The 72089-nt window shown below is 43.9% G+C and overlaps 1 protein-coding gene across 1 annotated transcript; it reads left to right on the forward strand.

Moving 5' to 3' along the window:
- The first annotated feature begins 9871 nt into the window (after positions 1-9871).
- On the forward strand, positions 9872-52385 carry LOC117438253 (ceramide transfer protein-like). Its single transcript, XM_034073772.1, has 4 exons — positions 9872-10252; positions 13752-13886; positions 43974-44090; positions 52344-52385. Exons 1-4 carry the CDS (start codon positions 10157-10159, stop codon positions 52365-52367), a joined length of 372 nt encoding a protein of 123 aa, XP_033929663.1. The 5' UTR covers positions 9872-10156; the 3' UTR covers positions 52368-52385.
- The last annotated feature ends 19704 nt before the right edge of the window (positions 52386-72089 follow it).

Consider the following 72089-nt stretch of genomic DNA (forward strand, 5'->3'; position numbering starts at 1 on the left):
AGTATTACTCACAACTTTCACTACTATCAAAATTAGAGAACAAAGCGTCTGGATTCAAAAAGGCTCCAAAAGCTCCCTGGAAAATCACATCAAGTGCAGCAGGGAAAGCATTGAAAGACATACATCATTTGGCATGTTGGGCAGCTAAACAACTAAATATAACTTCAGACATAATATCCTCACTTGCCACGGATACAGATAGTGTAAGACATGCATCTTTACAAAATCGAGCAGCAATTGATTTTTTATTATTGGCCCATGGACATGGCTGTGAGGATTTCGAAGGTATGTGTTGTATGAACTTATCTGATCATTCTGAATCGATCCATGCCAAGCTTAAAAAATTGCAGGAGAATATGAAAGAGCTTAGAATTGCTGGAAGTGGATTGGATGAATGGCTAAACAACCTAGGAGTTACTGGATGGTTCAGAGATATACTTAAACAAGGTTTTCTAATCTTAATTATAGTATTACTCGTTTTACTAATTGTACCTTGCATAATACAATTTATATCAAAATCACTCCATAAATCAATAGAAGGAAAATGGATAGCTCTGTCATAAATAATATAGTAAAAGAATTTACTCACTTTATAGAAAAAGGGGGGACTGATGCACTGGTAACCAATGTACAGGGGGGTAATATAGAGAAATTGTACAAGGGGGTTAAAGGAATTCCTTTACTTAAACAAAAGTATTGTCTGTCCTAAGTATCTGCCACTGCCACCTTGCCAAGGCATTGATTATTGCTGGAGGGGAAGAAGCAGATGCTAGTTCTGCTGACAAAAGCAGATGAAAGGTCCTGCTGATAAGCCCGGGAGAAGCAGACTGGGCGCCAACTAACCCTAAATCCATGTCTGAAGATTAAAAGGTGTAAAGGTTAAGAAGAGGAAGACTCATTTACTTCATCTTGAAGACCCCTGCCCACAGGAGGAAGACTCATTTACTTCATCCTGAGACCCCTGCCCATGATCAAAACGGGCACTGCGCAAGTGCAAAGGACCTTCCGGCTCATTATAATACGAAGCGGGGATAGGTAATAAATATGTATAGGCGGATTGAGCAATCTCATGTCTATGTATACCTTAAGAGAATAAGTGTAAAGGGACAACCACCCTGGTGCGTGCATGTTTTGGAGGAGCTATCCCCATGCACCTCAGCGCTGAATAAAAGCATACCTACTTTACAACTTTAACTAGTTGTGGAGTCTATCCGCGCATCAAAATCTGCTAGCTTGGGATACTCCTTGTCTGCCCGTCCTGCTATAAATTTTGCAGGAAGGTCACACTGTTTCAAATCTTTGCTAGTTATCAGAATAATTACAGATATGGCTGGTTTTAGCGAGTTGTGTAATTACTGGGACGTCCAACTGGGCCAAAGGTGAAAAGCACACTGTGAGGAAGACTGCTTACTTCATCTTGAAGACCCCTTCTCACATGAGGAAGACTGCTTACTTCATCCTCAGGACCCCTGCCCACAATTATTGAAGAGCAGTGCACAAATGCCAAGAGGAGGAGACTTATTGTAATAAATTACTGGACTTAATTATAATGTTTCCTGCCTATATGCAGGGATTATGAATATGCATGTGACTAATGGAATTGTGAAAGTACATAAACCTGTAACAAATACTAATCATTTTCGCCTCTGGCTACGGTCACGTGCCCAGCGCTGCTTGCTTTTGCTTTATTGACTTTGTCCCTTAATAAAACCTTGTTATCTTGTTTAGAGATGTGAAAAACTAAAGAATAAGGTATTGTTTATTAAGATATATGTTAGGTATATATATGTTAAGCCCAATATAAAGGTTAGACAACAAAAAATATGAAATTGCTTATGCACACAGTTAACGGACACAGCTTATGCAAGATAAGATAACCGCAATCGCTTACACCAATTAAACCAGAAACCGTTTATGCAAACATAAGATGACCACAAGGTGTTACAGAAACTGGCTTGCAAGATGTTCCAGGAACTGGCAGAAATAAGACAAACCACTCCATATAAGGACATGAATGAAGGGTCAACTATGGAACAAAGGAGGAAGACTTCTTACTTCGGCCTCACCGACCACCGGGAGGCAGAAGTCGACCCCCTAGCAACAGCTGAAGCATGCGCAGAGTACCTCAACTACGTCATGAACACGGAAGTAAAAGATGTATAAGGGAGGGCTTTTTGAACTGCTCAGCACGGCAGTAGGCGGAGCGCAGACTCCCCTGTCGTCCAGCGCTGTCTTTGCTCATATTCTACTTGCTATAATTAATAAAATTCTAATTGGATTATGATCCGTTGTGGTCTCAATTTATAACAATTTCTGGTGCCGTGACTCGGATAAGGAACGGTGGGCTTTGGTCCTCCGGGGAGGCGCCCCGCGACATTTCGCGGCCCCGCGACCAACAGCCTACCTCAACCTTATCGACGAACCTAAATTCTAGAATAATGAGCAATGGAAAAACCGGTAAAAATCCCATAAAATTCTGTGCACGGGAGTCCGGACGAAGACGCAGGACGCGTAAGTATATTGCGAAGTTGTTCGCAGGTTTGCCGTTCGGGCGGGATTGGGTTTCCTGGAATATAACGAATGAGAGGTTCGATATACTGAACCAAGCGAGTGTGGACCCTTAAGTACTGCGTTTTCCATCTCCCGCGAGTGACTGGGCCAGGAACAAGGGGGAGCGAGTGAGTGTATATTTGTGGATATTCCGGAAGATGGGGGGCGAAGGGAAGCAAGTCTTCGACTCACATGAATACCCCTTAGATAATTGGAGAGATTTCCCTGGAACCCTAGGGAAAGATAAGCAAAAAATGATAGAATATTGTACTAAGATATGGGGAGGGAAGACGGGTCCCAGTAGAGGTCCCAGTCCCGGGGGCCCAGGCAGAGGTCCCCGGAGTAAGACAATGGGTCAGAGTAAGAGTCGTAATTATAACCCAGGAAAGGATCCAAGGAGAGATCCTAAGAATAAAGCAGGGAGCAGCCCACCGGATGCACCACCGGACGGTCCCCTGGGGTTAATGATAAAGTACTGGGACATTCAGCCGTCCCAGGAAAGAAAAAAGAGTAAGGAAAAAATGGTCCATTATTTTATGGAAGTATGGGGAAAAAAAAAAAAAAATAAATAAATTCTACCCGATATTTGGGTCCGCAAGACACAGTGGGTGTCTTGTACAAAAAGGTTTTATGCGCAAGAGGCAGCGGGCGTCCTATAGTTTACAATCACAGGAGGTAGTGGGCATCTTGTAGTTAGGATCCTGCAAGACAGTGGGTGTCTCGTAGAAAAAGTTTTGTTTTTTAGGCAGCAGACATCTGATGGTCTGAATCCTGCAAGATACAGTGGGTGTCTTGCAGAAAAGGTTTTGAGGATTTCAAAGGTATGTGCTGCATGAAAGTAATCTGACCATTCTGAATCAATCCATACTAAGCTGGGAAAACTGCAGGAGAATATGCAAAAGCTTAAAATTGTTGGAAGTGGATTGGATAAGGAGTTGCTGGATGGTTCAGAGATATACTTAACCAAGGCCTTTTCCAGGTAACATGGATAAGTCTGTCATAAATAATAGAGTAAAAGAATTTACTCACTTTATAGAAAAAGGGGGAACTGATACACGGGTAACCAATGTACAGTGAGGTAATACAGAGAAATTGTATAAGGGAGTTAAAGGAATTCCTATGCTTAAACAAAAGTATTGTCTGTCCTAAATACCTGCCATTGCCATCTTGCCAAGGCATTGATTACTGCTGGAGGGGAAGAAGCAGATGCTAATTCTATTGACAAAAGCAGATGAAAGATCCTGCTGATAAGCCAGGGAGAGGCAGACTGGGCGATCAAGCCCTAAGACCATGATAAAAGCACAGATGTTTGGTCCTATTAATAAGCGGCAGGAGAAGCAGACTGGGCGCCGACTAACCCTAAGTCCATGTCTGAAGATTAAAAGGTGTAAAGGTTAAAAAGAGGGAGACTCATTTACTTCATCCTGAAACCCCTGCCCATGATCAGAAGGGGCACTGCGCAAGTGCAAAGGACCTTCTGGCTCATTATAATACGAAGCGGGGATAGATAATACATATGTATAGGCGGATCGGGTGAGCCCGGGTTTTCGCTGTATCCCAAGTTTTGGGAGCCAGGACGGACCTGCTAGGGGGGGCAGGTGAAGGGTAAGCGAACCCACCAGGTTTCTGCTGTATCTCAAATTCTGAGAACCGTGAAGAGAGTAAGCAGAACCATAGTCTGAGTGGGGGATCCCATGTGTAACTTTGTGTTTCTGTGTGACTGAGACGTAGCATAGCTACGAAGCGAGTGTGGAGTCCCAATCCGCGGTTCCGTGTCTCCGCGAGGAGAGGGGCCGGAGACGGACGAAGCGTCTATATTTTTTTTGGACCTGTGTGTCCTGTCTGTGAGCGGGGGCCTGGCTGCCCTCCCGCTGTCCTTTCTGTGTAACCCTGTGTGTGTCCTGTCTGTGAGCAGCTTAGAAAAGGGCGGAGGGGGAGTGTCCGGCTGCCCCTCTCGCTGCTTTTTTTTTTTGTCCTGTGCATCTTCTTGTGTGTGTACAGCCATTAAATTATAGATACCCAATCGGTAATTCTCTGAGAACAGAAATAAAATGATTATTTTGTGGAAAAAGCCACAAAAGTTCTGGAGGATCCTCTGGGAGGGTAAAAAGGAAAACTGGGAAAGTATTTGTAAAAAAAAAAAGGTATCAAAGAAAATTTGAAGAGGCATGATTGTAAAGGAAATTTTGCTGTAACCGAAACTATGATCTAACAACAGGGGAGCTGATCTTCAGAACCCAGAGATATTATTGTACTGACCCCCTTAAGAATATCATACAACTTCTGTGTAGGTGCTCTCATTTTCATAAGTGCATTTGCAGAGCACTGGGAAAGAGAAGCTATAGAGATCTATAAAAGATTGGCTGAAATGGGAGCCGGTCAAGACAAGGAAATTCTGAAGAAAAGCCCATTGGGTTACATTTTGGCACATTGGAAAGAACTGAGAGGGTCTTCTGGGGCCTCTGTAAACAAGAAAACGTTGGTAAAATATTGTAACCAATGCTGACCTTCATACACTTTAGAAGATCAGGAAAAATGACCTAAAATGGAACTTTGAATTATTATACATTGTTATAATTAATGTTGTTTTTGAGGTGATAAGGAAAATGGAATGAAGTAATGTATGCAGATATGACAAAGTGGAAAATTAATATACCTCTTCCTGATCCCTTAATTTTGGATTTGGAAAAGGACAGGAAAAACTAAAAGCTAAAGAGATGTTGTTCAGATTGTGATACTGGGGAAAGATGTTAAGAAGTTAAGATGTTAAAAGGAGGAAGCTCGAGCAGCTCCTGTGTTTGAGCATGGGATGGGTGCCGGGATAGGCAAACAAATGGAAACAGACATGTTGATAGATGGGACTGAAGGGTTGTTGGATAAATGTGGACTGGGAGTAAAGGAGGAAACATGGAAAGTGGATAAAAAGAAAGCGGTTGCTTTAAAACTGGTGGAGAAGGAATGTTGAACAGAGGTGGGGGAGTAGGCTCTTCTGTGGAACCGGATCTGTGTGTGTGCTATGGGGAATCTGGACCCTGGAAGTGAGACTGCCCTGGAGGGGAGTGCCATGGGGCGGCTGCAGTGAATGAATTAGAACTAGAATTACATAAAAGCTGAAAAGAAGAGAGTTTATCCCCTCGTTGGGAGGAACCATTTCTTGTTCTTTTAACTACAGAAACGGCGATAAGAGCTGCTGAAAAAGGTGGACACATGCGTCTCGAGTAAAAGGACCCATAAAGGAATGGAAAGTTGTGACTGAACCCAGAGACGCCAAGCTGACCCTCTAGAGGACTTGGATAAGTAACTGAGAGAATTCATATTGACTCCTGTAAATCTGATATGGGAAATGAAGATATAATTGAAATTATTTTAAGAAACCATAGGATAAGTGCCAGTGTTAGTCCATGTCCTCCTATATGCAAACACTGCAATTTGTATATTAGAGCCAAGTGTCCCAATTGTTTGAAGCATATTATTACTCATAGGAGAGACCATGAACAATTTTTGAGAAATCAATTACAGTTCTTTTTGCATTCGGTGTGAAATTACCACTTCGTTGGAACAGTTGTTGTGGGTCAAATACTGCTGTCATAGTAGCCGACGGGGAATGTACCTTTAACCTACCAGAGAGGGCAAGACCGGAGGGAGTCGGTGCTGGAGCTGAAAAGGTCTGCCGAGGGCTGCAACCCCTGGGGCTGTGACCGCTGAGCACTATGATCCTGACCGGACCTCTTTTGGTGTCGGTTCTGATAGGAACCATATGGGAAAATGCCGTGGCTTCTAAAATCATTCACAACAACTGTAGTGAATGCATTACCACAACTAGACAAGGGAGAGTAATCACTCAAATGCTGATCTACCACACCTTTTATGAATGCAAAGGAACAAAAACAGGCAGTTGCATATACAATCAAACTCAGTGAGAACAAATTCAGAAGGAAGATTAATTGGAATAAGTTATAATGAAGTTATAACCAATTTGAGTACCTCACTGTCAATAATTTTTGATGCATGTGATATTATAGATGATGATTTAGATACTAATAGTGGAAGTTCAGAGTGGAGGCAGTACTACAGTAGCCAACCAAAATATATTTGCCCAGGTGGATACCAATGTCATATAAATCCTGATTATGTACCTAATCAAACAGCTAGGTATCAGTCATCACACCTCTGTGGAAGAAAAGGATGGTCTTGTGTATGCTGGAATACTGCAGGCTAGGGATGTGATTATCAGTGTAAGACTTTACAAGCTTCAATAGCAAGAATGCAAACAAACAATAAGTGTACAACCCGTGCCTGCAATCCAATAAATTTAACTCCCATAGATTTAAAAAAAAAAAAAAAAAAAAAAGGAAACAGAAGCAAGTAACTAAAATTGGACTTAAAATATATGGAACTGGGGAAGACCCAGCTGTGATTATTAGTATTAAGATCAAAAAAAACTGGAGTCCAATATGAAATTCTCACAGTTGCTAAAAATCTCCTTGTAAATCTTGCTGAAAATATATCTAAAGCATTGAATGTAACTAACTGCTATGTTTGTAGGGGAACTAACCAGGGAAAGAGATGGGCCTGGGAGGCAATGGAGAGTAATACAAGCGACCCTACAATCTGGAAAAATCGAAAAGGAAACAAAAGGAGACAACAATGGATCTTGCAAACGGGTATAATCGGAAAAGTTGTTGGCAAAATTTAGAAAATGGTGTAAAACCAATAGGAAATTTACTTTGTGAAGGGGGTTATATGTGGAAGAAAGCAAAAAAAGACTGGGGAAGATGGGGAAATCCCATAGAAATAAATCACCAATTCAGTAACTGGACTAATGAAACTAACATACCAAACAGTTGGCCTACTCCAAATGGATATTATTGAATCTGTGGTAAAATAACTTTTGCATTTTTACCCCAAAATTGGACAGGTTCATGTATATTAGGAATGATCAGACCTATTTTCTTCTTATTAAGGAGAAAACAATATAAAAGAGAGTTACAAAATGGAAAGACAATGAGTGGCCACCTGAATGAATAATCTATTATGATTTGGCAACTTGGGCCGAAGATGCATCCTGGGGATACAGAACTCCTATATGGATGTTGAATAAAATTATAAGGTCACAAGCTGTGGTAGAAATAGTAGTAAATAAAACAGAAAATGTATTAGGATTAATTGCAAAGCAAAATACTAAAATGAAAACTGCAATATATCAGAATCGTGTGGTTTTTAGATGACCTGTTGGCTCAAGAAGGAGTGGTCTGTGGAAAATTTTATCTTAGTGATTGCTGTTTAGGATTAGATCTATTGTTCTTAAAAGAAGGAGGGTTATGTGTAGCTCTCAATGAAGAATGTTGTTCTTTTGCTGACCATACTGGAGTAGTCCAGGACACCATGTCTGAACTCCGGAAAAGGTTAGATCAACGTAAGAAATATCGTGAGGCGGGCAGGTCATGGTATGAAAACTGATTTAATGTTTCACCTTGGCTAACCACTTTGTTGTCCACTTTAGCAGGACCGCTTATCATGTTGATTTTGGGACTTATATTTGGGCCTTGTATATTATGCTATATATTTTACACTTTATTAGGGAATGATTTGACATAGCTAAACTGCTTATTTTAACTATGAGGTCTGGGGCAAATTATAAAAGTGTATCTATTGATGAGGATGAAGATTGTTGTGAATATATTATGTCACGTAGGGACTACACTGATTGTAATTGTGAGGTATTACCCTGTGAGTGTTCTGATAAATGTTGGGATTGTGGAAAAAGGTTTATTTGCAGTGCTGAGAATGAAAGCAGCATCTAAGAAACAATAATAGGATAAAAAGAAAAAGGGGGGATTGTGAAAAACTAAAGAATAAGGTATTGTTTATTAAGATATATGTTAGGTATATATATGTTAAGCCCAATATAAAGGTTAGACAACAAAAAATATGAAATTGCTTATGCACACAGTTAACGGACACAGTTTATGCAAGATAAGATAACCGCAATCGCTTACACCAATTAAACCAGAAACCGTTTATGCAAACATAAGATGACCACAAGGTGTTACAGAAACTGGCTTGCAAGATGTTCCAGGAACTGGCAGAAATAAGACAAACTACTCCATATAAGGACATAAATGAAGGGTCAACTATGGAACAAAGGAGGAAGACTTCTTACTTCGGCCTCACCGACCACCGGGAGGCAGAAGTCGACCCCCTAGCAACAACTGAAGCATGCGCAGAGTACCTCAACTACGTCATGAACACGGAAATAAAAGATGTATAAGGGAGGGCTTTTTGAACTGCTCAGCACGGCAGTAGGCGGAGCGCAGACTCCCCTGTCGTCCAGCGCTGTCTTTGCTCATATTCTACTTGCTATAATTAATAAAATTCTAATTGGATTATGATCCGTTGTGGTCTCAATTTATAACATCGGCAAGGATACATATCTCAGCTTTCTGAAATATTTATCATTTCATTCCCTAAACTGAAAATATTAGGCAAATAAAAGTACAATGCACGTCATGGGCAAGGCAGACTGCTGACCTGCTGACCAGCACTTTCCATTTTGCTCATAACGTACCTCTGGCCTGAGCCAGTGAAGCAGAACAAAAAAGGACGGTGCAAAAGCGCCCCAGCAGCCAGGAAGGAACAAACTTAAATCTAGCCGCAGCCTTAGCACACCACACCTAACCCGCAATCACTGCCGCGTGAAGAGCAAAGACCTCAAGTATCTTCGTCCCTCGGCCCTAGGGAGCGGCGAAGGTGCCCGCCAGCCCCGCGCAGATAGCAGACCCATTACTTACAGGGTGTGTGTGTGTGAGGGGGGTGGTCTGTCTTACTCTCATGTCTCACTCAGCACCTTCTACCCTTTCCTGCGGTCGTCACTGCCACCACTTTTTGTTAAGAGAAAGGTTTGCCGTTCACCCTCCAAGTCCTGCTGGCTTGAGGTAGGGAAAGTGTCAGTACTTCTCTCACACTAGAAAGCAAACAGGACCAGAGAAAAGCTTCACCTTACTAAAGAAAGAGTCATATAAAACCACCACCACTACCCTCGCCTGGTGGCAGAGAGGTAGAAAAATGGAGTTCCCTACCTCATCAAGTTACATAGGTGAAACAACGCTAGCGCTACAGAAACGACGAAACCAAAATGGCAGCTATCCCCTAACAAAAGGGAGACAGCAACTAACACATTACGTCTCCGGGAACCAATTGTGGCTAGGCTTACAGCTGTGCAAAAGACTACAACTCCCTGCAGGCGCCGCGCGGCCCGGCTAGTGGAGATGGGAGAGAAGGTGAGGGGCGGAACTGATAAATAGTGACGCAAAGTACTCGCCTCACGTAAGACAGTGGTGGCGGTGGTCGTGTTGTGTGTGGCAAGCAGATATGTATTTGTTTTTCCTTTTCTCGCTACCATAGTCTTGTGGTTCTTGTTGAAGGTAGGGACTGTGAAGTTACAGTGAGGAGGGAGCTTAAGCTTGTTTGCCTCGGCGCCAGCTGGTCTCTGGCAAGGGCGCTCGGTGCTGTTCAGATAAAGCCTTCTGCTCCTTCAAGTAGCACCACCAGGAGGAGGCGGTTGCTGTTGGGGGAGTGGGGTTGCCTGGCCCTTTCCTACTTGGCTATGTCAGACAATCAGAGTTGTTATTTCTCCAGCTCCGAAGAGGACACCGAGACCGAGCTTGGACTGCCTGTTGAGCTTTGCGGGGTGCTCAGCAAGGTAAGCTGCCTTTCCTCCTCTCTGGTCTCTCGCTTCTTTTTTCCATACTACGTTCTCTTTCCCCTGTAGCTGGCTGGGGGGTTATCAACCCCGTTTGTCTCCTTACAGCACTGCTTCGCGCGACCAGACTGAGGGGCCTGCTGGGGGTGTGAGAGACGCTGGCATAGCCGAGGCAGTCTCCCTCTGATGGCGAGGAATCAGCTCTGGCGTCTGGCGCGAACCGCCCGCACCTCCTCCCTCAGCCGGGGGCCACTAACACATCCTCGATGGGCAGGGGGCTCGCGTATTTACCCCCACATTTGTGCAGCGCGACCCCGCCCACCCCTGAGAAATGGTGTGAGGAATCACTTTCTCGGGAAAGAAGAGCCGCGGGTGCGACTTCCGCCCTGGCTGAGGGAGGCGTTGGCGCCCGGCCTTGGGAGTCCCTGCCTCCCTCTTCGTACCGACCTTGCTGGTTGTTTGACATGAGTTTCTAGAGAGTGAAGCCCGCGAGGGGGCGGTCGGGTGTGAGTGGAGAGAGTGTCTCCCCCTCTCAGGCTCCTGGCCTGTGAAATACGAATCCACTTCTCTAAACAAGATAACAAGGTTTTATTAAGGGACAAAGTCAATAAAGCAAAAGCAAGCAGCGCTGGGCGCGTGACCGTAGCCAGAGGCGAAAATGATTAGTATTTGTTACAGGTTTATATACTTTTACAATTCTATTAGTCACATACATATTCATAATCCCTGCATATAGGCAGGGAACATTATAATTAAGTCCAGTAATTTATTATCATAAGTCTCTTCCTCTTGGCGTCTGCGCACTTCTCTTCAATAATTGTGGGCGGGGGTCTTGAGGATGAAGTAAGCAGTCTTCCTCATGTGAGTAGGGGTCTTCAAGATGAAATAAGCAGTCTTCCTCACAGTGTACTTTTCACCTTTGGCACAGTTGGACGTCCCAGTAATCACACAACTCGCTAAAACCAGCCATATCTGTAATTATTCTGATAACTAGCAAAGATTTAAAACAGTGTGACCTTCCTGCAAAATTTATAGCAGGACAGGAGTATCCCAAGTTAGCAGATGTTTGGGAGGCTCTGTCTTTGAACTAACTGATAAATACAAGGATGGTGTGAAATAACTCCTTCATGTTTAGTGGGGTCACTAAATCTTGTTATCTCACCACAGACTTACAACACATTGTTCTTTAAAACTAAAGATATTTTAGAGGACCAGTGTGAAACAGTTAACTCACATTTAGTGGGGCCACTAAAATTCCACAGGCTAACAACATAAACATTGTTCTCTTTCTACAACCTAAGTTAAGCTAAAAAGTACTTTAACTATATTTTATAGGCACTAGCTTTTTTTCTATCAAGCATGCAAACCCCCCCCCCTTCTTTTTTTTAACTTTACCGATTCTTCTACTATATGACTTTGGTTTGCTCATCTTATGTCTTTATTGAGCTTTGGTTTTGTTACTATAAACTTGTGTAGTTATATCCACATAATCACATCTATGACAATTGTGAAAGCCAATACATTTATGTGTTTATCACATGGCCGAAGCTGGTGGTGGGCCCACGTGAGGGTTGTCCCCGCGGCATCCCGATTCCTTGTCTGGGAGGTCCTGAAGGCAGACTCAGCCCTTGGTCACTTCACAGGAGCAGGTCCCAGCACTAGAGCGACATAACTTGTAGTCCGGGTATCAAAATGGAGCAATATTCCTGCAGCAAGAGATATGGGAGGTGGGGAAGAGTGAGAGGAAGCTCATTTCCCCCCTTTTAAAAATACTTTTTTTTTCATCTTTTATCATTGAAAATAAGATGACTTGCAAGCATGTGTTGGATGGTACTAGGAAACTTTAGGAGTGCTTAAAACTTGAATATTGAATTGTTAAGTTTGGAAGCAGTTTTTTAATATAAAGTGCTTTCAAAATAACGTCAAAATAACTTTAGAATTAAAGCACTGTGTTGTGAATTTCTTTCCTTTCTTACACAATAAGGCCAGGCACAGGTCATGTAATACTGAGATCCATAAACAGCCCTGGATGCTGAGAAAACGGCTGTAATGGGGCCAGCACTCTCCTTTTTGTGGTGGACTCTGCAAACTTTCCAGTAATGAAAACGTTGGGTGTTTGTTTTGTTTTTTTTTAAAATGAATCGAGGATTTGTTCCTAGAATACCCCTTTCATTCCATGTGTGGATATGGAGTACCTAGAAAAAACTGAATAACAAAAGGATGATTGTATGTCTGCTGATTAGCAATGTTATAAGTGAGTTTCAATAAGGGGCAGAGGCTGGCTATTTGAAATGAATCAATTTATTAAGCAAGCAATAGTAAGCAAAACAGCGCTGGGCGGCCGGGGAGTCTCTGCTCCGCCAACGGCATGCACACCCTCCCGCAGGTTCTGTCCTTTTTATATCTTTTTTCCTCCGGTGTACGTGTCCTTGTTCTTATCTTCGCATGTGGGGCTTGTTGCTGGAGGCTGTATTCTGCCTCTTGGTGGTCGCGGGGATGAAGATAAACTGACTTTTGGCCTAGTTTCACTTGGTGATCATGGGGATGAAGATAAACTATCTTCCTCCTGACTTTTGGCCTAGTTTTGACATATCTACTTGACACATCCTGGGCAAGCTACCTTCCTCCTGACCTTTTACCTAGTTTCAACATATCTATTCGACATATCCTGGATTCAGGATATCTTGTTTAAACACCAGATGCCTACGGTCACAATCTTGTTTCAGTTGGTTTTCTTTAAGCAATATTCTAAAGTTTACAAAAAGTGTTCTAAATTTTTACAATATAATTCTCTCAAATTGTAAGACCAGTTTGATTGAACAGACTCCATTTATCACAGCAAGTATCATCTTAATGAGAAAGTGGTTAGGAATTAAAACCTAAAGCAGTATCTATAGAAAATATTAAATTGATAAATAATTGATTGCTCTAGGCACTGTAGTAGTTATATACTGTACTGGTGGGATAACAGCGTGTTTTTATTTATATGAAGAGAGCTAGATATTTCAGTAAAATAATTTTTGTAAAAATTGACTTTTTATATCAAGTTAATTTCATGTTTTGCTTAAGCTTAGTTTTTGGTCTAACTCCAGATTTTAAATCAAATGAATAAACTCACCTTAGTGATTAATAATTCCTTATTTACACCACACACCCCTACTCCCATTTGTCATTCGTATGTTTGTTATCCTTAAGTGGTCTTGGCAATGCAGTTGCAGTTAAGGTGTCTGTTATTTTATTTTTCATTTAAAACAACTCTTTTTTTATTATCTCCAGGAATTTGTAAACTGACTTGAGAGCTCTGGACAGAAGAGGGATTAAAGTTCTAAGTTGGGAAGAACTTTTATAGGAGTTAGTGTGGGTGTTTGTGTATGGGTTTTTTTGGTGCTTAAAGCCTGAGAAATATAAGCCAAACTTTTTAATTGTTTCTTTTCTATTAACTGATCTTTGAATTTTTTATGCTTTTTTTTTTTTTTTTTTTTTTTTTTTTTTTTTACAGTGGACCAACTACATTCATGGGTGGCAGGATCGTTGGGTAGTTCTGAAAAGCAACATACTTAGTTATTACAAGTCTGAAGATGAAACGGAGTATGGCTGCAGAGGCTCTGTCTGTCTGAGCAAGGCTGTGATCACGGTAAAGAGCTATTTCAGTGTTACCTTTTAATGTTTTGGACTGTTACATATTTGTAAGCTAATGTCTGGTGAAAGAAAATATAGGTATGGCAAATTCTGTCAGGTTGCTTAATAAGTTAATGATCTTAGTGCAACACTGTGGAGCAGGGCAAGGAGTTAAGAAAAGCTGTTCTCATTTGAGACTGCAGTAAGCGGTTTTTCATGTCTCTTATCTTAGAGGTTTCTGTGGGTGGGGATATAGTTTGCTTTTGCAGGAGGCAGTTTTCCCAGGGAGGCAGCATTCATCACAGTCCTTCAAATTCGTGCTACGAAGAGGGTAGTTATTTCTTTGTACTTTCTGACTGTGACTTTGTACATTTCCAAAAGGTAATGTTCTACTGTGTGTTTCCTCCTGTAAACTGGTGCTGGTTTTGCCTAATTATAGAATCATAGAATAGTTAGAGTTGGAAAGGACCTCAAGATCATCTAGTTCCAACCCCCCTGCCATGGGCAGGGACACCCCACACTAAACCATATCACCCAAGGCTTTGTCCAACCTGGCCTTGAACACTGCCAGGGATGGAGCATTCACTACCTCCCTGGGCAAACCATTCCAGTACCTCACCACCCTAACAGTAAAGATTTTCTTCCTTATATCCAGTCTAAATCCCTGCTGTTTAAGTTTCAACCCGTTACCCCTTGTCCTGTCACTACAGTCCCTAATGAATAGTCCCTCTCCAGCATCCCTGTAGGCCCCCTTCAGATACTGGAAGGCTGCTATGAGGTCTCCACGCAGCCTTCTCTTCTCCAAGCTGAACAGCCCCAACTTTCTCAGCCTGTCTTCATATGGGAGGTGCTCCAGTCCCCTGATCATCCTTGTGGCCCTCCTCTGGCCTTGTTCTAACAGTTCCATGTCCTTTTTATGTTGAGGACACCAGAACTGCACACAGTACTCCAAGTGGGGTTGCACAAGAGCAGAGTAGAGGGGCAGGATCACCTCCTTTGACCTGCTGGTCACGCTCCTCTTGATGCAGCCCAGGATACGGTTGGCTTTCTGGGCTGTGAGTGCACACTGCAGCCGGCTCATGTTCATTGTCTCATCTACCGACACCCCCAAGTCCTTCTCCTCAGAGCTGCTCTGGATCTCTTCTTTGCCCAACCTGTAGCTGTGCCTGGGATTGCTCCCACCCAGGTGTAGGATCATGCACTTGTCATGGTTAAACTTCATGAGGTTGGCATCAGCCCACATTACAAGTGTGTCAGGGTCCTTCTGGATGGCATTCCTTCCCTCTAGCATATCAAGCAAACCACACAGCTTGGTGTCATCGGCAAACTTGCTGAGGGTGCACTCAATCCCACTGTCCTTGTCAGTGACAAAGATATTAAACAAGACCCATCCCAACACCAATCCCTGAGGGACACCACTCGTTACTGGTCTCCCGCTGGACATTGAACCGTTGACCACAACTCTTTGAGTGCGGCCATCCAGCCAGTTCTTTATCCACTGAATGGTCCACCTGTCAAACTGATGTCTAATGCTAAAAGATTCAGTATTATGCTGGTAAGAATAAAGAGCCTGCATGTAAGTGTAATCGCATAAAGATGAATTGACCTTAGAAGAAGAAAAAACCCACCCCTTTTGGTAGCTTAATTATGGTATGTATTATTAATAATACTTGCTCAAAAGGATGCTATTTTTTTCTGTGATAATGTTAAATAGTAGAATTAACTGATGGGGAGAGGCTGGTGTTAGTTGGACTTGTGTATCACATAACTTCCTAGAGCACATAACATCCATTAAATTTTACTATTTATGCTGTTATTCCACCAAATGTTTTGCTTTAAAACGGAATTGGGGATGACAGGAAGCTTCATCTTCTTAGTAATATTCAGCTTATAAATAGAAAGTTTTTAAAGCACTCTTTAGTTTGGAAAAAAAAAACTATAGATTGCATCAACTCTGTGTATTTTGGAAAAAAAAGATTGTGAAGAAAAGGTAAATTTCTGCATCTAGATTTCTGGTGGGTATTGCTGTCGTCTAAGAAGTAAAACAATTTCCTAATTTCTTTTAAATCTCTTTTAAAAACCCCTTAAACTTTTAAAACTTGTTCAAGATTTGACTTGTGATTCGGAGAAAACTCCAGGAACAAACTTGCCAACAAGGTTTTCAAGCTGACAAGCAGGTATTCCTTATTGCGGCGCCGGGAGACACGGGGGATAACTCCTCCTAACGTGTGTCTCCCTGTTGCTACACAAGCCATCCTTATATAGTCCCTGGGCATACATACATATTCATGAGGCTGCGTATGGATTACATCACTTTCCAGAAAGCTCCCCGCATGCGTACAGAATTGTGGTGGTGGTCTCTGAGGGTCGTTTACTTCTTCCAACAATCTTCATCACTTCTGGTAGCCTTTGAAGCATGTGCAGTAGATGCTTGTACCAGTTTAATTGGTTTGTTAGCACCAGAGACATAATAACCCTCCTATCCTCCTACTTATCAGTTAGTTTACCCATAGCCTATCCTGGACACCTGCTATTCCCAGATACTCCTTATCCCTGCATCCTGTTTTTCTAGACTGTTTTTCTTAAGACCACATCAACTATAACGATTTATCTTGTGCCAGTATGTTCTCTATCTGTACTCTGTTTTTTCTATGTATTATGCACCTCAGTAATTTTCCACTGCTACTGTTACAAAGCCATTGAACTTAACATTGCTTAAAACTAATTCTAAAGGTTTATAAATTCCTTTTTGTGATTTTGTGTTCCCCTTGTTTCACTTATTCAGGAATGTATGGTGCACAGCAGTAGTATCTAGAAGTGTTCTGTTTGTAGAGATACCAGCCTCTGATCAGGACTTTCAAAAGATGTCTAATTCACTAGTAAGAGGCTTAACCTGGCAGAGACAGGAAGGTAGTGGCAAGGGATGTCTGGAAGTGTGCTGTAGAGCATATTTCAGCAGCTTGAATTCCAGTTGTTGTGGCAAACAGATTATAATGATGCTGATGTTGCTTTTGGACTGTTTTGGTATATTTTCCTTTATAAAGGGAAGTTGGTGAGCTGCTTATCTTTTGACTAGGAAGTGTGTAACACTGAAACTACTTCTAGATACGTGCCTCCTCCCCAGAATTTTAGTTGTTCAATTTTCATTCAGAATTGTGACTTGTGAGATATTTGACAGTTTAATTGTTTGATTGTAGTTTGAAATGGCATCTCTGAAACTGGTGAACTCATGTTGCTTATTTCTAGCTGCAGTTAGTGATTGCTGTGTGTTAGAGGTTCAGAAATACTATTGGGTAATTTCACGTGCTTTTAGGATATAGAAATTTACCTCTGAAACAGACATGTGATTTTTATTTCTTATTTTTCAGAAATTATTCTTTTAGGCCAGAGTTTTAGAATGAATGCTTCTGGTTTGATAGCTGTTTAGTAGCAAATTGAATAGTGTTGTGGTTTTGCTTTTTGCTTTGTTTGTTTTTTTTTTTTTTTAACTTATGTCTTCAGACAAATACTCTTAGCAATACTGTTTAAAGCACTTGTAGCATGAAGAATTACATCTTGCAAGATACATTTTCAAGAAGTCACCGTGACATGAATAGTGCATTGGTGTCTTAATGTTGCATTTTGTATTTTATGCAATTTATTACAATTTCAGAACCAGTTGGAGTGGTAGTGTTTAGAAGTGGACCTATTTAGAGGATTAATGCGGGTAAACTTTGGATTAGCTTTTTCTCGCTACTGCTCTGAACTTTGATCTTGCTAACATACCTGCTTATGATAATAGAATGATGTCATTGTGACTTATCTACTGATATGTTTGTCAGCTGCTAGTTAAGTTGGATGGAAACTGATAGCTTTCAGCTGGTGAAAGCTTTTATTAATAAGCTACGCTATAAATCCATGTCCTGGTTAGAAATACTGTAGCAATAAATTTGTAAAAATTGCTAATTGCATGGGGAAATATTGTTTCCAACCATCTGAGGTTGGAAAACAATTGGTTTTGTATGAAGTAATGAGCATTTAATTAAATAATTTTCTATAACTTGATAAAGTGCTTCCTGAGGTTTAACTGCTTCTGAAAAGATGACTAAACTAAGACGTAGATGTTGTGGTTGCTGAACCCAGAACTATAGAATACAAGCTTTGAGTAGATTGGGGTTTATTTAGGGCATGAGATGCTTAGTACCTTAGGCTTTGGTGTGTGCCTTAATCAAGCATTTACATCCAGAATGGTGGAAAAATATTGGCTAAATTGGAGAGAAATCTGATTGGAGTGTCTGGACAGTGCATTCACAAAAAACCCTAGAGAGGTAAGTGTGGTCAGCAATGCTTAGTCATATGTGAAAGGCATGAGGTGATTGTGTTCTGGAGAGGAAAATGCCAAAGAGCAACAGACGAGAGAAAGAGTTGATATCTACGAGATAATGAGATGGGGCTGCTGTTGGTGAGGCAGTTAAAAATTGCATTTGTATCCTCTGTACAAATTTATGTATGGATGATTCATAGTCTTTGCATTATCTTAACCAGCAATGAATGGGTTGATATTCAAAGTGAAAATGTCAGAATGTTATCCTGTGTTTATCAGAGTGCTACAAAATGCTAATATCCTTGGCAAGTGAAAAGCAATTATTTGGCTGGGTGGAGAAATGGAAGATTTCTTCCTTTAGTATGTGTTGAGGAAATAAGTCAGAAGTGGAAAAATATGTATTCAGATCACCTTAAGTGCGACTGCTAATCGTAATGGAATTCTTTCTCATGAACTCTGTGTGTGTGTATGAAAATCAGCAGTGTGTATTAAATATTCCAGGTTTACTTAATATTGCTGAAGAACACTGGTTTAGTACTTAAATATAATATGCTACCACACATTTGAAATTAGGTCTGTAATCCAGCAATACTTCTGTCAATTTATTATCAATTATAATATCATTCACTCAATTTTTAAATAAAAACTAAAATTTAAGTGTCACTGTTTTGATGTGTACTTCAAGGATAATTCCTGCTCATTGGTTATATCTGAGCATTTTCGTATGGTGGACCATGTCTCACAGATGCTATACTAGCCTTTAACTCTGGTGTTTACATTTTTTGTTAAAACTATGATTATATACCCCAGCAAGATCTTCTGTGATAGTTGTGTGGTGGCTTAAGCACAGCCGTTAAGTAAGTACGATGCAGATCATAGAATCATAGAATAGTTAGGATTGGAAAGGACCTCAAGATCATCTAGTTCCAACCCCCCTGCCATGGGCAGGGACATCCCACACTAAACCATATCACCCAAGGCTTCATCCAACCTGGTCTTGAACACTGCCAGGGATGGAGCATTCACTACCTCCCTGGGCAACCCATTCCAGTACCTCACCACCCTAATAGTAAAGAATTTCTTCCTTATATCAAGTCTAAACCTCTGCTGTTTAAGTTTCAACCAGTTACCCCTTATCACTACAGCCCCTAATGAATAGTCCCTCCCCAGCATCCCTGTAGGCCCGCTTCAGATACTGGAAGGCTGCTATGAGGTCTCCACGCAGCCTTCTCTTCTCCAGGCTGAACAGCCCCAACTTTCTCAGCCTGTCTTCATATGGGAGGTGCTCCAGTCCCCTGATCATCCTTGTGGCCCTCCTCTGGCCTTGTTCTAACAGTTCCATGTCCTTTTTATGTTGAGGACACCAGAACTGCACACAGTACTCCAAGTGGGGTTGCACAAGAGCAGAGTAGAGGGGCAGGATCACCTCCTTTGACCTGCTGGTCACGCTCCTCTTGATGCAGCCCAGGATACGGTTGGCTTTCTGGGCTGTGAGTGCACACTGCTGGCTCATGTTCATTTTCTCATTGACCAACACCCCCAAGTCCTTCTCCTCAGAGCTGCTCTGGATCTCTTCTTTGCCCAACCTGTAGCTGTGCCTGGGATTGCTCCGACCCAGGCGCAGGACCTTGCATTTGTCATGGTTAAACTTCATGAGGTTGGCATCAGACCACCTCACAAGTGTGTCAAGGTCCCTCTGGATGGCATTCCTTCCCTCTAGCATATCAACAGAACCACACAGCTTGGTGTCATCGGCGAACTTGCTGAGGGCACACTCAATTCCATTGTCCATGTCAGTGACAAAGATATTAAACAAGGCACCCTTCCCTGCTACCACATACATACCACACGCATTGACCAAGCTCCCACCAGGGCCAATGCTGCCATCCCAAACAGCACCTACACAGATGATAAGAATAAACACCCCAAAACAGCCATCCTCCCCACATCAGTTATAGACACAGGGTAGGAGTGATTCCTAAGACTTCTCCAGTTCAGCAATATGCTGTTGACTTCTGATAGCATAACAGTGCCTACAGCTTCTGCCTGGCTCTTCTCCATTAGGAAAGTGGACTGGGAGCTAGGATGAGCTCTGCAGAGAGCACATACAGGCAGAGAGCACAGCTTAATCAGGGGAAGACTGTGAGCTGAGGGTTTGTTAAAGTACTGGGAAAGCATCACCGCAGTTTACTTGTAAAGCACAGACTGAAGGTGTCCTGCAGAAAACTGACCTGTTGTTTCTTCATTAAGCCTTCGGGGTTTTAGAGGCTGAGGAAAATTTGTGCATGGGGATTCACACAAAAAGATCTTCTACTGTAGATTCTTAAGTCTATAACCCATTTTTCTACATGTCTAAAATGTCCACCAAACACAGGGCTGCACGTGAAGTGCCTATAACTGCAGCTGAATGACTGGTGCTCAAACAACTTAAACTGCTGTGAAGTCTGATGGAAACACAACTTCAACCTGGAGAAGGCTCTGGGGAGACCTTAGAGCAGCTTCCAGTGCCTAAAGGGGCCAACAAGAAAGCTGGAGAGGGGCTTTCAACAAGAGCTTGTAGGGGCAGGACAAGGGGAATGGCTTTAACCTGACAGATGAGAGATTTGGGTGAAATCTAAGAAAGAAGCTGTTCCCTGTGAGGGTGTTGCAGCCCTGGCACAGAGAAGCTGTGGCTGCCCTATCCCTGGCAGTGTTCAAGGCCAGGTTGGACAGGGCTTGGTTGGATGGGGCTTGGAGGAACCTGGTCAAGTGGAAGGTGTCCCTGCTCATGTCAGAGGGTTGGAACTGGATGAGCTTTGAGGTCCCTTCCAACCCACAGGATTTCTGACCAGTAGAGGGTGTGAGACCTCAGAAGCTGTACAGCCCACTATGAGAAACTATACCTAACTCAAAATTTGGAATACTGTAATATACTAGCCTAAAGAGAAGATACACTAACCTACATAAAGGAAAAAGGACTATTTTTTTGTTTAATGTTTGCAGATTCCTTGGTAAATTGCATAATGGGGGGACATACTTGGGGAACAGCTTCCTCATGACTCACGAGCAGAAGTAGGAATTGGCTGTATTTAGAAAAGCTGATATTTCTACCCAATCTTTAGCAGGAAGAAACAAAATGACATAACCCAAACAGAATTCGTCTTTCTAAGACTACCCTTTAATCAAGTCTGCTGCTGGTAGTAACTTGACAAATTAACAGTTTTAAAACTGGATCTCTTGAAGGAGGGGTTGTCATGATAGACAGAAGCAATCTTTAAATACCTATCAGGTCATTATCTACCTGTAAATTGCAATGGCTAAACATGTATTTCTGAAACACTGAATGAGAATTAAATACTTCATTCTGTTTAGCTGTCATGGCAGTTGCTAAGAGCACTTCAACCGCTCTTGTTAGAAACAATACAAAATTGCACAAGTATCATCTTCACTATGACAGCAGTTATGTGTGAAACATGTTCTGATTGTTCTATGACTGATATTTCAGGTAGAAAATCCTTTAACTGTCTCAGAAGAGTCACATACCACACTGGAATGTGTCTAGAGAATGACAATTAATGTATCGGATTGTTTAGAGAATGCCTAACATTACACACATGCCACTCTTGCTGAGGGGGGTGGCTTGAGAAAGGACGCCTGTGGCACTGGAGCGGAGCTGGGGGAGATCAGCGTCCAGAAACCTCACCACAGAGTGACAAGAGCCACTGAGGAGGGAGCCTCAAGTCGTTGACAGGACTTGCAAAGAGCTCAGCTACCGCAAGGAGGTGACTCACCGGGGGCGGAGACAGGAGGAGTGGCACCAACTGTGAGTGGTTAAAAATCTACCCAGGGAGCGCGGCAACCAGGAGCAAGACGAAGAGAGCAGGCAAACAGAGCAGGTCGAGGCAGTTTGCGCTTCAGTTTGCATGGGCAGGCGAGCGGGATGGTGAGCACTCGCCGTACGACCAGGGTCCGGTCTGGGAGCTCTGCCCCAGCCACCCCAGTGGTGGCCAGTGTAGGCACCCAGACAGAGCTGGTAAGTGGGGAGGTTGCGGTGCAGAGTTTGGAGTGTAGAGAGTGCCTGCACTGGTCTTGTGAGGGAAAGGTGCAGAATGGGCAAGGCTGTGCTCGCTGCTCCCTGATGCAGGTCCTCCTCCAGCAGGTGGCTGAGCTACAGGATGATGTCAGTAAGGTGCAAGATGTCAGGGAAGCTGAGAGGAAGCAGGACTGCTTGCTCCAGGACCAAACAGCGCGGGGACCTCAAGATTCTCCTCTAACTCATGGAGGAGAGAAGGAGGCTGTTGTTCAGGGAAGCGGGGAACTAGTAACAAAAAAAAAAAAAACAAAAGGAGGAAGAGAGCAATTAAAAGTAAGGGGGTTCCTCCTAAATCTACTGTATCCACAGAGAACCACTTTGCTGTCCTGCAGGGGGCCAATGAGGAAATGCACTTGCATCAGAAACAGTTGGCTGGTGCACTGGTACAGAAGATCTCTACTGGTGCCACCAGAAAAAAGCGGTGGGTTGTAGTAGTAGGGGACTCTGCCTTGAAAGGAACAGAAGCGCTCATCTGTCGGCCTGACCCGGTCACAAGGGAGGTGTGTTGCCTACCTGGGGCACGGATCAGGCATCTTGCGGAGAGGCTGCCTGCTCTAGTAAGTCCCACGGACTACTACCTGCTTCTAGTGATACATGTGGGTGCTAGGGATATAGATAGTAGTAGCCTGAGGAGTATGAAGAAGGACTACAGAGCTCTGGGAGAGGTGGTCAGGGGTTCTGAAACTCAGACAGTCTTTTCGACAATTCTCCAAGACACAGGGGAGGACCTTCCAAAGGCAAGGAGGATTGGACAGGTTAATAAATGGTTAAAAGGGTGGTGTCATAGTCAAGGGTTTGGGTGTCTTGGACATGGGGCCCACATTTGTAGGCCAGGTCTGCTGGGGTCTGGTGGAACTGCTCTGATAAAGAAAGGGATGAGTGGCTTTGCTGGGAGGCTTGCCAGACTTGTCAAGGATGCTTTAATGTAGTTGTGTTGGGGGAGGGGAGCATCATTCCATCCCAACACACCCAGTCAGTTGTCAGCACCTATAATAAATACTCTGAGCAATGTAGTAATATTCTAGCCGCTCCAGCCACTGAGCTGGCTTCATTTGGAGCTCGGATCAGATGCCTCTATACAAATGCCCGTAGCATGGGGAATAAACAAGAGGAATCAGAGATGTGGGCACATCTACAGGGCTATGATATAATAGGCATCACCAAAACATGGTGGAATGGCTCCTTTGACTGGAGTGTTGGAATGGAGGGTTATAGGCTTTTTAGAAAAGACAGGCGAGGTAGGAGGGGAGGGGGAGGTGCCCTTTATGTTAGGGATAGGCTGGAGAGTATGGAACTCTGTCTGGGGACAGGTGATCAGTTAACAGAAAGTTTGTGGCTCAGGGTTAAGGGGAAATTGGTGATGGGACACATTACTGTGGGGGATCTGTTACAGACCGCCTGATCAAGAGGAACCTGTGGATGAAGAACTCTACAGACAAATAGGAAAAGCCTCACACTCACAGGCCCGTGTTCTCATGGGGGACTTCAACCACTCTGACATCTGTTGGGGCGACGGTATGGCCCAGCACAAGCAATCCAGGAGGTTTCTCGATTGTGTGGTAGACAAGTTCCTTCTGCAAGCAATAACAGAGCCGACGAGGAGAGGTGCCCTGCTTGACCTCGTGCTCACTAACAGGGAAGGGCTCGTTGGAAATGTGACTCTCCAGGGAAGTCTTGGATGCAGTGATCATGAGATGGTTGAATTTGAGGTCTTCAAGGCAGTGAGAAGAGCGTGCAGCAAGCTCACTGCCCTGGACTTCAAGAGAGCAGACTTTGGGCTCTTCAGGAACCTGCTTAGCAAGGTTCCATGGCATATAGCCCTAGAGGGCAGGGGGGCCCAAGACTCTTGGTTAATATTCAAGGATCACCTGTTACAAGCTCAGGAGTGTTGCATCCTGGCTGGAAGGAAGTGCAACAGGAGGGCCAGGAGGCCTCCTTGGATGGGTAAGGAGCTGCTGAGAAAAATTCACAAGAAAAAAGAGGCTTATAAAAGGTGGAAACAAGGACAGGTGGCCTGGGATGAATACAGGGATGTTGTCAGGGTAGTCAGGGACCAAGTTAGGAAAGCTAAGGCCCAATTGGAGCTAAACTTGGCAAGGGATGTTAAAGATAATAGGAAGGGATTTTATAGGTATGTAGCGGCTAAAAACAGACTAAGGAGAATGCAGGTCCCCTTTGGAAGCTTTTGGGAGAACTGGCTACACGGGACTTGGCGAAGGCTGAGGTTCTGAACGGCTTCTTTGCCTCGGTCCTAACTGGCAAAGGCCCTGACCGCAGCACCTGAGTCTTGGAAACCTAGTGAAAACCTAGACCTTGGGCCCACTGTAGGAGATGATCTGGTTCGAGACCATCTTAAGAACCTGAATGTGCACAAGTCCATGGGACCCGATGAAATCCATCTGCGGGTCCTGAAGGAGCTGGTGAATGAAGTTGCAAAGCTACTGGCCATCATATTTGAAAAATCATGGCAGACAGGTGAAGTTCCTGATGACTGGAAAAAGGGAAATATAACCCCCATTTTCAAGAAGGGGAAAATGGATGACTTAGGGAATTACAGCCCAGTCATTCTCACCTCTGTGCCTGGCAAAATCTGGGAGCAGATTCTTTTAGAAGGCATGCTAGGGCACATGAAAAAGAGAAAGCTGCTTGGTGACAGCCAGCATGGCTTTACTAGGGGAAAATCCTGCCTGACCAATTTGGTGGCCTTCTATGATGGGGCTACAAAAGTGATGGACAGGGGTGGAGCAGTTGATGTCATCTACCTGGACTTGTGCAAAGCGTTCGACACTGTCCCACATGACATCCTTGTCTCTAAATTGGCGTGTCATCAATTTGATAGGTGGACCACTTGGTGGATAAAGAACTGGCTGAATGGTCGCACTCAAAGAGTTGTGGTCAATGGTTCAATGTCTGCCTGGAGACCAGTAATGATTGGTGTCCCTCAGGGATCGGTGTTGTGACCGGTCTTGTTTAATATTTTTGTCGCTGACATGGACAATGGAATTGAGTGTGCCCTCAGCAAGTTTGCTGATGACAGCAAGCTCTGTGGTTCTGTTGATATGCTAGAGGGATGGAATGCCATCCAGAGGGACCTTGACACACTTGTGAGGTGGTCTGATGCCAACCTCATGAAGTTTAACCATGACAAATGCAAGGTCCTGCGCCTGGGTCGGAGCAATCCCAGGCACAGCTACAGGTTGGGCAAAGAAGAGATCCAGAGCAGCTCTGAGGAGAAGGACTTGGGGGTGTTGGTCAATGAGAAAATGAACATGAGCCAGCAGTGTGCACTCACAGCCCAGAAAGCCAACCGTATCCTGGGCTGCATCAAGAGGAGCGTGACCAGCAGGTCAAAGGAGGTGATCCTGCCCCTCTACTCTGCTCTGGTGAGATCTCACTTGGAGTATTGTGTTCAGTTCTGGTGTCCTCAACATAAAAAGGACATGGAACTGTTAGAACAAGTCCAGAGGACGGCCACGAGGCTGATCAGGGGACTGGAGCACCTCCCATATGAAGATAGGCTGAGAAAGTTGGGGCTGTTCAGCCTGGAGAAGAGAAGGCTGCGTGGAGACTTCATAGCAGCCTTCCAGTATCTGAAGGGGGCCTACAGGGATGCTGGTGAGGGACTATTCATTAGGGACTGTAGTGATAGAACAAGGGGTAATGGGTTAAAACTTAATCAGCAGAGGTTTAGACTTGATATAAGGAAGAAATTCTTTACTGTTAGGGTGGTGAGGTACTGGAATGGTTTGCCCAGGGAAGTTGTGAATGCTCCATCCCTGGCAGTGTTCAAAGCCAGGTTGGACAAAGGCTTGGGTGATATGGTTTAGTGTGGGGTGTCCCTGCCCATGGCAGGGGGGTTGGAACTAGATGATCTTGAGGTCCTTTCCAATCCTAACTATTCTATGATTGAACACTGAACACAGGCAGAACAGGCAAACATGACTTCGTAAGACTCCTCAGTATGTGTCTTTCAAAGGCATATAGTAGATATTTTGGTAGCTTTTAGAATTCCTACTGTTTAAACACTTTCAGCCTTAGTTTTCCACTCATTATTATAAATGGGATTCCCCTATAACATGACCTCAAATCAGGGAGTGCCAATTCCCTTAACTGTAGTTTCGTTTTTCCTTATAGCATCAGTAGCTCCTAGCACTTGAAGCATCTAGCTGCAGCAGCTGTACTGCTCCCATGATGAAAGAATTATTGCTGACAGAAAAGTCATTTTCTTTGTAAGGTACTGATGTTTTAGAAATAGAACATTTGCAATTCAAGTTCCTTTTACTAATGTCAAGAGAATGAAGACAGCCTACAAGTGCAGCATGACCACTGCAGTAACTCTCCTCCTTCATAAGTTTGACACAGTTGTGTCGTCCTGCAATGAGGCTGAATTAATTATGTTTTGTGCCTGAACATATTTTGTACTTTGCAAACTAAAATACCACAAAGAAACCAAATGCCAGATGATATTCTGAAAGAAGCAGGCCACTGAAGTTGTGTAGACATAAGTTTGAAGATGTTGAGACAAAACTGCAGTCTAAGAGAAGAAAGCAAAGGAAGTCTGGTTGATTGGTTTGTGTTAAATTAGAGGCTGCTTTTTGCTTGCAACATTCAAAATACTTTAGAAGGAAAATACCACTGACTTCCAAATATACAACTCACACAAAACTGATCTAACAAAACCCAACGGGAATGCCTGTCTAGCATTGTATTAAAACACTGTGAACACTGAAATACTTTGAGCTTTTTCTTTTTTTTTTGGGGTGGGGGAGGGTAGGAGGAATGGAGAATGATGGACACACATGAGACAGAACCAGTATGGGCAAGAAAGAAATCACTCAATAATCCCAAATATAACCCTGATGCTCACTCATTCCTCCCTCACCAGTGGGATGGGCAGGAAGAAATGTAGAAAGGTGGGGGTTGAGATAAGAACAGTTTAATAATTGAAATAAAGTAAAATATAGTGATAATAGAATACCAACAATAACAATACAGATAATAATAATAATAATAGGGAACAACAAAACAAGACATGAAAACTCAGAAAACCCAAGTGATGCACAATACAAGTGCTCACCACCTGCTGACGGATACCCAGCCTGCCACAAGCAGTGATACCGCTTCCAGGTAACCTCTCTCAGTTTCTATGCTGAGCATGATGTGCAGTGGTATGGAATACCCCTTTGGCTACTTTGGGTCAGGTGTCATAGAATCATAGAATACTTAGGGTTGGAAAGGACCTTAAAATCATCTAGTTCCAGCCCCCCTGCCAAGGGCAGGGACACCTCACACTAGACCATGTCACCCAAGGCTCTGTCCAACCTGGCCTTGAACACCGCCAGGGATGGAGCATTCACAACTTCCCTGTGCAACCCATTCCAGTGCCTCACCACACTTATAGTAAAGAATTTCTTCCTTCTATCCAATCTAAACTTCCCCTCTTTAAGTTTTAACCCATTACCCCTTGTCCTATCACTACAGTCCTGTCCTGGGTTTAGCAGTAATTTTTTTTTTTTTTTTCCTTCTTAGTAGCTGGTGCAGCGCTGTGTTTTTGACTTTCAGCCTGGGAACAGAGCTGATAACACTGTTTTTAGTTATTGCTTAAATGTTTAGACTGGCCATAGGACTTAGTGAGTCTCATGCTCTGCCAGGGAGGATGGGAAGCTGGGAGGAAGAAGAGACAGGACACTGGACCCAAGCTAGCCAAAGAGGTATTCCATACCACAGCACGTCATGCCTGGGAGGTAACTGGTGCCCCACAAGGGCACTCTTGGTTGGGCTCGTTTTGGCGGCTGGTATTGTATTTTCTTCCCCTGTTATTTCTCTTATAATTACTATCATTAGTGGTAGCAGTAGTGATTTGTGTTATACCTTAGTTTACTGGACTGTTCTTATCTCAACCTGTTGGGGTTACATTTTTGCAGTTCTTCTCACCATCCCTCTGGGAGTGTGTGTGTGTGGGGAAGTAGAAACTGTTTGTGGCTGGCTGGATTTAAACCATGGCAGTTCTTTTTGGCACGTAACGTGGGGCACAAAGGGTTGAGATAAAAACAGATCTGACCGGAGTGTGTCTAATCGTATTTGTGATAAGCATACATTGTTTTGGATTAATAGTCACTCATCACAATGCTGATATATTGGCTCTCAAAGTTGTTGCTCTTGAACTCACAGTTTCAATGTATCGTACCTTACTTAGAGCCAGTATTTGCTGTGTTAGTGTTTATCAGCTGGGGGCCTTGGGCTAAGGTTCTTGTCTCATTGTACTTTATGATAATGACTTGTAATACAATAGAATCATTGATCATGAAACCTATCTGTCTTATGTTTCCAGTGTGGTCACCACCTCTGTACTTTGGGAGGTATATAATAGAAGTGTTTATCAATTACACATCTTTTTTCCCCTCCTTGTGTGGTCAACCTGTGAAGGAGACATTTTCTTACCCTTCTAGCCCCCCCCCCCCCCCCCCCCCGACCATTTACAGCATCATTTGAAAGTTTTGAAGTTTTTAAATGGCCTTTTAATACTGTTGAGACCTGTTTGCTGACTGTGATGGGGATCACCATGTTGGCACACATACAGAGTGTCTTTTGCCCATGACCATTTCGTCTGATTTCAAGAGTCAAGTAGAGTCAGGTTTGGGTCTTGTTTGAGGTTAAACGATGATATAGGAGGACCAAGAGATTTTCCCCGAGGGTGGACAGCCATGAGTGGCAGGGTGTGTGGGATAGTATGGGCAAGTATCTAGGTCAGTGGGCCTCTCCAATACTTTGAAATTTCATCACCGAACAACTGCAAAATCCAGAATAATCAGTATAACACTTAAATGAGGTGTGTTGTCATTCTGGCCATACCAGAGAGGGAGTAATCATGGCAACGTGCTGGGGCTTGCCCTATGCTTACAGGGTCTTGTTCAACACTATCCAGCACCTTCAAAAGGAAAAACATGTCCCTGGATCTGAGGGCAAAGCAACAGTCAGTGCAGCTACTCCAGCTCCAAGCACAGCACCTACACCACCCCCAGCAACAAGTACAGTCGCTACTCAAACCACAGTGATAATCACTGCAGTTAAAACAGAGGACCAATTCGTATCAATATCAGTTGCCCCTGTACTCAAGAGAAAAAGCAAAAGAGAGGCAAGAAGGGTGAATCAAGATGAAGAAACAATGTATTCACCACCTGGTCCAGCATTTGATCAGGGGTCATAATCACATGATGAAGAAAAACAAGAAGGGGTGACTTCTTGACCTCGGACCTCAACCAAGCTACGGAATATGCAAAAAGGTTTTACCCGTCAACCAGGGGAGCATATCATTACCTGGTTGCTCCTATGCTGGGATAATGGGGCTGATGGTCGCTAACTAGAAGGTACAGAAGACAAGCAGCTGGGTTCACTTGCTAGAGAAGGGGGAGTTGAAAAAGCAATTGCAAGAGAGGAAAAAGTTCTTCAGTGTTTGGAGACGGCTCTTGGGAGCTGTGAAAGAAAGGTTTCCATACAAGGACGATGTTATGAGTTGTTTGGCCAAGTGGACTACTTTTGACAAAGGCATCCAGTCTCTGAGGGAGTCAGCTATTGTAGAGATGATCTATCACATCATGCCGAATAATAGTGATATACTCATAGACCCATATGAAGTCCAATCTACACGACCCATGTGGCGATAATGGAATGCACCGTCATCATATGCCCATTCATTGGCAACATTAACCTGGAATGACATAGTACCACTAACAGTGGATGAAATGATTCATAATCTCTGAGAGTTCAAAGACAATTTCACCCCTTCCATCATCTCAGCTGTGGAAAAACTGTCCCAGGATCTCAAAGAATTGAGGGACGATCTATCTGATTTGTCTAGCTCCTCACATGTACCAACCCATATCTCAGCTGTTAACAAAAGGCGTTCTATTGTTTGAGAGAGAAGATATAGAAGGTATACACCACAGGCCACCCTATGGTTTTACCTGCAGGCTCACAGAGAAAACGTTATGAAGAAGGATGGAAAACCTACTTCAGCCTTGGAGGAATGGGTAGGTGAAATGAAGAGGGGAGCAAGGGCCAAGATTGATCATCCCATGAGAGCTGTGGCTTCAGTCTCTGGTGAGCAAGTTCCCAGATGGAGTGGAAGAGCTGATTTTACTCAAACTCCTGTGGTAAAGAAGAATAATCCCTTTCTGCACAACTTAAGTGTCCAACGTTGTGATGACAATTAGAGGGGCCCTGCCTCCAGCCAGGTGGAGGTAGGGGATAATCGTATTTACTGGACTGTGTGGATCAGATGGCCTGGCACATCAGTCCCACAGAAGTATAAGCCTCTAGTAGATACCGATGTGCAGTGTACCCTGATGCCATCAAGCTGTCAAGGGGTGGAACCCATCTATATTTCTGGAGTGACAGGAGGATCCCAAGAGTTGACTGTATTGGAGGCTGAAATCAGCCTGACTGGGAGGAAATGCCAAAAGCACCCCATTGTGACTTGTCCAGAGGCTCCATGCATCCTTGGCATTGACTACCTCAGGAGAGGGTACTCTAAAGACCCAAAAGGGTACCGGTGGGCTTTTGGTATTGCTGCTTTGGAGAGGGAGGAAATTGAGCAGCTGTCCACCTTGCCTGGTCTCTCAGAGGATCCTCCTGTTGTGGGGTTGCTAAAGGTCAAAGAACAACAAGTGCCAATTGCTGCGGAATGGACTCAGTCAGTGATCAATATGATCAGACCAAAAGCCATTTATTGCAAAGTATTTACTCCTTATATACTATTGCTTATACACACCTACAGTGATTTGGCATATCATGATTGGATACATGTCTCGAAGACCCTTAGTGACCAACATATAATAGGTTAAGCACAGGTGTGGGAACTCAACCTCGAAAGCTTGCCAACAGTCCACAGTTCTCATAAGTCGGTGAATTCCAGCTTCTTCTTCTTATCTTGCTTGCTTAAGCTACCTTGGGCCTCTCATGGCCTTGCTGTATCTTTTGGGGTTATTCAGAGTTCATGTACCAAATATTCATTCTCTTGTGAGAACACTGTCTCCACAGCCAATCGTGACCACAGCAGTGCACCAGCAGCAATATCGCACTGACCGAGACTCCCTGATTCCCATCCATAAGCTGATCCATGAACTGGAGAGTCAAGTAGTGATCAGCAGGACCCACTCACCCTTTAATAGCCAGTGCTAATGTCTAATTTAATATGGCCAGTGCGAAAGTCTAATGGAGAGTGGAGACTAACAGTAGACTGTCGTGGCCTGAATTAAGTCACACCACCACTGAGTGCTGCCATACCAGGCATGCTAAAACTTCAGTATGAATTAGAGTCAAAGGCAGCCAAGTGGTATGCCACAGTTAATACTGCCAATGCATTTTTCTCCATTCCTTTGGCAGCGGAGTGAAGGCCAGAGTTAGCTTTTGTTTGGAGGTGTGTCCAGTTCACTTTGAACCGACTAACCCAGGGGTGGAAACACAGCCCTACCATTTGCCATGGACTGATCCAGACTGCACTGGAACAGGGGCAAGCTCCAGAGCACCTGCAATACATTGATGACATTATTGTGTGGGACAGTACAGCAGAAGAAGTCCTTGAGAAAGGGAGGGAAATAATCCAAATCCTGCTGAAAGCTGGTTTTGCCATAAAGTGGAGTAAGGTCAAGTGATGAAACAAGTGGAACACAAAATCACAAAACGGAATATATAAACCTTTAGAATTTGTTTTAAGCAATGTTAAGTACAATGGCTTTGTAACAGTAGCAGTGGAAAATTACTGAGGTGCATAATACATAGAAAAAAATAGAGTACAGATAGAGAACATACTGGCAGAAGATAAATCGTTATAGTTGATGTAGTCTTAAGAAAAACAGTCTTGAAAAACAGGATGCAGGGATAAGGAGTATCTGGGAATAGCAGGTGTCCAGGATAGGCTATGGGTAAACTAACTGATAAGTAGGAGGATAGGAGGGTTATTATGTCTCTGGTGCTAACGAACCAATTAAACTGGTACAAGCATCTACTGCGCATGCTTCAAGGGCTGCCAGAAGTAATGAAGATTGTTGGAAGAAGTAAACGACCCTCAGAGACCACCACCACAATTCTGTACGCATGCGGGGAGCTTTCTGGAAAGTGATGTAATCCATACGTAACCTCATGAACATGTACGTATGCCCAGGGACTATATAAGGATGGCGTGTGTAGCAATAGGGAGACACACGTTAGGAGGAGTTATCCCCCGTGTCTCCCGGCGCCGCAATAAGGAATACCTGCTTGTCAGCTTGAAAACCTTGTTAGCAAGTTTGTTCCTGGAGTTTTCTCCGAATCAGTTTGGCACCCCAGATGGGACCCTCTCTGCTCAGCTGCAGGACCCACTGAGGACCGGGCTCCCTAGGGCCCTCGGGAATTTTTCCCGGAGGGACCCCTCGACTCATTCGGATCACTGCGGGAGCAGACAAGGACCATCTTCATAAAAGGTATTCTTTTCTTTTGCATAGTCTGTAAGGTGCAGGGATCATCTTGCATAAAGACTACATTGCTCATTGGGTTGGTTTGGTAAGCGTACGCAAGGTTTGGAAGCCTTCCATAAATCGGGAGAAGAAATCTCGTAGGTAAAGGCGTATACCCAGCTGCTAGCGTCCGTTTGGTATACACCCACAAGAAGCAGGGGGCTTCTTGTGGTTTGGGTCCTGCAAGATGCAGGGGGTGTCTCGTGGAAATGGTTTTGGATCTTGTTGTGGTTTGTTACATTAAGGATTTTGGTCTTGTGATTTTGTTATTGGTGATAGGATGTTATAGCTGTGTTCTTAATTGTATTCTTTGATAGAATTTTAGTGTCTGTCTCTGTTTCAAGTGTTGTAACTGTGGGGAGTGCATCTGTGGGATCCCTAGTGTGTGTGAGTGAGAGATTGATAATGGAAAATCAGCAGAGTGAAGAGATCATGAAAAAGAATCCTTTAGGGTGCATGTTGGCACACTGGAAAGAACTGTGAGGGTCTCCTGGGGGCTCGGTAAATAAGAAAATGCTGTCCAGCTGTTTTGAAAAATATAGTAACCGATGGTGGCCTTTGTATACTTTGGAAGATCAGGAAAAATGGCCTAAAAATGGAACCTGAACTATAATATATTGTTACAATTAATGTTGTTTTGAGGCTGCAAGGAAAATGGCATGAAGTAATGTATGCCGATATGCTCTTCACTTTAAGAGACCACGTGGAGTGACAGACGCAATGCAAACTTAATATAGCTCTGCCAGATCCCTTAATTTTGGCTTTGGAAAAGGACAGGGAAAAACTGAAAGTTAAGATAGAGAGGTGTTGTTCAGCCTGTGATACTGGGGAAAGATGTTTAAAGTTAAAAAACAGTAATCAGGAAGATAGGCTGTAAAATTATCTATCACAGGTACCTCCGAGAGGAGCACCCTCTGCATCTCTCCTATCTGATATTCATAAGGAGCAAGAGATCACTGTTACTGGCACCAATCGGCAGATGCACATTCCGAGTTAAGAAAGGGTTAAACCAGAAGTGCTGTTGCAGAGGCAAGCATCTGCAGCCCCTGCAGAGCAGGGTGAGCAACTGTGAGGGGAAAAAAAAAAAAAGAAACCCAAGGGGGAAAGGAGGGGAGCTGGTGCAGCTCCTGTGTTTGATCATGGGATGGGTGCTGGGGCACGCAAACAAGTGGGAACACACATGTTCACGGACGGGACTGAGGGGTTGTTGAATAAATGTGGACAGGAGGAAGCATGGAGAGCGTATAGGAATCGGGAACAGGTAGAAAAGAAAAAGCTGGGTCGTGCTATAGCCATGGCTGCGGTGATTGCTTTCAAACTGGGGGGGGAGAGTTCGGACGCTGGAAGTGAGACTGCCCTGGGGGGGGGGGGTAGTGCCATGGTGTGGCTCCAGCGACTGAATTGGAACTAGACTGACAGGGACCTGGGGAATCTACCCTAGCAGATCCACTGGTTAAATTAAAAGTAGGAACTAGAGGAAATAAAGTGGAATTTTAGTGGCTAGAGGAGCAACTTATTCGGTGTTAAATCTGAGAGAAAAGAATTTGTTACAGATGTGGGAGCTACTGGCCACCAAGAAAAAAAGAAAAAAAAAAACAAAAAAACCAACACAAACAACCCGAGGCATTCTTTCTGAAACCCTTAAAGTACAAATTGGGAAAACAAATAGGAATGCATAAATTTTTATGCATGCCAAATTCTCTAAAATCTTTATTAGGGTGAGAAGCAGCATTTAAAGAAGGCAGAATGGAATTTAGAGTTAAAAACAAGCAGTTAATTGCAGTTTTGAGTTTATCTTTAATTCAACAGAAAAGCAAACAGGAGGACATCCCTGAAATAGAAGAAATCCTTAATCAGGTATATCTGGGAGTATGGGCATCTGAAGTTCCAGGTAAGGCGAAAAATGCTTTGCCTGTTAAAGTGGAAATAAAAAGGGGGGCCTGCCCAATTAGAATAAAACAATATCCCTTCAAATTAGAAGATCAAAAGGAATAAAAAAAAAAGTCATTGATAAATTTAAAAATATATATTATTAATTGAATGTGAAGTGGAATATAATATTCTGGACAGTAAAGAAATAGGATGATAAAAGTTGTAGACCGGTTCAAGATCTCAGAGCAGTCAACAAAACTGCAGAGGATATTTGTCCAGTAGTAGCTAATTTGTATGATTTATTGACTAAATTGAATAATAATCAGAAATGGTTTGCCATCTTGGATTTAAAGGATGCTTTCTTTTGCTTACCGTTGGCCAAAGAAAGACAAAATGTATTTGCTTTTGAATGGGAAAATACTGACACAGAAAGGGAAACTCAATTAACTTGGATGGTATTACCTAAAGGGTTTAAAACAGTCCAGCAATTTCTGGAAATCAGCCCGAGAACTAGGATCATGGAAGCCACCTGCTCAGATGGGGACTCTGTTACCATATGTGGATGACCTATTAATTGCTACAGAAATAAAGGAAGAATGTATCCAGTGGACAGTGGAATTATTAACTTTTCTGGGACTGAATGGTTATTGGGTATCCAGACAAAAGGCCCAACTAATCCAAACCCTAGTTTCCTACCTAGGATATGAAATAACAGGAGGACAGAGAGAACTTGCAGCTGCTAGAAAAGAAGCCATCCGTCAGACTCCACGACCATCAACTGGCAAGGAGCTCCGGACATTACTGGGAATGACTGGATGGTGCAGACTTTGGATCTATGATTACGGTGTTCTGGTAAGACCACTATATGAACTGTTGAAGGGAAACCCTCCCTCTTTAGAATGGATTGATTCAGCAGAGGGGGCCTTTAGAAATTTCAAAACAGAGCTAATGAGAGCTGCAGCTCTGTGACTTCCAGATGTGACTAAATCCTTTTGGCTCTATTCCTATGAAGAACAGGGAATAGCTTTGGGGGTCCTTGCTTGAAAACTAGGACCCTACAGAAGGGCAGTGACGTGTTTTTCAAAACAGCTGGATGAAGCGAGCAAAGGATGGCCCAGATGCCTAAGAGCTGTGGCAGCAGTTGTCATGAATATTGAAGAAGTTCGCAAATTCACCTTGGGACAAAAATTACTGTGCTAATGTCCCATGTGTATCAGCAGTCCTGGAACAGAAAGGAGCCCACTGTTTATCTCCTTCATGTTTTTTTAAATACCAGGCCACCCCTGTGGAACAAGATGATATAGAAATTGTGGTCACTAACGTTGTCAATCCAGCATCCTTTTGCAGGAACAATTGACAGAACCACTAACACACGACTGCTTGGCCACCATAGAGACTGTATATTTGAGCCGACCAGTCTTGAAAGAAAAACCTCTGGAAGATGCTGATTCTTGGTTTACTGATGGTAGTAGTTTCATTAAAAATGGTAAATGAAGGGCAGGATATGCCATTAACACCACTTCACAGGTAACAGGGGCTAAACCTTTACCCTCGAACAGCTCTGCCCAGAAGGCAGAAATAATAGCATTAACCAGAGCCCTGGAATTGGCTAAAGAGAAAAGTATAAATATTTGGACTGATTATGCACATTATGCTATCTGGAAAGAACGAGGACTTTTGAACAAACATGCTACAGCAATTCTACAATTACTGGAGGCTGTTCAGCTACCTGAAGAAGTAGCTATTATGTACTGTAAAGGACATCAACAAGGTGACTCTGATCAGGAAATTGGAAATAATCTGGCCAATTTTGAAGCCAAACGAGCAGTTGAACAATCACAAATCATGTCCTTAATCCCTGATGGCAAGCTAACAACTGAAAAATCTAAACCTAGGTATTCAAAAGAGGATAGAAAATTGATTGAGGATCTAAAAGGATAGGAAAATAAAGAGGATTAGGTTCAGATACCTGATGGGCGAATTGTAATCTCCTATAACCAACTCTGGAAGTTAGTTCAGGGAGAACATAATAAAACTCATTGCGGTAGCAACTCTTTATATAAATATTTAGATAAACAAATTGTAGGAAGAAATCTATACAACACAGTTCAATCAGTGACAAAACAATGTCAGCTATGTCTTAAGAGTAAGCATAAAACTGAAAATAGAAATCAAATTGGGATGATTGTGAGAGGAAGTTACCTGGGACAGCACTGGCAAATAGATTTTTCTGAATTAAGAAAAGGGTGTTATCAATATTTGTTGGGGTTAACAGATGCTTTTTCTGGCTAGCCAGAAGCATTCCCTTGGAGGATAATTAATGCAAGACAACTGATTAAAACATTATTGAATGAGATAATACCTTGCTTTGGAGTACCAGCGGCAATTTCTTCCAACTGAGGTTTGCAGTTTCGTGCAAAATTGTTACAAGAAATTAGCAAAAATTGGAAATTGATTGGCAAGTACATGTTCCATACAGGCCTCAGGCCAGTGGGCACATAGAAAAGATAAACCATCTGATCGAACAACAAATTAGTAAAATATGTCAGGAAATGAAATTATATTGGTACCAAGGTTTACCACTGGCTCTGTTAAGAATTCGAACTAAACCTCGGTCGAAAGAAGAGGTTAGCCCATTTGAAATTTTATATGGAAGACCATAACAGTCCCAGTTTAAAGCAGAAAGTCTTCAGGAAGTGGGGGAAGGCTATCTCTGTGAGTTTTTGATCAATCTGGGAAAAGAATTGGAGGAGATAAATAAGAGAGTAGCAGGGACAAGAGCAAGAGGTTTGGATTATCCGATTCACCCTTTCAGATCTGGAGACTGGGTTTATGTTAAGAATTTTTCAGGAGATCCTCTACAGGAGAACTGGAGTGGACCGTACCAGATATTACTGACCACCTTTACAGCAGGTAAACAGAAGATAAAGGAACAACCTGCTTGGATACATTATTCAATAATAAAGAAAACACCAGAAGCAGAGATGACATGGCAGATCGAACCTTCAGGACCCTTACGTATGAAATTGCGTCGGTCATAATTTGGACTCATATGATAACTGGTGCACAAGCTTGAGACCAGAATTTATACTGAAATTAATGCAAAATGTTATTGAAGTTTTTAATCGTAGTGACTGTTGGGTGTGTGCACAGTTGCCTAAATCAGGAGAAAGCCTAGAACTCCCATTAATTGGAGTTCTAATTCCTAACACTGTTTCATGGACAAATCTGTGGGTGAACACTAGCAATTTGTATTCAAACGAAAGGTTAAAATTTGGAATAGTTAATCTTAATCCATGCAATAAATATTACAGCTGTGCACAAAGATGTATTACACCAGGAACCAGGGTAGGAGACCATACTTGCTTAAATGCCACAGATGTAGGTCACCATTCAGATTGCAATCACACTATTAATATAGATGGTATCGTAGTTCAGTGGTGGCCCATTCCGAAAGGGAAAGGATGGTATTGGTTATGTGGAGAAAATGCTTTTAAGACTTTACCCCCCAACTGGAAGGGGGCAGACACTTTAGGTGCTGTAATACCCAATTTTACTATTATCGACAGGTATCCTTCCAAAACCTGGATTTGAAGTTTTGTTAAACGGATTAAGCGAAGGTTGAACCTTATTATTGAACAGCACATTGCATTTCATAGTTTTGTGAGAGGGTTAATTCCATCTTTGGGAGTAAGTGAATTAGAGAAAACAATTGTTAATATCTCAGCAACCATAGAGGAAATGGAAATTAAAGACATTGATACAATGCAGGCAGAACAACAAGACATAACAAGCCTATCTAAAGTGGTATAAAACCAAATGGCTCCAGACATGTTATTGGCATCACAAGGAGGAGTTTGTTCCATAATCAATGCAAGTTGTTGTTCCTACATAGACCAAAGTGGCATAATTGAAACAGATCTAGAGGAAATTTGGAAACAAACTGAGATATTTCATGAGATGGCTGTGGATGACACCTCCTGTGGTTTCGAAGAAGCATGGAAAAAGTTAAGTTCATGGTTACCTAATCTCTCCTGGTTGAGGCAACTGGTTGCAAGAATATTGATGTTAATTATTTTAATATTGATTACTTTTGGTATGATACAATGTTTCCTCTGGTGTTGTAAACTATCTATGATAAATTATGAAGACTGGAAAAGGAATGAAATTAAGCACCGAGTAGAAATGGGAAATTATTTCAAAGGACTTTTGATGGTAATGGTAATATATAAAATGTTGCAAAAGAATTTGCAAAAGGGCAGAAAAAGGGGGGAATTGAAACAAGGGGAACACAAAATCACAAAACAGAATATATAAACCTTTAGAATTTGTTTTAAGCAATGTTAAGTACAATGGCTTTGTAACAGTAGCAGTGGAAAATTACTGAGGTGCATAATACATAGAAAAAAATAGAGTACAGATAGAGAACATACTGGCAGAAGATAAATCGTTATAGTTGATGTAGTTTTAAGAAAAACAGTCTTGAAAAACAGGATGCAGGGATAAGGAGTATCTGGGAATAGCAGGTGTCCAGGATAGGCTATGGGTAAACTAACTGATAAGTAGGAGGATAGGAGGGTTATTATGTCTCTGGTGCTAACGAACCAATTAAACTAGTACAAGCATCTACTGCGCATACTTCAAAGGCTGCCAGAAGTGATGAAGATTGTTGGAAGAAGTAAACGACCCTCAGAGACCACCACCACAATTCTGTACGCATGCGGGGAGCTTTCTGGAAAGTGATGTAATCCATACGTAGCCTCATGAATATGTATGTATGCCCAGGGACTATATAAGGATGGCGTGTGTAGCAATAGGGAGACACACGTTAGGAGGAGTTATCCCCCGTGTCTCCCGGCGCCGCAATAAAGAATACCTGCTTGTCAGCTTGAAAATTTTGTTGGCAAGTTTGTTCCTGGAGTTTTCTCCGAATCAGTGACCTGTACAGAAGACTCAATTTTTGGAAATAAAATGGCAAGATGAGCCACAGATGTGATCAACAAGATAACAGCTATGCCTCCACCAACTGATAAGAAAGAAACACAAGTTTTCTTGGGTGTTGTGGGGTTCTTGAGAATGCGCATCCCAAATTACAGTTCGATTGGAAGCCCTCTCTGTCATGTGACCCAGAAGAAGAATGATTTTAAATGGGGCCCTGAGCAACAACAAGCCTTTGAGCAAATTCAGCGTGAGATAGTTCATGTAGTAGCCCTTGGACCAGACGGGACAGGGCCAGATATAAAAAATGTACCGTACACCACAGTTGGGGAGCCTGGTCCTACCTTGAGACTCTGGCAGAAAGCTCCAGGGGAGACTCGAGTTTGACCCCTTCGGGTTTTGGAGTCAGGTATACCAAGGATCTGAGGCCAGCTATACCCCAATTGAGAAAGAGATAATGGCAGACTACGAAGGGGTTCAAGCTGCTTTGGAAGTGATTGGCACTGAAGCACAGCTCCATTTGGCACCCCGCTTGCCAGTGCTGGGCTGGATGTTCAAAGGCAGGGTCTCCTCTACACATCATGCAACTGATACTACATGGAGTAAATGGGCTGCACTAATTACACAAGCTGGAATAGGAAATCCCAGTCATCCAGGCATTCTAGAATGGACTGGCCAGAGGGCAAAGATTTTGGAATGTTGCCAGAGGAGGTGATGCATGTTGAATTTTCAGAAAGTGGAAAACAGTATGCCTTGTTTACTGATGGTTCCTTCCGTCTTGTGGGAAAGCATCGGAGATGGAAGGCAGCTGTATGGAGTCCTCAACAAGTTGCAGAAACTGCTGAAGGAGAGGGTGAATCTAGTCATTTTGCTGAGGTGGAAGTCATCCAGCTGGCCTTGGGCATTGCTGAATGAGAAAAGTGGCCAGTACTTTATCTCTATACTGACTCATGGATGGTGGCAAATGATCTGTGGGAGTGGTTGCAAAAATGGAAGCAGAGCAACTGGCAATACAGAAGTAAACATGTCTGGGCCGCTGCACTGAGCCAAGTTATTGCTGCCCAGGTGCAGAACCTGGTGGTGAAGGTCCTCCATGTCGATGCCCATGTACCAAAGTGTCGGGCCACTGAGGAACACCTAACCAACAAGTGGATAAAGCTGCTAAGATTGAAGTGGCTCAGATGGGTTCTAGATCGGCAACATAAAGGTGAACTATGTTTGGCCTTGCACTATCCTGGGCCTTGAGAAACAGATTTTGTGGATACATCACAGCCCAGAGAGAATTGAATCAGACAGTGGGACTCATTTCCGGAACAACCTTATAGACACTTGGGCCAAGGAACATGGCATTGAGTGGGTATATCATATCCCCTACCATGCACCAGCCTCTGGGAAAATTGAACGGTACAATGGGCTGTTAAAAACTACACTGAGAGCAGTGGGTGGGGGAACTTTAAAACACTGGTATACACATTTACCAAAGGCCACCTCCTTGGTCAACACTAGAGGATCTGCCAAGAGGGCTGGCCCAGCCCATTCACAACTTTTACAAAGGACAAAGTTCCTGTGGTGGGCATGAAGAATTTTCTGGGGAAGACAGTCTGAGTTATTCCTGCTTCAGGTAAAGGCAAACCCACTCGTGTGATTGCTTTTGCTCAGGGACCCAGATGTATTTGATGGGTAATGCGGGAAGATGGGCAAGTCCAATGTATACCTCAAGGGGATTTGATTTTATGGGAAAACAGCCAATGAACTCTGTTCTATGCTTTTGCCTGCTGTGTAATACCTTTATAGCCCATCAACTAGATGTCTTCAGATCACCAGCGACTGGCCCTGATTTCCCTCCAACCGTCATCCCAACAGAGAATCAACTTTTATAGAACCAGATGAGCTCTGCAGTAAAGGAATGATCAGCATCAGCAGGCAATGATGGAACCTGACATCTTGGACTGAATGGACTCAACAGCATTATAGGGATTGGTCCATGCCCTAAGAAATGATCTCTTTAGTATTCTCTTCCGTTGTTATTTCCCTTATCATTATTATTATTGGTGGTAGCAGTAGTGATTTGTGTTATACCTCAGTTACTGGACTGTTTTTATCTCAACCCGTTGGAGTTATATTCTTTCGATTTTCCTCCCCATCCCTCTGGGAGCTGGGGGGGTGGGGTGAGAGCGAGACTGTGTGGCTGTGTTTAAACCACGACAACTTCCTATGCACTAGGTATTCTAAGGCTCACATGTTTTAGCAGACCAGTTTGGGGGTAGTTTCCTTTTTTCAGTGGTTTGCATCTTTTCTCGTTAACTAGCGCATACCTTGATATCCTTTTTCTCTGTAGACAACTCGAAGATCCTTCCACATATATTCTTTCACCTTCTGGGAGGGCTTTTTCCATTAAATCCTCCTGAATCTTGGTCTGGTATTGTATAACTTCTAAACAGTTATGGGTTAAACCTTCTTTTTGCTCCCCATATAAGAACTCAGCAGGGTTTAGACTTTTGTCCACCATTTATGTTAAATCATCATTATTAATTAATATTGCTTCATGCAAATAAAAGTGTTTATCTAGTGAGTGTCTAACAAGTCCTCAGTCCAGTCTGTCAACATGTCTGTTCCCGCTTGTCTGCCTACCCCAGCACTCATCCCATGCTCAAACACAGGAGCTGTGTGTGGTCCCCTCCTTTCCCCCTTGGTTCATTTTTGTTTTGTTTTTTTTTTTCCCCCCTTGTAGTTGCTCACCCTGCTCTGCAGGGGCTGCAGATGCCTGCCTCTGCAACAGCACTGCTGGTTTAACCCTTTCTTAACTCTGAATGTGCATCTGCTGCTTGGTGCTAGTGACAGCAATCTCTTGCTCCTTATCAGTATCAGACAGGTCAGATGCAGCGGGTGCTTCTTTTGGAGGTACCTGTGATACATAATTTTCCAGCCTATCTTCCTGTTTACTCTGGATTTGTTTTTTTGTTTTTTTATTTTTTGTTGTTGGTTTGGTTTGGGTTTTTTTAACTTTAAACAACTTTCCCCAGTATCACAGGGTGAACGACATCTTTCCAGCTTCTCTTTATGTTTTTCCCTGTCCTTTTCCAAAGCCAAAATTAAGGGGTTTGCCTGAGCTATATTAATTTCATATGCAGTATGTCATGCTAGGTGGTTTCTTAAAGTGACAAACATATCTAAATATATCACTTCATCCCATTTTCCTTGTCACTTTAAAGAACAACATCAATTGTAACAGTGTATTATAGTTCAAAAGTTCTGTTGAAGGGCCACTTTCCCCCATTTTCCAATTTATATAAAGGCCACTGTTGATTATAATATTTGATCAGGGTTTTCTTATTCATACTTCCTCCCAGGGGCACCCATATATCTTTCCAATGAGTTGAAATGCAACCTAACGGGCTCTTTCTCAGAATTCTCCCGTTCTGTTGTCCTACCATTGTAATTCTTCAAAGATATATGATACGATTAGCCATATAACAATAACGTTTTACCCAGAGTAAAAGATATAACTGAGTGCTGCACCCACAACAGATACACTTGAATTCTAAGAGAGCATTCACAACTTCGCTGGGCAACCAATTCCAGTGCCTCACCACCCTCACAATAAAGAATTTCCTCTTTATATCCAATCTAAACTTCCCCTGTTTAAGTTTTAACCCATTACCCCTTGTCCTATCACTACAGTCGCTAATGAAGAGTCACTAACCAGCATCCTTATAGGCCCCCTTCAGGTACTGGAAGGCTGCTATGAGGTCTCCACGCAGCCTTCTCTTCTCCAGGCTGAACAGCCCCAACTTTCTCAGCCTGTCTTCATATGGGAGGTGCTCCAGGCCCCTGATCATCATCGTGGCCCTCCTCTGGACTTGTTCCAACATATCTATGTAATTTTAATGTTCAGGACCCCAGAACTGCACACAATACTCTGAGTGAGGTCTCATGAGAGCAGAGTAGAGGGGCAGGATCATCTCCTTCGACCTGCTGGTCACGCTCCTTTCGATGCAGCCCAGGATAAGGTTGGCTTTCTGGGCTGTGAGCATACACTGACAGCTCATGTTAACTTTCTCATCAGCCTACACCCCCAAGTCCTTCTCTGCAGGACTGCTTTGAATCCCTTCTCTTCCCAGCCTGTAGCTGTGCCTGGGATTGCTCCGACCCAGGTGTAGGACCTTGCACTTGGCTTGATTGAACTTCACGAGTTTGTCATTGGCCCACTTCACAAGCGTGTCAAGGTCCCTCTGGATGGCATACCTTCCCTCCAGTGTAGAAAGTGTATGTTAATTTTTTGACAGCTACATTGATTGCAGTTTAGAATCTGGGATGAATTCAAGGCAATACCAATAAGGTTTTCTAGTTATAGTATTTTAGAGTGTAAGATGTTATTGATCATGTTGATAATTTCAGATTTTTTCACCCTCTCTTCATTCACAGCCCCATGATTTTGACAACTGCAGATTTGATATTAGTGTAAATGATAGCATTTGGTATCTCCGAGCTCAGGACCCAGACCACAGACAGCAGTGGGTAGATGCAATAGAACAACAGGAGGTATGTGTGTTTTGGTGTTTTGTTTTGTTTTGTTTTTTTTTTCTTGATTTTCTCTCTTACTACCTCATTAGATCTGGTGGTGCTTGTAGAGTGTTGTAAGCTTCACCATACAGTCATTAATGTGTTCAAGGTATTTATGACAGATAAAAGCTCCAAGATTAAAGGCTGTGTGTTAAATATGTTCCAAAAGAGTTGATTTACTTATCCTTTATATGTAAAAGTTTAGAGAACTGGGAAGTAGCAACTGTGAACCTTTCTTGAGCTCTCTAGCTCGGAAAAGAAAAAGCTTGTGTTATGTTTGAGTGATTTTGTAATGGTTTTGGCCATCCTCGGTCGCTGATTATGGAATTGATTCTTAACTAGATGTCCTAGATGTTAAACACGTTAGTCTTAGAGTCCGCTCTCCTAGGTTATAATTCTGGTTTTTAGGTTTATCTCTTTCATCACTTGCCTGCTTTTATTGTATCTGATTGCTGGCTTTTGTTTCCTTATCTTTTAAGGCTCTACTGTTCATCACTCTTTTGGATTAGCTTCCCTGATCTATGCCCTATTTCTTTCGATGAACTCTTACTGTCATTTTACCTAAAGGGCTTAAAGGTCGTCTATTTTTAAAGTATGTAGCACACAAAACATCTGTTATGTTTTCAGAAACAGGATAGGCATTCCTTCAAAGTGTTGAATTTAACTACAATGCTTAGCACAATGAAACTTCTATATCTGCTTTATAGAATCATAGAATAGTTAAGGTTGGAAAGGACCTTAAGATCATCTAGTTCCAACCCCCCTGCCATGGGCAGGGACACCTCACACTAGACCATATCACCCAAGGCTCTGTCCAACCTGGCCTTGAACACCGCCAGGGATGGAGCATTCACAACTTCCCTGTGCAACCCATTCCAGTGCCTCACCACACTTATAGTAAAGAATTTCTTCCTTATATCAAGTCTAAACCTCTGCTGTTTAAGTTTCAATCGGTTACCCCTTGTCCTGTCACTACAGTCCCTAATGAATAGTCCCTCACCAGCATCCCTGTAGGCCCCCTTCAGATACTGGAAGGCTGCTATGAGGTCTCCACGCAGCCTTCTCTTCTCCAGGCTGAACAGCCCCAACTTTCTCAGCCTGTCTTCATATGGGAGGTGCTCCAGGCCCCTGACCATCCTCATGGCCCTCCTCTGGACTTGTTCTAACAGTTCCATGTCCTTTTTCTGTTGAGGACACCAGAACTGAACACAATACTCCAAGTGAGGTCTCATGAGAGCAGAGTAGAGGGGCAGGATCATCTCCTTTGACCTACTGGTAATGCTCCTTTTGATGCAGCCCAGGATAAGGTTGGCTTTCTGGGCTGTGAGCATACACTGACAGCTCATGTTAACTTTCTCATCAGCCTACACCCCCAAGTCCTTCTCTGCAGGGCTGCTTTGAATCCCTTCCCTTCCCAGCCTGTAGCTGTGCCTGGGATTGCTCTGACCCAGGTGTAGGACCTAGCACTTGTCATGGTTGAACTTCATGAGGTTAGCATTGGCCCACCTTACAAGCACGTCAAGGTCCCTCTTTCTGGCATCACTTCCCTTCAGCGTGTCAACCACATAACTTACTGTCATCAGTAAACTTGCTGAGGGAGCACTCAATCCCACGGTCCCTGTCACCAACAAAGACGTTGAACAAGACTGGTCCCAACACCAGAGGACCACAAGTGGTTACTGGTCTCCAGCTGGACATTGAGCCATTGACCACAACTCTTTGCATACAGCCATCCAGCCAGTTCTTTGTCCAAGGAGCGGTCCATCTATCAAGTTGATGTCTCTCGAATTTAGAGACAAGGATGTCATGTGGGACAGTGTCAAACACTTTGCACAAGTCCAGGTAGAAGACATCAACTGCTCTACCCCTGTCCATTAGTTCTAAAGCCCCATCATAGAAGGCCACCAAATTGGTCAGGCAGGATTTCCCCCTAGTGAAGCAATGCTGGCTGTCACCAAGCACCTTGCTGTTTTTCATGTGTCCTTGCATGCTTTCCAAGAGAATCTGCTCCAAGATTTTGCCAGGCACAGAGGTGAGACTGACTGGTCTGCAGTTCCCTGGGTCATTCATTTTCCCCTTCTTGAAAATGGGGGTTATATTTCCATTTTTCCAGTTGTCAGGAACATGATCTGACTGCCATGATTTTTCAAATACGATGGTCAGTGACTTTGAAACTTCATTCACCAGCTCCTTCAGGACCCACGGATGGATTTCATCAGATCCCATGGACTTGTGTACATTTAGGTTCTTATGATAGTCTCGAACCAGATCATCTCCTACAGTGGGCCCAAGGTCTAGGTTTTCACAGTCCCTGTGTCCGCCTTCCAAGACATGGGTGGTGCAGTCAGAGCCGTTGCCAGTGAAGACAGAGGCAAAGAAGCCATTCAGAACCTCAGCCTTCTCTAAATCCCGTGTAGCCAGTTCTCCTGAAAGCTTCCAAAGGGGGCCTATGTTGTCCCTAGTCTGTTTTTTAGCTGCTAGATACCTATAAAATCCCTTCCTGTTATCTTTAACATCCCTTGCCAAGTTTAGCTCCAACTGGGCCTTAGCTTTCATAACCTGGTCCCTAACTTCCCAGATGACATCCCTGTATTCATCCCAGGCCACCTGTCCTTGCTTCCACCTTCTATAAGCCTCTTTTTTCCTGTGTATTTTTCTCAGCAGCGTCTTATCCATCCAAGGGGGTCTTCTGGCCCTCCTATTGCACTTCCTTCTGGTCGGGATGCAACACTCCCGAGCTTGTAACAGGTGATCCTTGAATATTAACCAAGAGTCTTGGGCCCCCCTGCCCTCTAGGGCTATATGCCATGGAACCTTGCTAAGCAGGTTCCTGAAGAGCCCAAAGTCTGCTCTCTTGAAGTCCAGGGCAGTGAGCTTGCTGCACGCTCTTGTCACTGTCCTGAGGACCTCAAATTCGACCATCTCGTGATCACTGCATCCAAGACTTCCCTGGGGAGTCACATTTCCAACAAGCCCTTCCCTGTTGGTGAGCACGAGATCAAGCAGGGCACCTCTCCTTATTGGCTCCTCTACTGCTTGCAGAAGGAAGTTGTCTTCCACACAATCGAGAAACCTCCTGGATTGCTTGTGCTGGGCCGTACCATCGTTCCAACAGATGTCAGGGTGGTTGAAGTCCCCCATGAGAACAAGGGCCTGTGAGCGTGAGGCTTTTCCTATTTGTCTGTAGAGTTCTTCATCCACAGGTTCCTCTTGATCAGGCGGTCTGTAACATATCCCCCACAGTAATGTCTCCCATCACTGGTTTCCCCTTAACCCTTATCCACAAGCTTTCTGTTAACTGATCACCTGTCTCCAGAGAGAGATCCATACTCTCCAGCCTATCCCTAAAATAAAGGGCACCTCCCCCTCCCCTCCTACCGGGCCTGTCTTTTCTAAAAAGCCTGTAACCTTCTATTCCAACACTTCAGTCAAAGAAGCCATCCCACCATGTTTCTGTGATGCCTATTATATCATAGCCCTGTAGATGTGCCCACATCTCTAATTCCTCTTGTTTGTTCCCCAAGCTATGGGCATTTGTATAGAGGCATCTGATCCGAGTTCCAAATGAAGCCGGCTCATTGGCTGAAGCGGCTAGAATATGACTACATTGCTCCGAGTATTTATTATAGGTGCTGGTAACAGACTGGGTGTGTTGGGATGGAATGATGCCCCCCTCCCCCGACACATCTAGTTTAAAGCATCCTTGACAAGTCTGGCAAGCCTCCCAGCTAAGCCACTCTTCCCTTTCTTTATCAGAGCAGTTCCACCAGACCCCAGCAGATCTGGCCTACAAATGTGGCCCCATGTCCAAGACACCCAAACCCTTGACTATGACACCACCCTTTTAACCATTTATTAACCTGTCCAATCCTCCTTGCCTTTGGAAGGTCCTCCCCTGTGTCTTGGAGAATTGTCGAAAAGACTGTCTGAGTTTCAGAACCCCTGACCACCTCTCCCAGAGCTCTGTAGTCCTTCTTCATACTCCTCAGGCTACTACTATCTATATCCTTAGCACGCACCTGTATCACTAGAAGCGGGTAATAGTCCGTGGGACTTACTAGAGCAGGCAGCCTCTCCACAGGTGAATCACAATAACTTGAGGTGGAAGTAACCCATCAGCATCGAGTCCAACTCCCAGCCTCCTTGTCCAGCTCTACCCCTGTGGTAGTCTACAGCTCCCCCTACTTTGGTACCTTTGACAAACTTAATGTACATTTGATTTCTGAATCCAGATCATTTATAAAAACATTTAAGAGCATGGTGTCCTAAAATTTAACCCTAGGGAGCCCCACTAGTAGCTGTCTGCCAGCCTGATGTGAACCCATTTACTATAACTCTTTGAGCCTGACTCATCATCAGCTAGTTGTTCAGACAGTGTATAATGGACTTATCTAGTTGTGTGCTGGACGTTTTGGCCAGAAGTATACTATGAAAGACAGTAACAAAAGCTTTGCTAAAATAACAGACAAACAAACAAAACCCACAGAAACAAAAAGCCCCAACCAAAACCAAACCAAAACAAAACAAAAAACCCAAAACAAACAAACAAAACCCCAAAACAACAACATAAACAAAAACCCACAAACTAAACCAAAAACAACCCCATACATCTACTGGCTTCTCTTGGCCGACTAGATGGGTGACCTTGTCATAAAAGGAAATTAAGTTGGTTATGTAGGACTTTTACCTTGTGAACCTGTGCTGTCACCAACAACTGCCTTGTCTCATATTTTTTTCATTAACTTCCAGAATAATTTTCTCCATAATTTTACAAGGAACTGAAGTGAGACTGACAGGCCTGTAATTTTCAGGGGCTGCCTTCTAACCCTTCTTGAAAGTTGGGACAACATTTGCTAGCCTCTAGTCATTGCTAGCTTCCAGTTGACCAGTGTTAGAAGCAAAGAAGGCATTGAATGTTTCTGATTTGTCTGCACCCTTATTTGTGAGGTGACCAACCTCATCAAGTAGCAGACCAATATTATCTCTGATCCTCCTTTTGCTGCTGACATATTTTAAAAAAGCACTTTCTGTTGTCCTTCACAGTACTGGCCAGCTTGAACTGTGAGCTTTGGCCACAGAAATCTCCCTACAATGGCAAACAGCATCTCTGTAATCCTCTCATGTCAGTTGTCCTTGCTTCCAATATCCATACACTTTCCTTTTCCTCCTAAGTTCTAGAAAAAGATCCCTGAATGGCCCAGCTGGCCTTTTTCCCTACTTGCTTAACTTGTCAATAATTTGAAGCTCAGCTGCTTTCCGTTCACTGTGACTAAGTGTCGTGGTTTAAGCCCAGCCAGCAACTCAGAACCACACAGCTCACTTACTCCCCCCCCCCTTCCTCCTCAGTTACCACCAATAATAATAATGATAAGGGGAGAGAATACAATTGCTCACCACCTGCTGACTGATACCTAGCCCGATCTGAGTAGCAATCTGGGCCTTCCAGGTAACTCTCCCCAGTTTCTATACAGGGCATGACCTGCTGTGGTATGGAATACTCCTTTGGCTAGTTTGGGTTGGATCAGGTGTCTCTGTTTCCTCCCAGCTTCCCGGGCCCCTCCTCACTGCACAGCATGAGAGACTCAGAAAGTCCTTGATTGGGGAAGCGCTACTTAGCAACAGCTAAAACATCTCTGTTTTATTAGCATTATTTCTAGACTAAAGCTGAAACACAGCATTGCAAAAGCTACTAGGAAGAAAACTGTGGCAGCCAAAACCAGGACAGTATCCACCCCTTATGTTATGCCAGGTCTTACACTTCCCACCATCATCTTTTCTGTCTTTTGATAAAGGTATATATATCATACGCACACAGATACCATTCCCTTAGTTGATGGAACATCCCTAGAGAAGTTCCTTGAGTTTAATTCACTCCATGATTGGGGTTCCATCTATCATAATAGTCTCTCTAGGCAGGAAAAATGGTGTGTGGTGTTGGATTGTCGCCTGCTGAAGCCAGTTAAAATTTCATTACCACTGCACTTGTCCAGTTTTATCAAAGTTAATTCTTCATTAATGTGGTGATCAGATCCTCAAATCCAAAGAGTTGGAGATGGGTGCCACGAGGCATCCAGCACAGTGATGGATATATAGCGGCCATGGAAGTGATAATATTCAGTGTTGTACAGCATCATACAGTTCAGTTCACTGGCTGTTTTCCTCCAAAATCAAATCCTCTTGAGGTACACACCAGTCTTGCCCATCCTCCCGCATTCCCCACCAACTGCACCCAGGTCCTTGAGGAAAAGCAATCCCAAGAGTGGGCTTGCCTTTTCCTGAGTCAGGAATAACCCAGACTGTTTTCCCCAGTGGATTCTTTACATGTGCTGCAGGAACTTTATCTCCGTCTACAGTATGCAATAGTTTTGATTGGGAAAGGCTAGCCCTGTTGGCAGATCCCCTACTGTTGACCAACTAGGTGGCTTGTGCTAAATACGTATCTCAGTGTTTGAAAGTCCTACCACCTGATGCTCTCAGTGTAATTTTTAACTGTACATTTCATTTTCTCAGAGGTCTGTGTACTTGTGAAGGCTGCACCTCAAATCCTGTGTTCAGTTTTGGGCCCCTCACTACAAGAGAGATTCTGAATCTGTTCCAGCAACTCAATGAAGAGCAACGAAGGTGGTGAAGGGCCTGGAACAGAAGTCTTATGAAGAGTGGGAACTGGGGTTCTTTATTCTGGAGAAGAGAAGACTCAGAGGGCAACCTTCAGGAAAAAATCTTAAAAAAAATAAAAGTCCCAATTCTAGTTTACTTGGAAATATATCAGTGTATCAGTTGATCTTCTCTGGACCCATTCCAGCAACTCAGTCTCTCTCTTGTAGCCCACAACTGAACACAGGATTTGAAGGGTGGTCTCACCAGTGCTCAGTACAGGGGGACAATCACTACCCTGGCCCTGCTGCCACACTGGTGCTGATACAGGCCAGGATGCCACCGCCCAAGAGCAGGACTTAGCAGTTTGCCTTGTTGAACTTGATGCAGTTGACCACAACCCATCGATCCAACCTGTCCAGATCCCTCTGCAGAGCCTTCCTATCATCCAGCAGATCAACACTTACACCCAATTTGGTGTCATCTGCAAATTTACTGAGGGTGCACTCAATCCCCTCATCCAGATCATCAATAAACATTAAACAACGTTGCCCCTAATAACAAGCCTGGAAGGACACCACTAATGACTGGTTGTCAACTACTTGTGACACCATTTACCACCACTCTTTGGGCTCTGCCATCCATCTGGATATTTTACCCCATGAACTGTAAACCTATTCAGCAGTCAATTTGTCCAGGAGAAAGTCCTTGATCGGAGTAAGCCTTATTTAGTATCAACTAAAAACATTGGTGTTAACTGTGTTGTTACTGGGCTGAAAGTCAAAACCACAGCACTGCACCAGCTACGAAGAAGGAGAAAAAATGACTGCTACTGCTGAACCCAGGACAGTATCCACCCCTTATTCCATGCCATTCACGTCATGCTTAGATCCCACATTTTTCAATACACCATCGCTTTTGTCTCATATATATATATATATATACACATATACACACACACAAATAGAGATATATCATTCCTTAGCCCGTGGACAAATCCCTATAAAGCTGCTGAATTCATCCAGTCCATGATGTCAGGTTCCATCTCTTGTAACTGTTTCAGGGCAGGAGAGCTGGCGTGTAGTGTTGCATTGTTGCCAGCTGATGACACGATGGAACTTTTCTGGTTACTGCTGAGCTTGTCTGGTTTCGTCAAAGTTCATTCTTTGTCGGGGTAATGATTGGAGGGAAGTCAAGGTCACTCTCTGGTGACCTGAAGACATTTAGTTGGTGTGCTATGAAAGTGCTTCATAGCAGGCAACAGCATATGTGGAGATAGTGTTCTCACAGGAAAATGAATATTTGGTACATGAGCTCTGAATAACTCCGAGGGATACAGCAAGGCCATGGGAGGCCCGAGGAAGCCTAAACAAGCAAGATAAGAAGAAGCTGTAATTCACTGAGTTATGAGAACTGTGGACTGTTGGCAAGCGTTCGAGGTCAAGTTCTCACACCTGTGCTTAACCAATTATATGTTAGTCACTAAGGGTCTTCAAGACAAGTATCCAATCATGAAATTGCTGTAGGTGTGTGTAAGCAATAGTATATAAGGAGTTAATGCTTTGTAATAAATGGCTTTTTGTCTGATCACATTGATCTCTGACTGAGTCCGTTCCGCGGCAAATGGCGCCCGAACAGGGACCCTCTATAAGTTCACATTGAAATGGAGGAGGGTGTGAATCGCTGGGCCGTGAAGAAATCGGCTGGAATCGATCTGGCTGGACCAAGATCGGGAGGCAGAAGCCTCGGAGGAGGGAATCCTCGGATCGGAGCCTTGTGAGCCCGGAAGACACTGCGCAGTGCAAATAAGGTAAGCAGACGGACGGTTGGAAGGGAGCTTAAGGATGGGAAACCAGTTAAGTAAAGAGGATGAAGTAATGCTTAAGCTCTTCCAACATATCCTCTCTGAGAGAGGGATAAAGTATGATAATGAAACTCTGAAGAGGCTTTTACTCTGGTGTAAAGAGAAAAAACTAATTGTGGAGTTTGGTGAAGCTTTTAAGACTGAGACTTGGGAGAAAGTTGTTTTTGTGTTTGTTTGTGTTTGTTGTATTTGGGTTTTTTTGTTTGTTTTTTGTTGGTTTTTTGTTGGTTTGTGTTTGTGTGTGTTATGTTTGTGGGACGATAATTCCCAAGGGTCAAAGGAGGCAAGGCCCCTTGCCACACTGTGGCGACTGTTAAAAGACACATTAACTGCTATGAAAGCTGAGAAGGAAGTAGCCATGTCTGCCTTTCCGATGTTTTCGGTCTCGCCTGAGCAACAGCCGGCTGCTGCTGGTGCGCCGGTAGCAGCTGGAGTGTTGGTTTCGGGCGAGGCGGCTCCAGCTCGAAAGCCCGTGCGTCAGAAAGTACGGATGTTTGAGGACCCGGTGCCCCCCTCCTACCCCGCAATATGCGATGAGGGGGCTTGGGAGAGGGAGGGTGTGCGACCACGACCACCTATGGTTAATCCTTTTCGTGATGCTACTGCCCCAGAGGCAGACAATATCTCTCCCCCGGCCCCCCACCCCCTACAGACGGGGAGAGAGAACCTTTTGAGGAGTATAATAAAACTCCCACTTTACAACACCCCCCTTCGCCTTTGACACCAGCACTTGCATCGCTCCCGTCGGAGCCGCAAAATAGCCAGGAATGGCATCGCTGGTTAAAGCTGTTAGATCAAAAGCTACAAGATTTACGAGACCGCCTGGAGGAGCTGGGGCCTAAAGATAAGGAGCAAGCTCTCGAGCAATCCACAGAAGTTAACCCTTTTCAGGTGCCGCTACCACCAACTCCGGCACTCTCTCAGCAAGCTGCTCCCAGTGCCCTGAGATGGCGTGGTCTTATTCAAGATGCGATTATAGATGGCACTATTTTACCGATTGATGTCCCTTCTGCATTTCCAGTTATTGTGAATGCCCAAGGGCAACCTCTCTGGACTCCTATGGATTGGAAGGCTATGAAAGCACTAAAAGGAGCAATTGCTCAGTATGGGTTGTCTTCCTCATATACTCAACAGATGCTAACTGCCTTATTTTCTAGTATGCTGTTAACTCCTAGTGATTGTTATCGAATAGCTGCAATTTTATTAACCCCCTCCCAGGTCTTACACTTTAAGAGTGGGTTTGAAGAGTTAGCTGCAAGAGCTGCTGATGACAACTTAGCTCGCAATCCCACTGACCCTTTACATGGTATCACATCTGACATTCTGTAATTTATCCAATATATGGGTCTTGTGAACTGTGGGTCTCTCATGAGTGTTTAAAATATAAATTACGATTATGGGTTAGGTTACCCTTTTGCACGAAGTCGGTCTGTTATGCTTATGAGCTAGAAGTGAGCTAATATAAGTATATCCATGTTTCCAGTGACCTTTGGAGACCTTGATAGATATGGCTGACCACTTCTTCCAACATAGGCTGGCCACCTGTGTCGGAATGAGTGTGCTTTTTGGTCAATATAAAAGCCCAAGCCTCATGCGATGTGAGGGAGGCAGAGCCTCTGCGGGGACGCCCGCTAAGGTTGAGCCTGCCACCTCGCACTGCAATGATGCTTCTTGGAGCTGATTTCCTGATACTCTTCAGAAGGTCCTTGTCCCATGCTCTCTATGTGGGACTGTGTAGAGGGAGTAATGATTGTATGGATTTTGTGTTTCGAATATTGTAGTTGGGTGAAGTGTGCTTGTGGGATCCCAAGCGTGTGTGTGTGTGTGTGATGAGGGCAGACAGTGTTTTGTTTTGTTGTTGGGTTCATGTAATAGTTTTTACAACTATTGGGTAAGAATTTTATGCATGATAAATAATTAACTCACTCTAGCTGTTATTAATGACTGCAGTTTTGATGTATATTGCTTCAAGCTTGTTTCCCAGACAATATGCATGTGTGATCAAAAAAAAAAAAAAGGTAATGCTATGGCAAACTTGACTGTTAACACTGTACAGTTTACTTCTACAGCTGCTTCACATCCCCTTTGCATTAGAATGCTTCTGCTTTAAGGAGTCACTTTAACCTGTCTACTTCTCAAGAACTGATAACCTGGAGGAAGGAGTATATTTCTGTCCTACTACCTACAGGTCCACGGTGGCTGCCTGCAAAGTTTGTCAAGCCTTGCCATGAGCTGGACAGATGAATGGAAGAACTTGATGCATCAGCTACAGGAGCTGACCTTGAAAACCCCAAGCAGAACAAGATAGAGAGAAATGAATGATTGTAAAACATCACTTGGGGGCAACTGAAAAGTAACAGCTTGAATATGCATGCTTTAGAAAGTAGCTATTATTAGAGGTTGTGATTTTGCATATAAAACCGCTTGTATTTACTAGCCAGTTGCTAATAAGAAACTGTACCTTGTATTGTATGGATTTGTCACTTGTAAAAGAAATATTAGAACATGCAAATTTGCAGCAGCTGCTAGAAAATGCTAAGGTAAAAGCTAGAAAGATTCTAATATGATGGTAGTGTTATAAAGCAAGTAATGGAACAAATTAAGAGTGTGGGAGAACTCCACTGTAAGAAATTCCTTTGGTTAGTCACTCGCTGTCATCAGCATCTTCAACGTGCTGATGCACTCTCTGATATTACTCTGCTAATGTAAATCTGTGTGTGTGCTTTGCTGTAGTAGTGACTTGTTACTGAGTTAAGCAGGTGAAACTCTGCATTGACAAAAAGGTTCAAGGACTGAGATTGACCAAATGCCTGCTATCACAGTCAAGGGCAAGACTGGGTTGGCCTCTGTGTCTGCCACCAAGAAGAACCTTTAGCTCCGCTGCTGGCTGCAACCCAGCAGGCGTAGAGTGGTGGAGACACATGCCATGCCAGACCTTGATGTGAGGGATGGCCTCCACTGTTATCAGAGAGCTATCCAGGAGAAAAGGGTAGGCCCAGCTGTGTACAGCTATCAACAGGACCATACTGACTGCCAGCGAAATGTGCAGGGCCCCGGAACTCAACAACATAAAGAAACAGCAATGACAGAAATCTTTGTAATATCTGTTCTATTATTTGTGACCGTGGGTAATGGACAAGTATACTGAGCACATCTGTTAAATCCCCATTAGTCCATCCTGTTACATGGTGTGTAGGATTCACTGGTATGCCACATGTTATAAAGGTGACTTCAAGTGACTTCAAGTCAGACCAATCTTACTGAAATAATGCTACCTAGAGTAGTGGGTTGTTATGTTACACAAGTCAAGCAGTGATAGAGCAGACAATAAATTGTCAAAAACTTTTAATAAAATTAAAAAGGGGGAGATGTGGAGATAGTGTTCTCACAGGAAAATGAATATTTGGTACATGAGCTCTGAATAACTCCGAGGGATACAGCAAGGCCATGGGAGGCCCGAGGAAGCCTAAACAAGCAAGATAAGAAGAAGCTGTAATTCACTGAGTTATGAGAACTGTGGACTGTTGGCAAGCGTTCGAGGTCAAGTTCTCACACCTGTGCTTAACCAATTATATGTTAGTCACTAAGGGTCTTCAAGACAAGTATCCAATCATGATATGCCAAATTGCTGTAGGTGTGTGTAAGCAATAGTATATAAGGAGTTAATGCTTTGTAATAAAGGGCTTTTTGTCTGATCACATTGGTCTCTGACTGAATCCGTTCCGCGGCAAGCATATAGTTGAGTTCATTGGCTGTTTTCCCCTAAAATCAAATCCCCTTGAGGTACACATCAGACTTGCCCGTCTTGCCACATTACCCACCAAGTATATCCGGGTCCCTGAGCAAAAGCAATCCCTCGAGTGGGTTTGTTTTTACCTGAAGCAGGAATAACCCAGACTGTCTTCCCCAGCAAATTCTTTATGTGGACCACAGGAGCTTTATCCCCCTCTACAGGCGCAAAAATTCTGATGGGGCTGAGCTAGACTTGTCGGCCCTAGTGTTGACCCACCAGGTAGCTTTTGGTAAATGTTTATCCCAATGTATTAAAGTCCCAACACTCATTGCTCTCAGTGTAGTTTTTAACAGCCCATTGTATCATTTGTTTTTCCCAGAGGCTGCTGCATGTTAGGGGATATGATATACCCACTCAATGCCATGCTCTTTGGCCCAAATGTCTATAAGGTTGTTCCAGAAATTAGTTCCACTGTCTGACTCACTTTTGTCTGGGGTTCCGTGTTGCCACAAGATTTGTTTCTCAATGCCCAGGATAGTGTTCTGGGCAGTGGTGTGGGGCACAGTGTACGTTTCCAGGCATCTGGTGGTTGCTTCCACCATGGTAAGCACATGGTGCTTACTTGGCAGATTGGTGGAATTGTGAAATAGTTAATCTGCCAGGTCTCCCCATAGTTGTACTTCTGACATTGTCCTCCATACCAGAGAGGCTGTCCTGGGTTTAGCAGTAGCAGTCATTTTTTCTCCTTCTTGGTAGTTGGTGCAGTGCTGTGTTTTGACTTTCGGTCTGGGAACGGTTGCTGATAGCAAGTATGTTTTAAGTTACTGCTCAAATGTTTGGTTTGCCCAGGGCTTTTTTTGAGCCTCATGCTCTGCCAGGGAGGAGGGGAAGCTAGAAGGAAGCAGAGACAGGACACCTGACCCAGGCTAGCCAAAGAGGTATTCCATATCATAGCACATCATACCCAGGATGTAACCAGGAGTTACCTGGAAGGGCTGGAGCTCTGGGGGGATGGAGGAGGTATCGGTCGGTGCTCGGTTGGGCAGGGTGGGGTGAGTTATGGGTCGGTGGCTGGTGAGGTGTTGTATTCACTTGTTATTTCCTTTATCATTATTGTTTGTAGTAGTAGCAGTAGTGATTTATGTTATACCTTAGCTATTAAACTGTGCTTATCTCAACCCATAGGGGCTACATTCTTTGGATTCTTCTTCCTAACTCTCCGGGAGTCGGGTGAGCAAGGGGAGGAGTGAGTGCACAAGCTGTGCGGATTGGTTTAAACCATGACAGAGGCTTTAACCGCTTGTCTTGCTTAATTGCAACACGTTTCACATTTGTGAGTTACCTGGGAAATTTTGTCCATTGCTAAGTCCACCCCTTGATCATGAGCCCATCTGTATGTTGCATCTCTGCCTTGATGGCCTGAGGTGTCATGGGCTGACCGGGCTAAAAATAATTCACCCTTATGTTGCCAATCTAAATCCATCTGAGACGCTTCAGTCTTAGCAGCTTGATCCACTTGTTGTTTGTTCTGGTGTTCCTCAGTGTCCCAACTCTTGGGTACATGAGCATTTAAGTGGCATACCTTCACCACCAGGTTCTGCACCCAGGCAGCAATATCGTGCCTCAGTGCAGCAGCCCAGACACGTTTACTTCTGTATTGCCAGTTGCTCTGCTTCCATTTGTGTAACCACTCCCACAGATCATTTGCTACCATCCATGAGTCAGTATAGAGACGAAGTTCTGGGCACTTTTCTCTTTCAGCAATGTCCAAGGCCAGCTGGATGGATTTCACCTCGGCAAACTGCCTCGATTCACCCTCTCCTTCAGCAGTTTCAGCAACTTGTCATCAGGGACTCCATACAGCTGCCTTCCATCTCCAATGTTTTCCCACAATATGACAGGACCCATCAATAAACAAGGCTTATTGCTTGTCTCTTTTTGACAGTTCATTATATGGTGGGGCTTCTTGAGCACATGTCACATCCCAATCTGTGACATTCCAAAAACTTTGACCTCTCTCAGTCCCTGATGAATTCCAGGATATCTGGACAACTGGGTTTTCCTGTTCGAGCTTGTTCTGTAAGTAGTGCAGCCCACTTACTCTATGTAGCGTCAGTTGCATGATACGTAAAGGAGACCCTGCCTTTGAACATCCAGCCTCTCACGGGCAACCAGGGTGCCAGGAGGAGCTGTGCTTCAGTGCCAATAACTTCTAAAGCAGCTTGAACCCCCTCAAAGGCTTCCAGCATGTCTTTTTCAGTTGGGGCATTGCTGGCCTCGGATCATCTGTATTCCCGACTCCAAAACATGAGGGGTTGACCTAAAGGCTCCCCTGGAGCTTTCTGCCAGAAGTTCCAGGTAGGACCATTCTCTGTGGCTGTGGTGTAGAACACATTTTTCATGTCCAGACTGGTCCAATGGCTACTGCATTAACTATCATTTATTTTGCTCAAAGGCTTGTTGTTGCTCAGGACCCCATTTAAAATCATTCTTCTTCCGGGTCACATGATAGAGAGGGCTTACAATTGAACTGTAATTTGGGATGCACATTCTCCAGAACCCCACAACACCCAAGAAAGCTTGTGCTTCTTTCTTATTAGTTGGTGGAGACATTGCTGTTATCTTGTTGATCACATCTGTGGGGATCTCTGTCACTGTCCATCGTGCCATTTTATTTTCAAAAATTTAACCTCCTCTACAGGTCCCTTGACATTATTCCATTTTATGGCAAAACCAGCCTTCAGCAGGATTTGAGTTACTTACCTCCTTTTCTCAAAAACATCTTCTGCTGCGTTGCCCAATATGATAATGTTACTGATGTGTTGCAGGTGTTCTGGAGCTTGCCCCTGTTCCAGTGCAGTCTGGATCAGTCCATGGCAGATGGTAGGGCTATGTTTCCACACCTGGAGCAGTCGGTTCCAAGTGTACTGGAGGCCTCTCCAAATAAAAGCGAGCTGTGGCCTGCACTCTCCTGCCAAAGTTACTGAGAAAAATATGTTTTCAGTATCACTTGTGGCATCCTACTTGGCTGCCTTTTTTCTCCAGTTCCTATTGAAGTTCTAGCGTGTCCCGTATGGCAGCACTCAATAGTGGTATGATTTCATTCAGGCCACAATAGTCTACTCTTAGTCTCCACTCTTCGTTTGACTTTTCACTGGCTGTATGGGGCTATTAAAGGCTGAGTGGGTCCTGCTGATCACTCCTTGTCTCTCCAGTTTATGGATCAGCTTATGGATGGGAATTGGAGAGTCTCGGTTGGTGCGATATTGCTGCTGGTGCACTGTTGTGGTTGCGATTGGCACTTGTTCTTCGACTTTCAGCAACCCCACAACAGAAGGATCCTCTGAGAGACTAGGCAAGGTGGGCAGCTGCTTAATTTCCTCAGTTTCCAAAGCAGCAGCACCAAAAGCCTATTAGTACTCTTTTGGGCCTTTGAAGTACCCTCTCCTGAGATAGTCTATGCATGGAGCCTTTGCACCACTCACAATGGGGTGCTTTTTCTTCTCCTTTCCAGTCAGGCTGATTTAAGCCTCCAACACAGTCAGCTCTTTGGATGCTACTGTCACTCTAGAAATACAAATGTGTTCCACCCCTTGACAGTTTGATGGCATCAGGGTGCACTGTGCACTGGTATCTACTAGAGCCTTATACTTTTGTGGGACTGATGTGGCAGTGCATCTGATCCACATAGTCCAGTAAACCTGCTTGTCCCTCTCCTCAACCTGGCTTGAGGCAGGGCCCTTCTAATAGTGATCACAACATTGGTTGCTTACATCTTGTTTATAGGGATTATTCTTCTTTATCACAGGAGCTCGAGTAAAATCAGCTCTTCCACTCCATCTGGGAACCTGCTCACTAGAGACTGGAGCAACAGTTTTCATGGGATGATCATCCTTGACCATTGTTCTCCATTTCATGCGCTTTCCTCCAGAGCTGATGTACGTTTTCCATCCCACTGTCTCATGTCTTCTCCATCATCCTGCAAGTAAAACCAGAGGGTGGCTTGTGGCATGTATCTCTTATATCTTCTCTCTTTTGCAATAGTGCAACTTTTGTTAATAGTTGAGACATGGGTTGGTACACCTGGGGAGCTGGATAGATCGTCTCTCAATTGTTTGAAATCCTGGGACAGTTTTTCCCCAGGTGAAATCATGGAAGGAGGGAGATTGTCTTCAAACTCTCTGAGTTGACGAATCACTTCTTCCACTGTTGGTCGTGCTAGGTCATGCCAGGTCATCAATTTGATAGGTGGACCACTCGGTGGATAAAGAACTGGCTGGATGGTCACACTCAAAGAGTTGTGGTCAACGGTTCAATGTCTGCCTGGAGACCAGTAATGAGTGGTGTCCCTCAGGGATCAGTGTTGGGACCGGTCTTGTTTAATATCTTTGTCGGTGACATGGACAGTGGAATTGAGTGTGCCCTCAGCAAGTTTGCTGATGACACTAAGCTGTGTGGTTCTGTTGATACACTAGAGGGAAGGAATGCCATTCAGAGGGACCTTGACACACTTGTGAGGTGGGCTGATGCCAACCTCATGAAGTTTAACCATGCCAAGTGCAAGGTCCTACACCTGGGTTGGAGCAATCCTAGGCACAGCTACAGGTTGGGCAAAAAGAAAATTCATGGTAGTCCTGCGGAGAAGGACTTGGGGGGTGCTGGTCAATGAGAAAATGAACATGAGCCGGCTGCAGCGTGCTCTCGCAGCCCAGAAAGCCAATCATATCCTGGGCTGCATCAAGAGGAGAGTGACCAGCAGGTCAAAGGAGGTGATTCTGCCCCTCTACTCTGCTCTCGTGAGACCTCCCTTGGAGTATTGTGTTCAGTTCTGGTGTCCTCAACAGAAAAAGGACATGGTACTGTTAGAACAAGTCCAGAGGAGGGCCATGAGGATGGTCAGGGGACTGGAGCACCTCCCATAAGAAGACAGGCTGAGAAAGTTGGGGCTGTTCAGCCTGGAGAAGGGAAGGCTGCGTGGAGACCTCATAGCAGCCTTCCAGTATCTGAAGGGGGCTACAGGGATGCTGGGGAGGGACTATTCATTAGGGACTGTAGTGATAGGACAAGGGGTAATGGGTTAAAACTTAAACAGCAGAGGTTTAGACTTGATATAAGGAAGAAATTCTTTACTGTGTAGGGTGGTGAGATACTGGAATGGGTTGCCCAGGGAGGCAGTGAATGCTCCATCCCTGGCAGTGTTCAAGACCAGGTTGGATGAAGCCTTGAGTGATATGGTTTAGTGTGGGGTGTCCCTGCCCATGGCAGGGGGGTTGGAATTAGATGATCTTGAGGTCCTTTTCAATCCTAACTATTCTATGATTCTATGATTCTATGATTAATGTCAGTGTGTGGGCATATGATGATGGTGCATTCAGTGTAAGTTTCCGCCACATGGGTCTTGAACATTTGAGTTCATCTGGACCTATGAATGCATTGCCAGCATCCAGCCTATGATAGCTCCTCTCTAGAATGGCTGAATCCCTCAGGGACTGGATGTTTTCCCTGTTGTGGTCCAGTTGGTTGAACAACTCATAACATCGTCCTTGTATGGAAACCTTTCTTTCATAGCTGCCAAGAGGTGCCTCCAAAGGCTGAGGAACCATTTCTCTTTTGCAATCGCTTTGTCAATTCCTCCTTCCCTAGCAAGTGATCCCTGCTGCTTGGCTTCCCTACCTTCTAGTTTCTGACCTTTGGCCCCGTTGTCCCAGAATCAGAGAAACCAGGGAATGATATTCTCCCCTGGAAGACAGGTAAAATCCTTTTGCATATTCCATAGCTTGGTTAAGGTCCGACTTCAACAAGTCACCTCTTCTTCCTCTTCCTATGATTCACGTAATAATAACTGTTGTTCAGATGCTGTCTTCTGTAGTAAGTATGTTGGGTCTTCATCTTTCTTCACTGTACGTGTTGCACTTTGAGCCTCTTGATTACTTTCCCCTTGTGTACAGGGGCAACCGATACTGGCATGAATTGATCATTTGGTTTAGCTGCAGTGTCTATCAATATGGTCGGGGTTGTTGCAGTATAGAGTCATAGAATAGTTAGGGTTGGAAAGGACTTTAAGATCATCTAGTTCCAACCCCCCTGCCATGGGCAGGGACCCCTCACACTAAACCATGTCACCCAAGGCTCTGTCCAACCTGGCCTTGAACACCACCAGGGATGGAGCATTCACAACTTCCCTGTGCAACCCATTCCAGTGCCTCACCATCCTTACAGTAAAGAATTTTTTCTTCTATCTAATCTAAACTTCCCCTGTTTAGGTTTTAACCCATTACCCCTTGTCCTATCACTACAGTCCTTAATGAATATTCCCTCCCCAGCATCCCTATAGCCCCTCTTCAGATACTGGAAGGCTGCTATGAGGTTTCCACCCAGCCTTCTCTTCTCCAGGCTGAACAGCCCCAACTTTCTCAGCCTGTCTTAGAATCATAGAATCATGGAATAGTTAGGGTTGGAAAAGACATTAAGATCATCTAGTTCCAACCCCCCCGCCATGGGCAGGGACACCTCACACTAGACCATATCACCCAAGGCTTCATCCAACCTGGTCTTGAACACTGCCAGGGATGGAGCATTCACAACCTTCCTGGGCAACCCATTCCAGTATCTCACCACCCTACACAGTAAAGAACTTCCTCCTTCTATACAATCTAAACCTCCCCTGTTTAAGTTTTAACCTGTTACCCCCTTGTCCTATCACTACAGTCCCTAATGAATAGTCCCTCCCCAGCATCCCTGTAGCCCCCTTCAGATACTGGAAGGCTGCTATGAGGTCTCCACACAGCCTTCCCTTCTCCAGGCTGAAGAGCCCCAACTTTCTCAGCCTGTCTTCATATGGGATTTGCTCCAGTCCCCTGATCATCCTCATGGCCCTCCTCTGGACTTGTTCCATCAGTTCCATGTCCTTTTTCTGTTGAGGACACCAGAACTGCACACAGTACTCCAAGTGAGGTTTCACGAGAGCAGAGTAGAGGGGCAGGATCACCTCCTTTGACCTTGTAGTCACGCTTCTTTTGATGCAGCCCAGGATAAGGTTGGCTTTCTGGGCTGTGAGAGCACACTGCAGCCGGCTCATGTTCATTTTCTCATTGACCAACACCCCCAAGTCCTTCGCAGGGCTGCTCTGAATTTTCTTTTTGCCCACCCTGTAGCTGTGCCTGGGATTGCTCCGACCCAGGTGTAGGACCTTACACTTGTCATGGTTAAACTTCATGAGGTTGGCATCAATCCACCTCACAAGCGTGTCAAGGTCCCTCTGGATGGCACTCCTTCCCTCCGGCCTATCAACCGAACCACACAGCTTGGTGTCATCACCGGTTCTTTATCTACCCAGTGGTCCACTTATCAAATTGATGTCTCTCCAATTTAGAGATAAGGATGTTGTGCGGGACAGTGTCGAACGCTTTGCACAAGTCCAGGTAGATGACATCAACTGCTCTACCCCTGTCCATCAGTTCTGTAGCCCCATCATAGAAGGCCACCAAATTGGTCAGGCAGGATTTCCCCTTAGTGAAGCAATGCTGGCTGTCACCAAGCACCTTGTTGTTTTTCATGTGCCTTAGCATGCCTTCCAAGAGAATCTGCTCCCAGGTATTGCCAGGCACAGAGGTGAGAATGACTGGGCTGTAATTCCCCTGTCATCCATTTTCCCCTTCTTGAAAATGGGGGTTATATTTCCCTTTTTCCAGTCATCAGGAACTTCACCTGAGTGCTATGATTTTTCAAATATGATGGCCAGTGGCTTTGCAACTTCATTGGCCAGCTCCTTCAGGACCCGTGGATGGATTTCATCAGGGCCCATGGACTTGTGTACATTCAGGTTCTTAAGATGGTCTCGAACCAGATCTTCTTGTGCAGTGGGCCCAAAGTCTTCATTCCCACAGTCCCTGTGTCCGCCTTCCAAGACTTGGGTGATACAGTCAGAGCCTTTGCCAGTGAAGACCGAGGCAAAGAAGTCATTCAGAACCTCAGCTTTCTCCAAATCCTGTGTAGCCAGTTCTCCCGAAAGCTTCCGGAGGGGGCCTGCATTGTCCCTAGTCTGTTTTTTAGTTGCTAGATACCTATATCCCTTCCTGTTATCTTTAACATCCCTAGCCAAGTTTAACTGGGCCTTAGCTTTCCTGACCTGCTCCGTAACTTCCTGCTCAACATCCCTGTATTCATCCCAGGCCACCTGTCCTTACTTCCACCTTTTATAAGCCTCTTTTTTCCTGTGAGTTTTTCTCATCAGCTCCTTATCCATCCAAGGGGGTCTCCTGACCCTCCTGCTGCACTTCCTTCTAGTTTGGATGCAACACTCCTGTGGTTGTAGGAGTTGATCCTTGAATATTAACCAAGAGTCTTGGGCCCCCTTTTCGTCTAGGGCTATATCCCATTTGACCTTAATGAGCAGGTTCCTGAAGAGGCCAATGTCTTCTCTCTTGAAGTCCAGGGCAGTGATCTTGCTGTGTCCCCTTCTCACTGCCCGGAAGATCTTGAACTTGACCATCTCATGACTGTTACAGCCAAGGCTGCCTTGGAGCATCACATTTCCAACCATCCCCTCCCTTTTGGTGAGCACAAAGTCAAGCATGGCATCTCACCTTTTTGCCTCCTCTGTTACTTGCAGGAGGATTTTGTCCTCCACACAGTCGAGTAACCTCCTGGATCGGTTGTTCTGGGCCGTACTGTCCCTCCAACAGGTATCAGGGTGGTTGAAGTCCCCCATGAGGATAAGGGCCTGCAATCGTGAGGCTGTTCCTTTCTGTCTTTAGAGATCTTCATCCACAGAATCTTCTTGATCAGGTGGTCTGTAACATGTCCCCACATTTATGTCCCCCATAGCTGTTCTCAGGTTGACCGTGACCCACAATTTCTGTCTTAACTGATCCCCTGTCCCCAGACAGAGTTCCATACTCTCCAGCCTGTGACTGACATAAATAGCAACTTCCCTCCTCATCTGCCAGGCTGTCTTTCTTAAAGAGCCTGTAACCTTGCATTCCAACACTCCAGTCATAGGAGCCATCCTACTATGTTTCTGTGATGCCCATTATATCATACCCCTGTAGACATGCACACATCTCTAATTCCTCTTTTTTATTTTCTGTACTATGGGCATTTGTATAGAGGCATCTGAGCCGAGCTCCAAATGAAGCCATTTCATTGGCTGAAGCAGCTGAAATATCTTTACGTTTCTCCGAGAGCATAGGTCCTGGCAAGTGACTGGGTGTGTTGGGATGGAATCAGCATTGTGATGAGTGACTGTTAAATCAAAACAGTGAATGCTCATCACAAATACACTCTGGTCAGATCTGTCATTATCTGAACCCTTCGAGCTCCACGTTCTGCACCACAAAGAACTGTTGTGGTTTAAGCCTAGCTGGTAACTCAGAACCACACAGCTGCTCACTCACCCCCCTTCCTTCTTCCTTCCCCCGCTCCCAGAGGGATCGGGAGGAGAATCAAAAGAATGTAACTCCCAGAGGTTGAGCTAAGGACAGTCCAGTAACTAAAGTATAATATAAAACCACTACTGCTACCATGAATAATAATAATTATAAGGGAAATAACAAGGGGAGAGAATAGAATTGCTCACCACCTGCCAACCAGTACCTGGCCCTGCCTGAGCAGCGATCTGAGCCTTCTGGGTAACTCCCTCCAGTTTATATACTGGGCATGACATTTTGTGGTATGGAATACCCCTTTGGCTTCTTTGGGTCAGGTGTCCTGTCTGCTTCCTCCCAGCTTCCCTTCTTCCATGGCAGTTCTTGTTGTGCCTCTTCGTCCTGTTCTTGTGCTGGCCCTGCTTTGTCTTCCTTCAGTAAACTAGCTGACATTCATGTCCATTTCTTCTTGCGTATAGGGTCGACTCGTACTCGTACAGGTTGGTTCTTTGGTTTAGCCCCACTGCTTGTTACTGGGTTTGGAGTAGCTGCAGTGTCTGTTGTTTTGCCATCAGATGTTGAGACCTTTCTCCCTTGAGGGTACTGAATATTGTTGAGCAGGGCTCTGTAAGCATGGGGGAGGCCCCAGCATTTTGAAGTGATTTGTTCCTCTCTAGTATTGTCAGGATGACAGCATACCTTTTCTAAATATTTCATGAGTTTTTCTGGATTTTGCACTTGTTCAGTGGTGAAGTTCCAAAGTACTGGAGGGGTTCACTGGCCTAGATACTTGCCTATACTATCCCACACACCCTGCCACTCATAACTATCCATCCTCAGGGATGGATATCTTGGTGTTATTTTAAATAGTTGCTTAACTTTAAACAAGACCTGAACAATATTCAACAAAATGCTGGTTCCTAGCAATAGGGCCATGCTGGATCATAGGGATATTAAAATTTTCAAAAATTTCAAATGCTATTGTAAATAGCCTGAAGAATATATGGGAGGAAGCTGTGGGTGGCTCCACCATAGGTTGGCCATCCAAGGAGAAAATGCAAAAGGTATAATTATTAATAGTTCCCATTACGTGCCTCCTGAAGGAAGGCAATGCTGAGTATACATGCCAGTTCCACAGTCAGTGATCCTATGATATTATAAGCCAGTGTTACAAAGTACAAGAGAGTGATAATCTAACCCTAAGCCCCATGGATGATAAACATCACCGCAGAGCACACATACTGCAGGTAAGGTGTGACATAATATAACCTTGAGAAAAAGCACAACAACTCTGAAAGCAAGTAAGTCAAGATTGTAACTAGTGGCTATGAGACCAATACATTGAATGCTTATAACAATTGTTTTGACATGCCCTTGTCAGATATGCTGTTGTGGTTTAAGCCCAGCCGGTAACTCAGAACCATGCAGTCGCTCACTCACTCCCTCCCTTCTTCCCCACACCCCCCCCCACCCCACTTCTAGAGGGATGGGGAGGAGAATCAAAAGAATGTAAACCCCACGGGTTAAGATAAGAACAATCCAATAGCTAAGGTATAATACAAAACTACTACTGCTATCACCAATGATAATAATTATAAGGGAAATAACAAGGGGAGAGAATATAAAACTAAAAAGGGGAAATGAAAAAAGCAATAAACACAAGTGATGCCCAATGCAGTTGCTCACCCCCCACCGACCCATACCCAACCTGACCTGAGCAGCAATCTGGGCCTTCTGGGTAACACCCCCCAGTTGATATACTGGCATGATGTGCTGTGGGATGGAACACCCCTTTGGCTAGTTTGGGTTAGGTATCCTGTCTCTGCTTCCTCCCGTCTTCCCATGCTCCTCCTCACTGGCAGAGCATGAGACACTGAAAAGTCCTTGATCAGGGTAAGTGCTACTGAGCTACAACTGAACCATTGGTGTGTTAGCAGCATTATTCTCAGACCAAAGCCAAAACATAGCACTGCACCAGCTACTAGGAAGAAAATGAATTCTATCCCAGCAGAAACCAGGGGACACACACATAGTTCTGTTTTGCAAAGCAACTATTATTCTATGGCATCGTTTTCTGCTTTTTTTTTTTTTGATCTGGATGTCTCTCAGTTCAGTCTTGCTAGAGTTACTTGTCTGTGATATCATAATCATAGAATAGTTAGGGTTAGAAAGGACCTTAAGATCATCTAGTTCCAACGGTTTCATAGAGGTGTTAGAGGGGCTAGGATGCTAGTGTTATTTTGATAGTCTGGGAGTATACTTTATCTTTTAGGGTGGTGAATGTCCTTGCAGTGAGCTGAGGTGCTTTAGTCATGCTTGCTTAACCGTGACTATACAGTATGCAATGTAAACTACATATTCTTACAAAGTTGATTTCATACTATAAAGACTAATTAATACAATTGTTAGGGAATGTGATTTTCTAGTACCATATTATGTTCTATTTCAAGGTTTTTCTTCTCCTTTGCCATGCACGGACTATTTTACTTTAACCTTTGAGGAAAAAGTTTTCTTACAGTTCCTCAGTATCCTCATTTCACTTGTTAAGCTTAATATTTTTAGGTCTTTTTCATGCTATTTTAATCAAGAGATTTTTTTTCATTTTCTTAAAGTATTTAATTAATTACTATTATTGTCTTCTTCCTCTTGATTTCAGTATTTCACTTTGTTTTATTCATAGTAACTTTACAGATGCTACATCAACATCTTGAACTTGCAGACACAGTCCAAGTTGTTAAGCCCCTGCTGCTTCCTGACAAGAAAGAAATTAAGGGCTAGTTTTAGAGATGATATTAAACTTGCTTTCATGTTTTCTTTTATTAAGAGCCTCAGAACTCTAGTTTTGTGTGTGGTTTGTTTTTTAGACTGGATCTGGCAATGGATCAGAGTCAAGTTTACGACGCCATGGCTCCATGGTGTCTCTTGTTTTTGGAGCAAGTGGATACTCTGCAACATCTGCCTCTTCATTCAAGGTTAGTGACTAACATTTTCTTAGTATTGGTGTGTAAATAATACACACAAGTGGAAAGGAAATAAGCTATGTGAAGACTTATTCACACAATTGTAGGAAAAAAACACCCACCATGTCTTTGGTTTATTATAAGTGTTAGTAATTAGCATGTGATGATGAACAGATCATACAGGAAGCTTTTTCATGCCTCTATGCAGTTGTCCATGTTATAGTGTCATTTTCAAATGGCAAGAAAATCAAACCTGTAGGAGGATATATTAACTTTTCCTAGCATACTTTTGAGACTATCAGGGCTTCTAAATGAAAGGAAATGCTGATTCTGTGACTTTATTGATTGACAAATGATGTCTTTCCTTGTTTCATGTGTATAAATATTTAACATTTGAATTTGGGTGGGCTGTACTTTTAGAAGAGCAGAAGAGGAGCAGCACAGTAAAGGGGGAGTAAAGATTAGAACAAAGATCTTAAAATAGAACTGAGTGTTTTCAGGCAAATAGGCGTAAACCTGGTAGCATGCAAGATCATGTTTTTAATAAGGTTTTATTGAATTCTCTAAATTAGCAGATGCAGTCAAGAGGAAAAATTGAGATCAGTGATCAGTGGTTAAAATTAGTATGAAACACATACAGTTTCATATTTTCTCTCATTAACAGTATTTTATATCTGTTGATATGTGAAATGTATATAGTGTACTTGAAGTTTTTCTTCCTAACTGCAGATTTTTTTTTCCATTGAATTATTGCTGAGTATGTAGAAGCATTTGAGCCTTTTTTCTCTTGCATTTTCAGAAGGGCCATAGCTTACGTGAGAACCTTGCAGAAATGGAAACCTTTAGGGACATCTTGTGTAGACAAGTTGATACTTTACAGAAATACTTTGATACCTGTGCAGATGCAGTTTCCAGATATGAACTCCAGAGGGATAAAGGTAAAACTGTAATTAAAAAATCTTATCTCTATAGAATTTAATTTTTACACAATTGTAGGCTTAAATTATGAGTTTAAATAAACAGTAGTGTGTGTGGCTTTAAACTAACATAGTTAAATATAGCAAACTGTTCTAACTTGCTAACACATAGAGAGAAAGGAATGTTCAGCTGATGGGGGAAGGACTTATAACAACTAAGGAGACAGCAAAGAAGACCAAAGATGGTAGCCTTCAAAGTAACAGAGTGTCATGGTTTAAACTAAATCTGCACAGTTCCCTCTTTGTTTCCCCCCCCCCCCCCCCCACCTTCCCACTCCCGGAGGGATGGGAAGGAGAGCCGGAGGAATACAACTCCCACGGATTGAGGTAAAATCAGTCCAGCAATTAAGGTATAACACAGATCACTACTGCTACCACTAACAAATCAATGTTAGAGGAAATAAACAGGGAGAGAGAATACGATACCACCCACCGACAGGAGCCTGGCCCAGAAGAGAGAGCTAACCCCTCCCCCCCTGGCCAGCTTCCAGTACCCTCTCCGAGCCCAGCCCGGAGGAGATTTAACCCCTTCCCTTCCGACCGGTTTCCAGTCCCCTCCCCGAGCAGGACGTGCTGTGGTATGGAATACCTCCCCGACTAGCCCAGACCAGGAGCCCTATCTCTCCCTCCTCCCTGGCAGAGCATGAGCTACTGCTGAACCCATGACATTATCCACCCCTTATTCCATACCATTCACGTCATGCTCAGATCCCACATTTTCAATATACCATTATATAGATATATATACATTTGCATACACACAGACAGATAGAAAGAAATCATTTCTTAATACATGGACCAATCCCTATAATGCTGTTGAGTCCATTTGGTCCATGATGTTAGGTTTGTAATAGTCATTTGTAGCAGGAAAGTCTGTGTGCAGTGCTGGATTGTTGCCTTCTGATGTTGATCATCCCTTTACTGCAGAACTCATCTGGTTCTATCAAAGTTCATTCTCTGTTGGGACAATGGTTAGAGGGAAGTCAGGGCCAGTCGCTGGTGACCTGAAGACATCTAGTTGATGGAGTATAAAAATATTACACAGCAAGCAACAACGTATAATTAAGTTCATTGGCTGTTTTCCCCTAAAATCAAATCCCCTTGAGGTATACATTGGACTTCCCCATCTTCCTGCATTACCCACCAAGTATATCCGGGACCTTGAGCAAAAGCAATCCCACGAGTGGGTTTCCCTTGGCCTGAAACAGGAGTAAACCAGACTGTCTTCCCTAGCAAATTTCTCATGTGCACTACAGGAACCTTGTCCCCCTCTACAATATGTAAAAGTTCTGACTGGGCTGGGCCAGCCCTGTTAGCAGATCCTCTGGTGTTGACCAACCAGGTGGCCTTTGGTAAATGTGTATCCCAATGCTTGAAAGTTCCCCCACCCATTGCTCTCAGTGTAGTTTTTAACAGCCCATTGTACCGTTCAATTTTCCCAGAGGCTGGTGCATGGTAGGGGATGTGATATACCCACTCAATGCCATGTTCTTTGGCCCAAGTGCCTATAAGGTTGTTCCGGAAATGAGTCCCATTATCTGACTCAATTCTCTCTGGGGTGCCATGTCGCCACAAAATCTGGTTCTCAAGGCCCAGGATAGTGTTCCGGGCAGTGGCATGGGGCACAGCATGTTTCCAGCCATCCTGTGGTTGTTTCCACCATGGTAAGCACATAGCGCTTGCCTTGGCGGGTTGGTGGGAGTGTGATATAGTCAATTTGCCAGGCCTCCCCATATTTATACTTCAGCCATCGTCCTCCATACCAAAGAGGTTTTAACCGTTTACCTTGTTTAATTGCAGCACATGTCTCACACTCATGAATAACCTGGGCTATAGTGTCCATTGTTAAGTCCACCCCTCGATCACAAGCTCATTTGTACGTTGCGTCTCTGCCCTGATGGCCTGAAGTGTCATGGGCCCACCGGGCCAAAAATAATTCGCCTTTATGTTGCCAATCTAAGTCCATCTGAGCCACTTCAATCTTAGCAGCTTTATCCACTTGTTGGTTATTGTGGTGTTCCTCAGTGGCCCGACTCTTAGTTATGTGGGCATCTACATGGCGTACCCTCACCACCAGCTTCTGCACCCGGGCAGCGATATCTTGCCATAATGCAGCAGCCCAGATGGGTTTACCTCTGCGTTGCCAGTTGCTCTGCTTCCATTGCTGCAACCACCCCCACAGGGCATTTGCCACCATCCATGGGTCAGTATAGAGATAAAGTACTGTCCACCTTTCTTGCTCAGCAATGTCCAGGGCCAGCTGGATGGATTTCACCTCGGCAAACTGCCTCGATTCACCCTCTCCTTCAGCAGTTTCAGCAACTTGTCGCTGAGGACTCCATACAGCTGCCTTCCATTTCCGATGCTTTCCCACAATACGGCAGGACCCATCAGTGAACAAGGCATACTGCTTTTCACTTTCTGACAATTTATTATATGGTGGTGCCTCTTCGGCACGCATCACCTCCTTCTCTGGTGACATTCC

This window comes from Melopsittacus undulatus (assembly GCF_012275295.1).
Source record: "Melopsittacus undulatus isolate bMelUnd1 chromosome W unlocalized genomic scaffold, bMelUnd1.mat.Z SUPER_W_unloc_3, whole genome shotgun sequence".
In the NCBI taxonomy this organism is placed as follows: Eukaryota; Metazoa; Chordata; class Aves; order Psittaciformes; family Psittaculidae; genus Melopsittacus; species Melopsittacus undulatus.

Coding starts and splice junctions, on each gene's coding strand:
- LOC117438253 (XM_034073772.1), top strand. CDS start 10,157: ATGTCAGACAATCAGAGTTGTTATTTCTCCAGCTCCGAAGAGGACACC. Junction 13,887..43,973: donor TGAGCAAGGCTGTGATCACG/GTAAAGAGCTAT, acceptor CTTCATTCACAG/CCCCATGATTTTGACAACTG. Junction 44,091..52,343: donor ATGCAATAGAACAACAGGAG/GTATGTGTGTTT, acceptor GCGCCCGAACAG/GGACCCTCTATAAGTTCACA.